Source organism: Equus asinus, chromosome 1 (assembly GCF_041296235.1).
Source record: "Equus asinus isolate D_3611 breed Donkey chromosome 1, EquAss-T2T_v2, whole genome shotgun sequence".
Lineage (NCBI taxonomy): Eukaryota > Metazoa > Chordata > Mammalia > Perissodactyla > Equidae > Equus > Equus asinus.
In genome coordinates, this window is record NC_091790.1 from 153,820,144 (window position 1) to 153,889,289 (window position 69,146).

The following is a 69,146-nucleotide window of genomic DNA, read 5'->3' on the forward strand; positions in this document are numbered from 1 at the left end:
ACCTCCCTACGTGTGAGCACAGACAGACAGACTGCCCCATTTACACTGAGGCTTAATTATGAATTCAACCACAATGTAAAGGATTGCTCCTTCTCTTTGTGGATACCTAGCTAGTACAAAGTGATGTGTCGTTGCAGCACTACCACCCAAAGATACGAACCTGAGTGTGAACAGAGTCTAACACTCCACACTCGTGTGTGTGACGTAGACCAGCGTCTGCTGGCAAAGAGAGTTTGGGAGGGATTGGAGGCAGTATGGGAGGGGCAAAACAAATGGAAATCCAACACTTCTGTTTATGCTCAAATCCTAAAAATACCCTGAAGAAGTGACAATCATCACAAGATCAGCTATGAGAGGTAAAATGCGAGAGGAGAAAATGCCAAAAGAAGGCATTTGCAGGAGGCAACTTTATTTTCTGTTTCAGTTCTGCATTTGTCTTTCTAAGGCAGGACAGATCCTCCATGAGAAGGAAAAAGCAGATGGGATGACAGAATTCTGTGGCTGCGTTTTCCGGAGCATTTAAGAGAGAATTTATGACTCCTCATAGTTACTGTGCGATACGTATTTAGAACAACTTTCTCCCATGACAACAGGTAATCTTTATAAAATTTCTATCTCTACCAGGAGGGCAGACATATTGCTTTTCTAGCTTTTCTGCCTCTCACTTTGCATATTAATAACCTTGAATATCTACTCAGTGTTCTAAATAATTGAAGCTGCCTTGCTTGAAATCTACTTTGTTACTCTTGGCTAAAAAATGATTAATTCTTTCTTCTCTCTGGACAATTTTCACAGCTTTCTGGAAAGGGCCTTTCTGCTTCAAGATCACATCTTTGGTTCACATTAGACGTCTCTGGAATCAAACTAGAGGTGATGCTGATTTTGCCTTAAGAAACATAACAACATTTGATGTTTTTTTTCTTTCTAGTTTAATCATAGATCAGGCCCAGGAATCAATCAATATTTATGAAACACCAATCCTGTGCTCAGCACCATGCTAGCTACATATGTGGATGGCAGCATCCATCCCCTCAAGGGGCTCAGAAACTAATTGGCAGAGCCAAAACAATCACATTTGAAAGAAGAGAAAAGAAAGAAATTCAATAGTCGCCAAGCCACACTGTGCCTGCTGTAGAGATGGAAAGATAAATAAGAAAGCGTTCATGCCTTCTGTAGCAGGCGAGTTTGTATTAGGAACTGTTTTCAGGTAAGAGCTTATAGGATTTCCAGAGCTTCAAAGGAAGAGGAGACAAAGGAGAGTTGGCATAATCAAGGAAGACATCATAGCTAAGGTATGTTTTGAAGGATGAGAAGGATTTAGACAGACCAGCAATGGGAAGGAAGAAAATCATGGAACTAGAAATGACCAGCGCTGTATGATGGACAATGCCAGGGGTTGTCATTTAAGTAATAATCTATGTGAACAATGCCCTTTGACATTTGAAGGACACAACCTGTACAACCATATCCATTGCCCCTGAAAAAGATCGTGGTTCATTCATGGTAAGCGGAAAAAGCAAAACGTGTTGAGTAGTGAAAACTGAGAGTATGCTGGGATGTGTGGGACAGACTAGGTTATGGAAGGTGTTAAAAGTCAGGCAGAGGACACTGGAAGGTGCATGGTAAGCCATAGGGAGTTTGGTATCTTTCTGAGTTGGGAAGGGACATGGTGGAAGCATGTTTTGAGATGGTTAGCCAACAAGCAGGAGGCAGAGTTGCCTGGAATATTGAGAATTAAGATCAGGGAGGCCAGCTTTGAGGTATCATGATGACACCAGGTGAGGTGATGACAACCTAGGCTGTCAAATAATCTAAGCAGGAATGGAAAGGAAAGGAAGAGTTGAACATATTTAAGCAAAACCCAACAAGATTTTGATGTAGAGGATGGGAGATGAAAGAGAATTCACGCAAAGATGATACCTGCTTTCAATGAGCTGCCAGACACAGTTTTGGTACTCAGTGCCCTTGTCTAGAGTAATAAGATAGTGTCAGATCTTCAGTCTAATAAACTCACTTGCCGTTGTTAAAACAAAAAATATTTTTAAATTCTAGGGAACAAATTCTGGGAAACCAAACAAGGGATTTTGTGCTTCGCAGTTCATTGCCGACTCCGTTTGCATCAGGGCCAAACTAATACCCCAACAGGTTGTCAGGAGAAATTATCTTGCAAAACATGTTTAAACTAAAGACAGGATTAAGGCCCTCGTCATTTTACAGAATGACCTACTTCAAAGGAAGTCCATTTAAATATAATGGGTGGATTTATACGAGTTAGTAGATTTACCCAGAGCCTATTTGAAACCTTCCCTCCATATTACTTTAATCAATTCACAGGGGAGCCTTTTCTAAATAATTAGATGGAAAATAATAGAGTACTACGCGCTTTTATTATTTCCTTTGTACTGGTAAATGAGCAGAAGGTAAATAAGTTGGCTGAGATGCATGGAGCAAGTCAGCCATGGCCCTTTAGAGCTGTGGTTCTGGGCTTCAGGCCCGTGCCGAAGACCACATAGCAGTGACTGCTGATTAAATACTACATTGGAAGACCCCTGAACTTTTCATATAAATCCCTTAAACTAGCAATACTCCTTAGGATTTATGCACTAATAGAAATGATTCATGAGAGAGGCAACAAGGAAACAGCTTCTGTAACAAAATCTTTCCAGAAGAAGCAAAGATAATTGATCTCACTGACAAATCTCCCGCAGAGCTTAAACGGATAGCTGGGTGAGGCTTTGCTAACGCACTCAACGAGAGCCTCGAGAGCCTCGTGCCAGATCCATCCTCATTCCAGAACTACGCGGCTTGGGTGCAAATAGTATGCAGAGGGTTAAGGGAGTCCAGAATGCTGAAAGTTACTTAACGTAGCGTGTCCTTGGCATTGTTCTGAGAGTCTCTGAGAAGACCTAAACCTTGTGACAAACACTGTAAGTAAAGGAGAACAGGCTTGGGGTCAATGGTCCTTAGCAGAAGCTTTGCTACACACACAGGGCAGCTTGCACTGTTCCTAAGAAGTTTGCTTCTATTACAGTCTCTTGGACTCCTGTTCAAAATCAACTTCCTCACCCCCATGGACAAACCCAACTTGACAGCAGCTATTGTAGCAGCCCCATAAGGAAATATTTGGCTTAGCCACAGACAACCTATTAAAATCATACAAAGCTGATGCAAACACACCCAGCTAACATATAGATATGACACAAGAGCACAAGCTAATAAAAGCCAATAAACATTGAAAGGATTGGGCTTTTGTATTTATGGGAGGAAAAAAATGCAGTGTTTGATTTGAAGCAAAGGCATTTACAGAAGTCAGGACTGTGGAGTATCCTTTCCTGTAGGGAGAGGTTCCAAGAATTCGCCAGTGGATGGACTACTCACCCTAGAAAGAACTTGATGCAGTCTGTCAGCTGATTAAATTAGAAACCACAGCAGCATCTTAAACATGAAAGTTTCAGATGCGTGCACAGGTAGCCTGAAAGCACGTTGTCTTAGTCCTGGTTTCCCCAGAATCTACACCCTGAAATAAGAATTCTAGAACAAGTAATTTACTTGGGAGATGCTCTGACAAAGAGCGGGAGAAGAGTAGAGAACTTCAACAGGGACAGGAAGGGAACCAATAAAAGGTGCACTATTGGGGCCAGCCCCATGGCCGAGTGGTTAAGTTTGCGCACTCCGCTTCCACGGCCCACAGTTTCACTGGTTCGGATCCTTGGCGCAGACATGGTGCCACTCATCTAAGTCACACTGAGGTGGTGTCCCACATAGCACAACCAGAAGGACCTACAACTAGAATATACAACTATGTACCGGGGGTCTTTGGAGAGAAGAAAGAGAAGAAAAAAGAAGATTGGCAACAGATGTTAGCTCAGGTGCCAATCTTGAAAAAAAAGGTTTAAAAATTTTTTTTCAAAAAGTGCATTAACAAGAAAGATTGAGGGAACTTAATCCTGCTGGAGAACTCTGAAAGCCAATGTAGAGTTATGGGTGTTATCCTATTTGAGGGTGAGGGAGCTGGGGTATATATACTCCAATGCCCATCAATCATTAGTCATCGATTCCCTGGCTCTTCCAGGTGACACTTCTCTGGCACTGACAGATTAGGTTTCAGGCACCAGAGAAAAACCTCCACACACAGCGAGATGATGGTGGCAGTTTAAAGTCTGGCTGGTGTGTGTAGAGAGATGAGGCTGAGGGGACATGGGCAGGGCATGGACAGACTCTGCCACACACGTCTTCCTCAGCAAATCCCCTAGGCGTTGGGCCAGGAGACAGTTTTTAGGCAAACATGCTCTTTCTCCAAAAGTACATTTTTCTCCCATTTACTTCAGGCAGGTGCCTTTTCCTGTTTTCTGAAGTTGCATGACTGAATAGAGGCAGAGGTCCAAAGGACAAAGTATGTATTAGTTTTCTGGGGCTGCCATAACAAAGTATCAAGACTGGGTGGGTGATGCAACAGAAATTTATTGTCTCACAGTTCTGGAGGCTAGAAGTCCAAGATCAAGGTGTCAGCTAGTTTGGTTTCTCCTGAGGCCTCTCTCCTTGGCTTATAGATGGCCATCCTCCCCCTATGTCTTCAGATGGCCCTTTCTCTGTGCACACACATCCTTGCTGTCCCTTTGTGTGTTGTGTCCAAACTTGCTCTTTGTATAAAGACACCAGTCCGATTGGATTAGGGCTCACCCATATGACCTCATTTAACCTTAGTTATCCCTCTAAAGGCCCTCTCTGCAAACACAATCACATTCTGAAGCACTGGGGGTTAGGGCTTCTACATGTGAACTGGAGTGAGGGGGAGTTCAGCCCATAATAGAGAGTAATTAGCACATTCAACATTTAGATTTCTGCATATTTCTATTAAGAAGGAAAATAGTGTTAACTAGGTTCGAGCAACAATTAACTGGACAATAAAAGTATATGTGGAGCTCCATTGTCTTAAGTTTAAAGAGACCTTTTATGAGTTCCTCAGCATCTCAATGCATGATGTGAGGACCACCGGCAACGGGACCCCTGATATTTAGCAAATCCTGGCTCTGCTGTACTAAACCCTCACCCCTGTTGAGTGCCTCCTTTGCATCAGGTGCTATGCTCAGCAATCTACACCAATGAAGTGATTCCTGGAGGTTGGGTCATTATTCCCATTTAGCAGATGAGAAAACAGGTTTAAAGAGGCCAAGTTTATTAAAGCAACTGAGCCTGTCTCCTAACTAATAGGGATGTGAAGGCAAGCTTCACCTATGCTGCAATTTTTATATTTAATTCAACAAATATTTGAAAGGTAAACCTATTAAGTACTGAACTCAGGCTTGGGGGACGGTGGGAAGAGTAGGGTCATTAATAAGACTTTGGGCTTGTCCCAAGAGGCTATGTAGTAGAGAGAGAGGACAAACATACTAGGTAACAGGGAGGGAGAATGCAGCCAATCTCTGTACAAAGCCTCATGAGAACTCAGGCCAAGAGGACATCGGTCCGAGCAAAGAGAACACAGGGAAGCTTGAAGGCTCAGTTGACACTTGAGCTGAATAAATTGCAGGATGGGGCCCTGAAATGGGCAGATTCACCTACTCTTACTCCACTCTTCAACAGTGTGAACTCACAAAGTTGAATCCGAGAATTGGAGCTCCGAATCCAGGAGCACTTCCATATGGAAGGTTAGTATTTGAGAGCAAGTACATTGCAGTTGAGACACTGCTGTGGGAGCCAGTGTGGTGGAGGTAGAAGATGGCAGCACGTGGGTTCAGCATGAGCTGCAGGTGTGTGCTGTTGACATGCGGCGTGCCTTTATAAAATCAGGTGCGAACATTTAAAAATTGGGAGATTTCTCACTGAACTCCAGATCTGGGGCTGCTTTGGAAAAATCGGGAGACCTGGCCACCTGGCCTTCCCGCCTGCCCGCTCTGAACAGCAGCTCCTCTGTCGCTAGGTGATGCTCCCTCCACTTGTGACAGCCCCATGGCTCCCTGTTGTCTTGTACCAGCTGACCTCACTCCTTTAAGCTGCCTGCCAGGCCTCTGTAACAGCTGGGATCGTGTCACTTGGCTGAGTATTATGGTGACTTAGAGAACTAAAAAGTCAACGGGATCTGTGTTTATATCCTGGCCGTACTATTTTACTTGCTGTATGATTTGCCTCTCTATGTCTCAGTTTGCTCATCTGTGAAGTGGGTATAATAGTCTACTCAAATCTACAACAACCACTTAATATGTGTAACTTGCTTAGCACAGCACCTGACCTGCAGAAGCTCTAAATAGAGGTCAGCTCTTATTAGTATTGCTGCTGTTCCCAGGTTTTGTCAATGTGCGAGTTTGTCTCTGGATAATTACCTCCATTAGAGCAAAATGTTAATGGAGGCTGTGTCTTCCATTTGGGGCATATATAGGACAATTAGTTTTGCATTGTTCCAAAAGCAGTTCTGTAACCCAAACTCAGCCTGGCCATCCTGTACGTGTGTCATAGTCAAAAAAGGCGCCAGGAAATTAATCTAGAAAAGGGGTTCATGGCATCTCTTTAGTACACCAGGTACAAACATTTCTCGTTAAAAAAAGGGAAAAAATCCAATCTCTACTGTACTAAGGATTTATGCCACATGTGCATTAAATCCAAACAAACAGGGCCAGCCTGGTGGCGTAGTGGTTAAGTTCATGCACTCTGCTTCGGCGGCCCAGGATTCACAGGTTTTGATCCCAGGCATAGACCTACACACCAGTCATCAAACCATGCTGTGGCAGGGTCCCACATAGAAAAAATAGAGGAAGATTGGCACAGATGTTACTCAGGGCAAATATTCCTCAAACGCAAAGAGGAAAATTGGCAACAGATGTTAGCTCAGGGCCACTCTTCCTCACCAAAAATAAATAAATAAATCCAAACAAACAAAATTCTACTCTAAGAGATTAGATTGTAGACATCGAAACAACCCTTCGTGATAACACTTTAGACAAGATGAAGGACAGGAAAAGCTTGTTAATACTTCCAACATTTACATACATGAATTATATATTCATAATTATTCCTCAGCTAATAATAACCTGAGTTTACATTCCTTGAACAGACAGGGACTGATTGCCTGATAAAGGGAGGGGGGTGATAAGGTGCAGGCTGCCGGATTAATCCATGAGGCATTTTGAGTTTGCATGGAATAAATCCTACATGGGATGTTGGAGACAGGTCTCCCTTGACAAGCTGCATAACTGAAAAGTGACCCTACTCAGGATGGGCCCTCCTCTATGCCTTTCCCTACTATTGCATAGAGGCTGAAAGCAGAAGCCAGAGTCCCTGGTTTCAAATTCCACCCCTGCTGTTAGCTACGTGTCCTGAGCAAGTCACTTAACTTACCCAACCTCAGCTTCTCCATCTAAAAGAGGTATTCAACAACACATCTTACACAGGGTTGTTGTGAGGGGAAAATACACACAACATGTGTAGCACAGTGCCTGACATATAGCAAGCGCTCAATAATGTTAGCCAGTTATATTATTATTAAAGCTTGGTCTATCACCCCTTTAAACAAAATGCCCAGAATGTTCACCAGTAGTGGAAGGAATTCCGTGTCTCTCTCAAGTTCACTGTCACCTTTGTATCTAGAAGGGAGAAGCCACACTTGTTTTTACCCGTCCAGGGTCATGCAGATTTGTGAAGGTGAAGGGGGTCTGTGGTAGTTGGCCCGGAGCGTCCAAATACATGAAGCACTGTGAAAAAGAGGACAGAGTTGCAGAGTGGAGAAAATGGCAGCAATGGAAGATCTGGGCAGAGGGAGGGGAAGACAGAGGACACTCAGCAGTTATAAGTTAGTCCTGCCCTTCATCCCAGCAAAACACAGAAACGTAAATGCGGTTGTTATTGGGCACCCAAGGCTTCATGTGGGTGAGCCAAGATGAACATTTTTGGCATCGTTTTGAATTATTGAGGTAACATTTATGTATAGGGAAGTATGCAGTTGGATTAACATTTCCACATCTCATCTAACAGCAAACTTTCAAATCAGGTATGGTTAACCAAGTTGAGGGCAGTTTCCCATGACTTAGAAATTAGCAAAATGTACTGGCTTGGTGAACAAGTTTCAATATTTCAATATTCTGGATGTATAACCAGACCTGGGAATAATAGATCCATGAAGACTTTGATTTTTTTCCCCTAAGGTTGCTTGGAGAGCTCCCTTCCTGTCATAGCCAGGATGGACAGACCCTGGTGGGAAACCCTGATGGGTCTCAACAGACGAGCCTGCTTAGTTAATGATTCTCCTCACCTCTCTCTTGACCCAGAGACTCCTAGGCAATTCTGTGGGTGAATTTTATGACTGACACTAATTTATACAGGCTGTAAAGGGTCCTTTTCTGCCTTGCAGCCTCTCCTCGGGAGAGTAATGCATAGGAGCTGTAGCAAGAAAGTATAAACTTGAGTAAAGTGCAGGGAAGAGGTGCCTGGGGAAATCTTGGAACAAATGGATCATGTGGGTAAGCGCATTGTTACAGGACTGAATTAAGATGTCAGCACATCAGGACACAGGCTGTCCTTCCAGTGCCAGAGGAAGCCGTCCCTCTGCTGAGAAGCAGCCGGAGACTCAGTAATGAGAGCCTGAGATGCTTGCTGGACAACAAGATGGGGGAGGGGAACTGGTGTCTTGAGAGACGATAATTAGCAACTAGAAGCAAGTGGACGAGGGCAGAGGTGAAAGGACGTGCAGGCGTGTTTTTGATTTTGAATCAAATTTTTTTTTTTTACTTTTCCCTGCTGATGTCTGAAAATCGTCACACTGATGATCATCATGCTTGAATCTACAGTGCTTGATTGACTTATTCAACTCGAAATGGTCATTTTGAGGGCTTTGTAATTTTGTCTTACGTTTCCTTCATATGAGGCGCAGGCATGGGTTTCTCTATTGCAGACAGCCTCCTGTCCAGCTGGGGGTTCTTGGGGGGAATACACCAGGACTTAAGCCAGGATGTCTGAGAAAGGCAGAGAGGGAGCCCTTTACACAGTTCTACTGAGAGACGCAGAATGTGGATTCATGCCACTTACTACAGACTCAGAAAAGCTCTTGAGCATTTGCATTTACTTATGAAACATGCTCTTGATCAAATGACAAATGACATGAACCCTGCCCACAGGTTATTTACCCCAGCAGTGAATGCTCAGAGTGTCTGAGATTCTATTATCATGGAAGCCCCTGTGGACCTCAGGCTCTTTTTCTCTGAATTTAAATAAGCCTGGTGACTTTGCATTTGTCTTCATACATCATCTATTTGAATGACAGACTCATCTTAGCAGCTCTGCTCTGGGCCCTCTGTAAGAGCGGAGGCCACACTAATTGATGAGATCCAGCTCCCTATGCCAAGGGTCAGCAAACTACAGCCCGGGGACCACATCTAGCCTGCCATTTGTTTGTTAAATAAAGTTTTACTAGAACATAGCCATGACCGTTTGTCATGGATTGTCTATGACTGCTTTCAGGCTACAGCAACGAAGTTGAGTAGCTGCAATAGAGACCACCTGACCTGCACAGCCTTGGAATATTTTCTGTGTGATCCTCTATGGACAAAGTTTGCTGACTCCTGCTGTGGGGCATGGCTGCTTCTGCAGACTTCACTAGAACACCTGGTAGAGAGCCGGGTGGAGAGGGAGCATGACCTATAAGTGTTCCCGCTCCCCACTGTGCTCAGGGACCTTACTTCTTACATCTCTCTTCACTCCGACCATAGGAACAACACAATTTTGTTGTTCTTTTATCTTTGACCCTCAGGTCCATAGAGGTGAGTGAATCATGCTCTTAGTCCATAGTGCAGCATCCTTGGTCCATGCCAGGTCCTTGGTTGCTTATTTTACTTTATTTCATTCACCCCCTTCATCTCCAGTCCCCTTCACATCCCACATTCCTCCTCCCCATAAGCATGTCACTCTGTTTCATATGCATGTACCCTTATAAAATGTGTAATGTCATTGGTTCTGTTTTTGTTCTTTTAATATACATAAACGATACTGTGCTGTAAATCTCATTTTATTATATTCTTTTTCACCGAAAACCATTTTCATTCAACACCATGTTTTTAAGATTCATCTATGATTCTTGTGTGCATCTAGTTCATTGCTTCTAATCATATCTCAAAGCTTTTAGGGGAAAAGGACAGTAGTTTCTTTTCTCAAAAGGTGGGGAACCTCTAGTGTATGAGTTCTTCATAGCACTTGCGACACAGCAGCTCCCCAGAGAAGAAACAATTCTTTTTTTTTTATTGCTTTTTCTCCCCAAATCCCCCCAATACATAGTTGTATATTTTAGTTGTGGGTCCTTCTAGTTGTGGCATGTGGGATGCCACTTCAATATGGCCTGATGAGTGGTGCCTTATCCATGCCCAGGATCCCAACCAGTAAAACCCTGGGCCACCGAAGCAGATCGTGTGAACTTAACCACTTGGCCATGGGGCCAGCCCCAAAACAATTCTTTAAAAAGAGCTTGCCACACATAAAACACAATAGGGTTTATATCAATAAATAGGGTCCCTGAATTCTTCACAAACTTGGTATCAAACTTAGTTAGAAGGCAATATTTTTAAATATATTTTATTTTTTTTTGCTGAGGAAGATTTACCCTGAGCTAACATCTGTGCCAATCTTCCTCTATTTTGTATGTGGGTCACTGCCACAGCATGGCCACTGACAAGTGGTGTAGGTCACCACCTGGGAACCAAACTTGGCCTGCCACAGTGGAGTAGGCCGAACTTAACCACTAGGCCTCAGAGCTGGCCCCAGAAGGAAATATTTCTGACAGGCATTCAGCATATTCTCTACTAACCACCTCTGATATATCCCTATCAGCTATTTGTGGCCAACCATTCCCAACCACATATTGTCTACATTGGGTTCTGTGTGAAGGCAGCCAAGGTTTGGGATTTCTTAGAAGGTAGAAACTCAGGTAAGCCTATGCCTAAAGAGGCAAGAAAGAGCCGGAATGGTGTTAGTCCCCTGACAGCTGCTGGATCAGCTCCACTACACCCCAGCTGTTAGACAAACCCAACAGGACCTTGTTTTTCTCTTCCGTTCCCTCATCTTGCTCTCTGTCAGGAGGGTATGTTTGCTTCATATCTTCCCAGGCTCTCAGGGGTTGGAGGGTGGGGTGAGCAGAGAATCTCAGCCATTTGCCAGGTAAATGGTGTTCAATCAATGATTTTGTGTTAGACTCAGGCAAGAGTACTCAACTTTGACCAATCATTATTCTCAGAAAATACTGTAAATCGTTTCCCCCTCCAAAGCTCTTAATCTCACCTATCATGAAAATTCATACTTTTCATGTTGCTTTGTATATTGCTAGAAAAAGAACTATGTCTTCCGACATCTGACACTTTTGCAGTATGAGAATAGGCAATCAATGGTAGACTAAAACTAAGGATTTGTGTATACATTTATGGTAATGTTTGAATTATAATGATGTTAATGTTATCTGGCTCCTAATAGAGATCCAGAAAGCTTTTATGGAGTACTTAATGTACCATTCAAATTACTGCTATTTTCTCTCCCTCCCCCCAGTTTCAGGGCCCTCTGAATTCATGTGTCGAGCAGTAAATTGAGAAGAGGCAGTAGGGAATTAAAAAGGGGACCGATCTGCTGCAGGCTGTGGCAGAGTGATCTTTTTCACTGGCCCAGAGGGTGGAGGCTCTGTGGAGGATGGTGGCAAGGGGCTGTACCACAGGGCTTCTGTGTGGACACAGCTGTCTCCTCAGTGCCCCTGCGGGGTCCAGACCAGCGCCAATGGCAACTCTGCTAATTGAAGAAGGGCTCCTGATGGTTCATAATTCACTGCTTTTGTACTCAATCAATACCTCCTTCAACTCAGTTTCCTAAACTTGTGAACAGAATGGCTCATGGTTGATTTTTTTTTATCTGAACAACATTCTCCCACCAAAAAGCACACACACACAAATTCAAGGTTGTCAGAATAAGATAACTCAGGCCAACTCTGTTCCTTTCTATCTCTTTATGAATCTGACTTCTATCCACATGCATCTCAGCATTGCAGACAGACAAACAATTTTTCCAATTCGCAATTAACAGAGCTTAAGAAAATCCCTCTGAAATTTGATCTGGGAAGAGCTATACTTCTAGTTTATAGCTAAAGAGATTGTACGCTAATTAAATTGACTTGCCCATCAGGATTAAAGCAAAAAGCTCCATGAAAGGAAAAGTCTAGAATGCATCAATGAGGAAAGCATGAAACACAACAAAATTCATTTTTTTATAAAGATTTTATTTTTTTCTCTTTTCTCCCCAAAGCCCCCCCGTACATAGTTGCATATTCTTTGTTGTGGATCCCTCGAGTTGTGGCATGTGGGATGCTGCCTCAGCGTGGTTTGATGAGCAGTGCCACGTCCACGCCCAGGATTCAAACCAATGAAACACTGGGCCGCCTGCAGCGGAGTGCGCGAACTTAAGCACTCAGCCCATGGGGCCAGCCCCACAACAAAATTCATTTAAAAATATGTTTTAGGATAAATAGTTACAATAATAAAGGTTTTCACTCAGGAGATGACTATTTTATTAATCCTAATTAAGTATCTTTTTAAAAAAACCGTTGAGCAAGAGGCTGCTTCGATCCCACGCAGACTCCAGCACTCTTTATGCAAGACCGCAGTCAGCTACGGGCTTGTAGCTCTGCTAAGAAATCTTCCTCCCCTCTCCTGCCTCCATCCCCAACACACATTCCAGAGTTTAATCAACTCCTGTGATAGTGCCTTATGATGTATGATCCACTATTTGTCATCGTCCTACTCACGCTCAAAAGTCCACAAGATGTCCACTGTCATTTTTCTTAGAAAACCAAGAAAATTCCAACTTCTCCTGTCAGCTGGGCCTAATGAACTGCAAATTTTTTAGAACTTAGATGATGGGCACATGGGGAGAACCAAATAGCATGTTCCTATATGGACAAACTACACACAGAATACGTTGAATTTTTTAAAATTAAAAAATACACAGACTCTGGGCCAGCCCCGTGGCCTAGTGGTTACGTGGTGCACTCCACTTTGGTAGCCTGGGTTTGGTTCCTGGGCATAGACCTACACCACTTGTCTGTGGCCATGCATTGGCAGTGACACACATATAAAATAGAGGAAGATTGACACAGGTGTTAGTTCAGGGCAAATCTTCCTCAGCAAAACAAACAAACAAACAAACAACCCCCCACACACAGAATCTATAACTATCTCAAAATATCAATTTTAATTAAAAAAAATAAAGTCCTGGGCCAGCCCGGTGATGCAGCGGTTAAGTTTGCACATTCTGCTTCAGCGGCCTGGGGTTTGCCAGTTTGGATCCAGGTACAGACATGGCACCACTTGGCAAGCCATGCTGTGGCAGGCGTCACACATATAAAGTAGAGGAAGATAGGCACGGATGTTAGCTCAGGGCCAGTCTTCCTCAGCAAAAACAGGAGGATTGGCAGCAGTTGTTAGCTGAGGGCTAATCTTCCTCAATAAATAAATAAATAAACAAATAAAGTCCTAAATTGTGAGTCAGAATTTTTATGAAGGTAAAGCTGTAAATATACAAACAACATTTTTCACATTTGCTTTTTAAAATGTACTTACTGAATTCAACTATATCTACACCTTAACACATTTTCTAAAGGAAATAATAAGCCACATTACTTCTCCATTACCTAACACTTTCAGATTTTGAGTTGCAAGGTCTCTTAAAATTTTCAAGGTTGTATTAGGTTTCAGAAGGATTGGCCTAAATTGAGAGGCAACATGAGAGACAATAAAACATTTTTGTCTTTGTGCCTGTTGACACTGCTTAGGGTAAAAGCCATGAGGCTGTTTTGTCATACTCCTCTCTGTCTCCCCATTCTGCCTTGTTTCTACCCAGAACCCTTTGTTTTTCTGTCCTTAATGAGCTTGTGCAGAAAAACAAAATATATGTGTGAAATTCACAAGCAGTGAATAGTTAGCATAGTGCTTGGAGTTGGGTGGGAGACGAAAGGTTTCTTTAGCATTAACTGCTATGAAGGAAATACTTCTTTGACTCTGACTTAACCTTAACTCTTAAAGGATATTAGCTGGTAACTTCTATTAGGCTCCCAGCTGTACCATCTGAGGTAGGGCCCAAATGTCAGGGGAATTTAGAACCCACATTGAGTTTATAAGAATATTTCCTTTTAATATTCCTTACTTAGATTATTTGCCAGCAGGTGTGGTAATTGAAAGGCTGTGACTAGCAACCTGTTCTACATCAGGATGCTGTAATGGATTCTACTTTCCTTAGAAATCAACATACGTGTATTTAATGCCATTAATATCTGAATGGTAAATTACCTTCAAAGTTGCTAGAACGTAAGCTTCTGGAGGGCAGGGATTCTTATCTGTTTGTTCACTAACATATCTCAAGAGACCAGAATAGTGCTTGCTCATGTTAAGTGCTGAATAGATATGTGCTGGTCGAATGAATGAAGTTGGAAGATAAAGTTCAGCTGGGTGTATTAGGAGTCTGTGTCGGGAAGTAGAAATAATGAGGCAGTTAGAATCAACCCGGAAAAGAGATGCCATTGGCTCCTAATAGATATTAATCTCTTGAGAGGGCTGGCTTTTCAAAGGGGTTAGATTTTCCTTTCAAATATGACTGACTCACAGAAATGCTGCCTGGCAAAGGAGAGATTACAGAAGCAAAAGCAGCGACATTTAAATCTGATGTCTGAACTTCTCTAATTTTAAAATTCAGCTAATGATGGTCTTTTCCCAATTTACAGAAAATAATCAAGTTGGTGAATACTGTATTTCTAATTTTGAGTTTCTCTTTAAAAAACTTTTTCTTAAAAACTATGAACAACTACAGTTTGGGTATGTGAGAAACTACCATGCAATGGCTGATTTTTTCTCACAGAGCTCAGCTAGATCAGTGTGACACCCAGGCTTCACCACCTGAACATGTCTAAGAACAGGAGAGCCACTTTTGCATTGTCCTGACCATCAGCAGCCCAGAGATGAGGGTCCTAGGATATAGCCCCTGTTCAACCCACAGCAAACCATGATCTTTGAAAAGTCAGGGTCTCTTTGTATCTCAATTTTTTTTTCCTGGTGAGGAAGATTGGCCCCACGCTAACATTGTTGCCAGTCCTCCTCTTTTTGGATTGTCCCTGAGTTAACATTTGTGCCAATCTCCTTCTATTTTGTATGTGGGATGCTGCCACAGCATGACTTGATGAGCAATGTGTAGGTCCGTGCCCAGGATCTGAACCCATGAACCCTGGGCCGCCAAAGCAGCACACGAACCCAAACACCATGCCACTAGGCCAGCACATGTATCTCAATTTCATCATCTGTAAAATGAGCTTATATCCATCTATTCCACTTATTTCCCAGAGTTCTATGAGAATCAAGAACTTGAAACAGTCATTATATGAAAACCTTTTAAAAACTATAAGATAAACAAAAAATACAATCAAGAAATGTGTAGTGTGGTTGAACCTATATATTGGCACAACACTTCACTCTCATTCCTGCCCTTACAACTCAGGGAAGTAGAATATTCTGATTCATGTCTTCTGAAAGATTCATGTATATAATCGCCTGCCTTCTACAGCTCTAATGAAACCTGGAGAGCTCTGGTGTTAGAGAAGGCAGGTTTGGCTCAATATTGGTCTGTCGATTAGTAGCTACTCCCCAAATTAAACTCTCTCAGCTCCAATTTCTCCAACTGTAACACGGGAATGACGAGCTGTTACAAAGTAAATGTAAAGTAAACAAGAGTTGCTATAAAGTGGATGAGAACTATGTGCAAGTGATTCGTAACAGGAACAATAACAATGTACGTTTGCATATTAGTGTGCTGCAGATGTGAGATTCAAACTCGGGTTTAATTTCAGACAGAGTCCTCTTGTCTTTATTCCAGAGTTAGATTTGTTCTGAGATAAACTTGATGTTTATCCCATGTGTATGGAGAAAATGTCTGTGACATTTTGGCATATCAAGTGGCATGTGCCTTATTAAAATATCATCCCTAAGGCCTCACCCCTGAAACAAGTTGTAATTAAAGAGACAATTTAGAGAATTCTTTGTGCCCTTGGGTCGTTAAGCTGCCTTCTCAGTGCCAGTTTTGTTTACAGCAACCTGTGTTAGGGCTAATATTGGCCGCCGGGTTTCCATAAACAACATCGGAAGCTGTAGCTCCTAATTAAGTTTACAGGTCTTCATGCTGGAAAGGATCAGACTGCCCCGTTGAATAGATCTGGCGACAGGCTGTCCACAGCACTTCTGTTACCTGCCCTTTCATCTCTGCCTCTCTTTGTGGGCTGCCCTAACTCCCTGCAGAAAAAGACTCCGTATTGCCAGCTTCCTGGTGCTCGCCTTTCTCCGTAGAACATGTCTACATACACGAAGCTTCTAATTTAAAAAAGAAGAAGAAGGCGGCTGTTTTCTGGAAGAAGTGAAATACTTTACTGGCCCTGGGGAGGTGGAGAGAGTGGGAAGCATATCTTATTCCTGTATGCTGCTGCTAAACTATTCCTCCTAATTTTCATATCTTCACTTGTGGGTGAAGGTACAAAGGCAACCTACTGCTTTTTTTTTTTTTAATTGTCGTAAAATATACATCACATACGATTTGCCATCTTAGCCATTTTTAGGTGTACAGTTCAGTGGCATTAAGTACATTCACGTTGTTTTGCAACCATCACCACCATCCATCTCCAGAACTTTTCCATCTTCCCAAATTGAAACTCTGCACCCATTAATCAATAACTCCCCATTTCCTGTTCCTACTATCCCCTGTATCCTATGATTTACCTTCAGTCTCTATGAAGCTGACCACCCTAGATACCTCCTATAAGTGGATCATACAGTATTTGCACTTTTGTGTCTGGCTTATTTCACTTAGCATAATGTCTTCAAGACTCATTCATGTTGCAGAACATGTCAGAATTTTACTTCTTTTTAAGGCTGAATAACATTCCGCTTTGAGTATATACTACAGTTTGTTTATCCATTCCTCCATTGATGGGCATCTGGATTGTTTCTATCTTTTGGCTATTATGAATAATCCTGCTATGAACATTGGTATACAAATATCTGCTTAAGTCTCTGCTTTGAATTCTTTTGGGTAAATTATATACCAATTCTCTGGTAATATACCCAGTAGTGGAATTGCTGGATCATATGGTAATTCTACGTTTCATTTTTTGAGGAACTGTTATACTGTTTTCCACAGCAGCTGCACCATTTTACATTTCTACCAGCAATGCACAAAGGTTTCAATTTCTCTACATCCTCATCAACAGTTGTTATTTTCCGTTTTTTTGATAATAGCCATCCTAATGGGTATGACATATCTCATTTTGGTTTAATTTGCAATTCCCTAATGATCAGTGATGTTGCACACGTTATTGCTTTTGAACCAGATATAACTCATTGGCTGGATAGTCAAGGCCCCGTAGCACTTCCTCACATCCTGTATGAGCCTGTACCCTCTCCACTTAGCTTCCCACTCTCCAGTGTTCTGCTGGTGTCCCTCTGCCTGCCACCGCTTGGCTCAACCCAACAGAAGCCAGAAGGCAGGGGGACTTTTAACTTCGTAGAAATCGGCCTCCCAGGATGCAGAGCAGGGCAGGGTAATGGAGAGACTATATGTGGAAGTCCCCCCAATGGAAACTATGTACGATTCCAATATTTTAATGACGACTTTATGTTCACCACAATATGTAGGACAATGATAGGCTCATGGTAGAAAATAATGCTGATAAACTTGAATTTTTTTTTGCCTGATGTGTTAAAGCAGAAGTCAGAATTAAGCTTGTGAACTACCTATTTTACCCATGGCTTCAAATAATTAATATGGGTAATCGGTTATAGACCCATCCCTGCCATGATAGACAATTGTTTTGCCTTTCCAGCTATCACAAGGGCCATACCATCAACCCCTCCTCTCACCATCAATGCCCAGGGTCAATAAATGGATAATTGTTGAAGGTAGATGATAGGTACATAGTCTCTCTACTCTTGAATGCATTTGAAATTTTTCCTAATAAAAAGTTTATTAAAATAAATATACCAGGCCCTACCATCTGTATTTTGTGTTGGGTAATTAATTTGGAATTTTTGGGTAATTGACATTGGATTTGTTTTTTTGTTTGTTTTTAGTTATACAATTAATTCTGCAATGACTAATGCTTAAGGCATTTTCTATGTCAATGACATAAACATAAATTATATTATAGGTCACTTATATAGTCATTTTAAGTTGTGCCTCTTACTTGGTGAGTATACAAAATAACATTTAGATAGCATTTAAATACCTCCTATAATTACACTGAAAAATCTTTCTCCGAGTTACTGAAATCGGTTTCGAATTTTGCTTCCAGATACAAAAAGTACTAGAAAAGTAGCCAAAAAAGAGACATGGACTCAACATGCTGCCAAAAATAATAATAGAACTTTAAATGTTAAACGGTTTTTTAAAAGCTCTTCTCTGGATTGAAATGCATTTACTCAAGTTGTTTTTCCCTCCATCCTCCTGTTTCTCGTTATAGAAGTGCTTTCCGGCTGACTTCCTGATCAGCTGTGGGGGGCCCAGTCCTACTGAGTCAGCCGAGTGCAGCTGTTTGGTTTGAACGTGTGGAACTAGTGGAAACCAAGGTGGAGAGTGGAATAGGGACCGAGCACTTTGGGACACTTTAAACTGGAAAAAAATTGAGCAGAAGTATTGAGTTGCTATCGTGAGGGAAGTTGATCGACCTTTATCTTTTGTAGGCAACATGAAATGTACCAAATGACTGAGGTCAAAATTGGTCTATTTGCTTTGTTTCTTTGGTCAAAACTGAGAAGATCAAGGATTGTTCTCTGGTTGGCATCATGTTCTTCTGTGCACAAGTTATTTTCTGTTACTAGTGGTTTTGCAGGCCATGCAAGGGGTAAAGGACAAGAGTTAACATTTCCGTCGTCACTTAGAAAAATGTATCAGGATATTTCATTCCAAGACATCACCCTAAGTCTGGCTGTCCCTATTCATGTGCCCAAAGGAAAACTGGCAAGGGCGTCAAGACACTGTATTGAGTATAGTAGTTTCCCTGGTCCAACCAGTTCAGCCTGGATCCTGGCAATCCTCAGCCAGTGTGGACCACTTCGTGCAGAAGGCCACTCAGGGCTTTCCTTTAGGGAAGTCAAGTCTAGGTTTCATTCAGTTTCCCCAATTTTAGGAAGATATATTTAATGCCACAACTTCCAAGCAGTCAACACTAGTGCCTGCTTTTTGAAACTTTAATAATAAAAAATTAAATTAAATGAGGCAATGTATGTAAAGTCCGTAGCAGTATCCAAAACACGGCTAACGTCAAGAAATGTTAGCTCTTATTGATGATTATCCTCGCCATAAACATAGCAAACGTTGTTCTAAATTACTTATTCATTAATTTAGGCTGCAATTATTGAGCACCTACTGTGTGTCAAGCTCTGTTGTTGGTCCACAGGGATGTAGCCGTGTATCAGTGAGGCCAGTCCCTGCTCTCATCAAATGCACATGCTATGGGAAGGAAGACAGACAATAAATTATCAAACTAAATAATTTCATTTAACAGTCGCCACGAATAAAATAAAATAAGACAATGGGATGGAGAGTGACTGAGGGGAATGGGATGAGCAGGGAAGTTGACTTAGATTGATTGACCAAGAAAAGCTTCTCCAAGGATGAGACTTGGATGATAAAATGGAGCCTGCCATGTGAAGATTCAGAGGGGGAGCACCACAGGCAGAGGGAGCAGCAAGAGCAAAGGCCCTGAAGTAGACCCCACCTCAACACTGGCTGCATTATCATATGCAGAGGATGCAAAGCTAAGTGCCTTTTTGCTGTCATGTTAACAGTTTCTACTTTCAAGGCATCTAAGTACTCAACCTGCAATCAGAATAAACTGCCACCAGGAGAGTTGTGGTCCTTTGATAAGAACTAATCCATTTGTACAAACAGTGTGGACATTTTAGTTTAACCAAGCATGAGACTGACTTCTTGAATCAGCATTGCTTAATGTCACTATTGCACATTTCACTAGGAAAACCCACCTTCGATTTGGGTAGCAGGCCCATGACTCATTGCTTCTCAAGTTCATAGACCTAAGAATCACATTATGAGATGGGATGGCTCCTGCTCTGCCAGCGACCTGCTGGAAGCTCTTGAATAGGTGATTTAGACTTGCTGGGACTTAGTCTGTTCATCTACAAAGCAAAAAGAGTGGGTTAGACCAGTGCATCTAAAACTTTAACGTGCTTTCCAATCCCCTGAGGATTTTGTTACATGTAGACTCTGATTCAGTCGTGGGAGGTGGGGGTGGGTTGGAGGGGGAGCCTGAGGTTCTGCATTTCTAACCAGCTCCCAGGTGATGCTGATGTTGCCAGTTCTTGGACCACGCTTTTGAGTAGCAGGAGTTTAGATTATCTCTAAAGTGCCTTCCAGCTCTAAATCTAGGACTCTGTGTTCCAGGATTACTATGACTGGAACATCAAGTCCTTGATATAATCTCGATCACCTAAAGATCTGTGATAACCAAGACTTAGGTGAACTTCTTGCAATACCCAACCTGTGCTTCCTTCTGCTTGTCCAACCCTTGCAAGTCAAGGTCACTGACTCACATCAGCTACCTCCTACTGCAACACCTATGCATCTTAGGGCAGAGAGCGGTGAAACTCCTTATCACTGATCAACTCAAATATGATGAAGTGAGGACGCTTCAATTTGCTAAGTGTGCCAACATTCAGGCTGGGATGGAATGGTTAGTTTCCCAGAGTAGGCAAGAATAAAGGAGCATAATATTTTAATTTACATTATTTAATTAATGAATGCAATCATTGGGTGAGATGTTTTAAAAATTACACAAAATTTCATGTACTTCTGGAAGTTTAATGAAGGATGTTATTGCTGATTTTACCTTAATTACCCCTGCTGATTTTCACTTTGAGGGGGTTATTAGGCAGGTAAAAACCTAGATTCTTACAACTGAAAAATCCCTCAACTCTTCTCAGCAAGATCAGTTGCCACTTTAGCTTTTTCTCTCCGAAAGAGAGACTGAGGTGGGTGGTTTCCCATGTCTTGTCAGAAGATCTATCTCTAACGGGCAATGTGAGGGGGAAGCATGAAGACAACTCAGGAAATTACTAGTTCTTGTTAAAGACACTGCTCCATTATTTACAGTAGGGAAGAAAGAGGGCTTGATGAGACATCCTGTAATGGTGATAATGATGGCTCACAGTGAACGTCGCCACAGAGTTTTCAAAGTGTTTTCAGGAGGTAACTATGGTTATCACCATTTTATGACCAAGGAGACTGAAGGCTAAAGAGAGCTACAAACTGATGACTGGTTGAAACAGTGCCTGAACTCAGATCTTCTATCTAGTATAATTTTCAGCATGTGGCTAATGCTCTAGTTACAGAATATTAACCCAGTCTTTGCCAACTTTCTCAAGTTCACAGACACAGCACGTGGAGGAAGAATAAGAATCCGTCCAGTCCTGTTGGGTCTCAGAATGACATCCTCCATTGCCAAGCCCAGGACTTATGATTACCTTTACTGGCTTATTAGGACCACAAAAATCTATATTTCCCATCAGATGTGCTCCCCTATACAGAGTCCCCTGGGGATAGATTGAGCCTAGCCAGGATGTCAGTAAATGACCTAATGGAATTAACTGGCATTTCATTCATCCTTCAACATTTCTTTTCTCAGACATCAGTCCGAGGGATCATAGTGTCATGGGGCATCCATCAAAGGAGAAGCAAAAAAATGAAATATGACTTACATTCCCTAATCCTTCTCAGGCCATGCAGGGAACTCCCTGGTGTGCAGCTGATCATTTCAAAAAAGATACCATAAATACTGGTTAGTTGGTTCCTGCCTTTTCAATTGGCTTTTATATATTTATATTTGCTACAAAGGAATATTCCCTACCTGAAGTGAGTGAGCATACATTTCCAGACACATGACATCATTGACTATTACTCACTGACAAGCAAGGTCTCTTAGAAAGAGCTAGTAGGAAACAATTAGCAGAGGACATTGAACATGCGTCTTGGCAAAGAACTGAAATGGGTCACAAGAAAGAGAAGTATTTACATAACCATAATTTTTATCTCTTGTGGGCTCCTTATATGATTCACAGGCACCACAACAAATATTTGGAAATGCTTAAAATACATAGATAGGCAACAATATTAATAGAGAGCAAAGCCTGGGCTAGCACTGCTTTTATTGACTTTCCAAACAGAGCAGGCACTTGTAACTTACAATTATGTCTGTAGGTGAGGGTCTCTGTTAGTGCTATCATACAAAACATCTAAAAAATTAATTTCAACCCAAATGAACCAGACCAAATCACAGGACAACATCCAGCATGATATACGGTTGAATATCCCAGTTCCAGATACAGTGGAAAGCCAACTATCGATAGAAACACCAGGATTTATTTCCTTGTTTCTCTTTTCTTCTTGTTTTTAACCAGTCCTTTGTCCTCACTAAGATAATACTGGATTTTACAGGGGGCATGCTAAATTCAATGGAGGCCCTGGCAAGAACTAAACTGGCGACACTCACCTACCCGTTCTCTCCTCCCCTTCCCTATGGGCCTTAGCTGAGGAAAATGGCGACTACACAGAGCTTCCCGATGGCGGTGGGATTCTCCGAGGAATCCCAGTCTCATGCTGCCAGTGGGTCATCCCTGCCACACCTATCCTTGCGTATGATGAGAAGCAGCACCTGAGGGCAGCTTCGGATGGAGTGTGGGGAGCTGACTTCCTTCCTCTTTTGCTGACTCCGAACCTGAAGGTGATGACCACCTCACATTTCTGCTGAGACACCAACTAGAGTTTACGACGACTTCCTATTCAATTTTTTGCTGAGGTTAGAGAAATTGTGTGTGGGGGGCTGGGCAGGGGTGCGGGAACGGGATGAGCTATATGGCAGAGATGTGGGAAATGTCCTGGCAAGGTAGCGAACTTGAGAAAAAAGCAGAAGACATTTGGACCTGGCATCCTGTTTCCTTACCCCCACAGCTTTCTTCTCCTCATTTTCTCAGAGGATAACAACTACTTGTTCAGACCTAATATAGGGAGCTGGGTCCCCACAGCTGTTCACTCTCCAAATGGCCAGTGGGCATTGACATCCACAGCAGTCAAAATCTTGAGACAAGGGAATCCTGGTACCAGGGGGATGTTCTCCCATTGCAAGGACCTGGATTCCCTGCCCCCCCCCACCCGGGCTCAACCTCATCTAATCTGGTTCTAACTATAAAGACACTTTCCCAGAGAAGTAGCAGCACGAGGGAATGGTGCTCCTTCTCAAGACTTTGGCCTCCCTTTCTTGATTATAACAGTGGACAAAGGACTCTCTAACACCAGATAGGCCTTTGAATGCCCCGTCTGGGCTACAGAAAACAGATCTAGCTTGGTGAGAAGGGCTTCCTCCTCACACATGAGCTCTCCCAGACAGCCACAGAGAGATTATGTGCAGTACCACCCACTGTCTGCACACTTCTAGAAGCCCCAGGCAAGAGGGAAAACGTGTCTGGAAACAGTCAGCTTTCCAGAATTGAAGCAACTGTGGAAGAATTTCTGCTGTAACTCTTCACCCTGCCTGGTTGCAGGCTGCTGACTCGTGGAAATGGAACCACCATCAAGTGCGAATCAGAAGGAAGTGACTCTTGGCCCAGGAAGACCTGATGACCTATTCAAGTTCATTCAAGCATCTCTTGGCCTGTATGCCCTATTTTTACTTCCTCCTCTTGCTTATCTTGGGTAATCTAGAAAGGAGCTGAGAAACATAAGTAATGTTTCTGATAATGGAGATCTGGGACCCAATTGGCAAGGAGAGGCCTGATTCAATCCAGGCTGAGTCAGAGATGATAGGCAAGGACAGCAGGCATCTGCAAGGACTTGGGCAACTCATTAGGGGGGAATTTTAGGAAGAGAAGAGGGAGAAGGTGCGGTGAAAACTGGTGCCAAGGAACAAAATGACTCCACCACTGCACCAAACCAACCTTTCACACCACATGGCTGTGTTTGGAGACACACACACACAGAGCCAAATTCTGGTTGATAGGAACAGTGGGCAATAGGGGTTTTTTCTATGTTTGGGAAAGGAGGGACTAAATACCATTGCCAGCTAAGTTTCATTTCAATAAACATTAATTGGGCACCTATGAGATCCCACACAGTGTGATCAGAGATAAGAGAGAAATGAGAGAGAAACAGTCTCTATTCCCAGCCTAGGAACTGAGCTTTATAAGCTAGAACCCCAGATCCATGTAGTAGCTCCTAGCAAGTAATCCATGTTCTTGCACAAAATGAGAAGAAAGCAATGGTCTGAGTTACAGAGCAGAGAGCCTGGCTCAGGAGCAATCCAGCATCCTGCTCAAATGGGAGCCCAGTCCAACCCCAATCGAGTGGAATCTGGGTACCAGGGTGCCCAAGGCTGTGCTTATGGTTACTTTATCAGTCACTTACAAGTAGGTACTTAGGATACATCAGTGACTGAAATCGTGAACCAAACAGGAAAAACCTCTGCCTTGTGGGGTTTACATTCTTGGCGGAAGAAACTGTTCATAAGTAATAGTCATTCATAAGACTCAGTAAATTATGTGGCATTTTAGAAGATGCATGTATGGAAAGAATGAAAAAGTAGAGTAGGGTGAAGGGGTCAGAGGTGCAGCAATTTAAGAATAGGGTGCTCGGGGTAGGTCTCTTTGAGAAGGTGACGTCTGAGCAAGGACTTGGAGGGAGGACGTCCACTTGAGGAACAGACCTGTGAGTAAACCCAGGGCCTCCTCAATGGGGGTCGATCAGGCTGGCGAGGGCCTCCCACTCTGCAAAGGGAGGGCCGAGAAAGCAGGCTCTTTGCACTCCTCTCCTCGTCTGTTCTCCTTTTACAGGGCCTGGTACTTAGGAAATGCTCAATTAAAATCCAGCGATGAGGCACATTCTGGAACAGCATCTTAGGCCTGCTCTGGTTAGGGCCCCTTTCCTGGGCCACACAAGTCCCTGGTAAGACTCTGAATATAGAAAAATTGATGCTGCACCATTATAACAAGAGAGGACACTGGACAAAGCCTGAAAAATAATCGCCTCTCTTCATATTCTTGGATTACAGTCCCTGCATAAATGCTCCGGTGGGATGGCATACCCCAAACCCAATCAATGAAGAGACACATCGTAAACAGTTTTCTGTCCTAAGATTGTGATGTAATCTGGCCAAAAGCACAGGTCCTAATAATATTCCAGGGTAACTGTCTTTGGCTCCTCCCTGTATCAGACACATCTTCTATGCCTCCACAGATGTTCTCTGCCTCACCTGTGTCCCAGACCTTCGGCCACTTGCTCTGCTGCAGCAGCCATGGCGGAGACTGATTCTGCCAGGGCAGCAGTCAGGTCAGCCACCTGAGGCCCAGGGTCTCTACCATCTCTGATTCCACGTAGCCCTGGGCCACAGGGCACAAGATCTGCATCACATCCTGGCCAGGTGTTGCAAAGAGAAGTTCAGGGGGCTGGCGGAAGGGCGCAGGTAATTATACCGTTCCTCCCTCTCACGGCCCGGCCCATTCTGAGAGCAGAGAACACATAGCACATGAAGAAAAACGGTAAGAATTCTGCTTGTTCCCCTGGTCACGTGCCTCCCAAGTGTATTTCAAATGTCTTTGTTCTATGTATAAGATGCGGCCATAAAATTTCAAGATTAAGTTCCACCCGCGAGTCTCAATGCTTCAAGTTTTTCAACAACAACAAATACAAGGGACTCAGACTCCTTCCAGGGAAAAAGACCATGTGATTTCTTTCACTCCTGGAGTCTGTTTTAAAATTCCTACCTCTCACTAACCCTCTGCACCCCTCTCCCTGTTGGAAATGAACAATAATTGATGCACTCTAGGTGAGAGGCACTCTCTGACAAAAAGATACACCATTAAGACACGAACTGCCACCATGTGTGCGTGCGTGCGCATGTGTCATTTCCAGACTCACAAAAGCCTGCTAACACTTTTAAGCTCTGTTTTGAATTTTTTTCAAACTCAGATAATTTTCCAGATTTTATTCAGCTGAGTTCCTGGAACGCGCTTCGTTTCTTCCTTCGTGGACCAGCAAAGGCAATTTTCAGAACGACTCTGGCAGGACTGTTTCTCTGATGCGTTTCTTGCCCGAGAACTGTTTGCCTCCCTAGGAGCTGAATCTCACTCTTCCATGCCGTGATAAAGGTTGGTGAGAGTGAAGACTTGGTCTTTTGCACAAGAAAATAATAGGAAATCTACTTTTCACAACACGTTCCCTTCACTTGGTGCAGGCTCCCAGCTTCATGTGTTTAAATTGGACGTTTTTCGTGAAGTTTCGATGCCTTGAGGCTCACCACTGCACTCCTGCGGGTCTGGCCTGGACTCAATGAATATTCCTTTGTAGGGCAGAAGAGGAGGAAATAACTCTGCTCTGAGAGGATATACTTTTGCAGGCCTCCAGGGGCTAATTACGAAGTCCTGCTATGGAACAGGAGCGTCGCCTCCCAGGCCTCCTTCTAGGCAAGCTGGTTTATGGAGAGGATCTAAGAATAAGGCTGTGTGGAGAGGTTTCAGACAGGGATTCTGTGCTCACCTTCAGCACACATGGCTCCATGGACACTCCCCTCCCAGCCATAGCTTAGGGTTATCTCCTTTGTACAAAGAATAAATTTGAAACTCCTTAGACTGGCATCCAAGACCCTTTGTAGACTAGCTGCAAATCACTTCTTGGCCTTTAATTCCCTTCCCTGAGCCACCCTCCTCCGTGAGCAGTACAGCCATCCCAGAGCAGACTCCAAATCTCTCATCTCTTATTTCCCATGTGCCTGACTCTGGCGCTTTCCTCACTGAGATCCTGCTACCAGAAAGCATTGCTCTCACCTTCTGAAATTATTCCCACCTTTCCAGGCTCAAATTAAGTGGCATCTCCTCCAGGAAGCCTTCTCAGATACTCCTTCCTAGTTAGAATTCACTTTTGGCCTTCACTCCCTCCACACTCTGTGCCTCTTATTGGACGTATTCATGCAGATGTCTGGGGCAATTAGGAAAAACTGGGGCAAATCACACACAGCCAGTTTGAATTTCACCCCCCTTTTTTAGGAGTGAGGTGAGATGCTTGGGAGAGTGAAACACGATGGAAGCAAAGCAAAGAAAGGCTGGTGGGTTTGAAGGGGACAAAGTGTTCCAAGATATTCCAGCATACTTAGGGATGCAGTCTCCGTGTGAGAGCCAGAGAAGAGGACCAAGGTTTTAAAACCCAAGGCGTGGAACAAGAGCTGAACTTTGATCTGCATCTATGTTGGTGGTGATGTTTCACGAATAGCTGTAGCAAGAAGCTGCCTTACACAGGAAGTGCTGTCCAGAATTCTCTGTGTCTCTGGGGTGGTAATAGATTGGGGTGGCAAGAGCACTTATCACAGACAGAATGATGGCTCTTGTCTTTGCACCTGTCTCATTCACTTGGCTTTGAGCATCTTGAGGGCAGGGATCAAGTCTTACTCATTTTGATACCTCCCACATACTGGTACTCAATAAATAATGGTTAGAAAATTGAATTGAATTAAGTTGAATGAGCCCTGGTAAAGGTTTCTATCCTAATGGTCTCTTAAAAGCATCCATAAAAAAACTAGACTCAATTTTACATAGCTTTAAGAACTCTTACTTAGCTTGAATCAGCTTCAAGGAGGGAAATGTTTCTTTCAAACAGGTATGTTTGTCTGGAAATATAAAACCACCCAGTAGAAGGGGCCTTCCTCTGAAACATTATCTAAGCCCTCAGCAATTCAGTCTAGCTTTGGCCCAACAGTATGAGGGGTTTTCTCTGCATTCTTTGCTTTGAAATGTAGGTTCATTTTCAAATGTTAAAAAAATTCTGATACAGCAAATTCGTGTCCATAATTGGGGAAAATAAAAGTATGCACACGTACGCAAAATAAAAATATTCATGCCACCCAAAGATAAATGCTTTATCGACATTTTGGTGTATGACTTTCCACTCCTTCCCCTGGTGTCTCTGGACCTCCCCTAGGATCCCACAACTGAGAGGTCCAGAGCCTGACTCTGGGACTGCAGTCAGCATCCAGTCTGTCTGATTATTGCCTGGGTCTTACTTTCCATATCACCCTACTTTCTCTTTCAGGGTGCACCCCCCTCTCATTTTAGGGTCTCCCACTTTTTGCTTTCTCTCCTTTTCCTATCTGTTAAAACCTGCTCTTGGGAAAAGTTCAGACGCACACACTGTAAAGTGTAAATGAAGGGTCGGCCCCGTGGCTGAGTGGTTAAGTTCACGCACTCCGCTTCGGTGGCCCAAAGTTTCGCCGGTTCTGATCCTGGGCGCGAACATGGCACCACTCATCAGGCCACGCTGAGGCAGCATCCCATGCACCACAACTAGAAGGACCCACAACTAAGAATATACAACTATGTACCAGGGGGCTTTGAAAAGGAAAAATAAAATCTTTAAAAATATATATATATATATAAATGATGGATCAGAATTTGTGAGCTACCCATTCCAGCAGTCTTTGCCTTCAATTGGAGGTGACAGCCTTAAATGAAAGAACCGCATCCCAATTCCAAGCTATGAAGCCCTAATGAAACTCTTCCTTATATTATCTCTGGAGGTGTATTCAGGTTTGGCATCCATCAGGATCTGCCTTATTCTTTTATTATTTATTAATTTATAATGAATACTTATACATTTATTATTTTCTTTAATATTAAGGACTCTCCTATGTTCTTTTTCTTAAGAAATTCTGGTAGATTCAAAATTATGAATACAAAATTAGATGTAAAAGAATATTTATTTAGAAGAAAGCCATGCTAGTGAGAAGCTCTGATGTTCAATCTTCAGGAGCTTGATGGTGAACTCACTTCTGATTTGTTCATTGATCCTCACCCTCCGATGAAATTGGCAAGGTGCGTGCCATTAGCTCCGCTTCTCTGATAAGGAAACTGCCACCCAGAGAAGTCACATGGTCAACAAGTGGAACCAGGTAGTGAGAGACACTGGAGGTACCCACCTTAATAAACTGGAGGCAAGAAAAGTTAAATGATGTGTTGTAAAAAGACGTATTTGTAGACAAGATCTCTCGGGTCCAAGCCTGCTGTTCCTTCCAGTACCGGCGCCGTCTCACGGAACTGAGGCCGTAACTCACACCGACTGAACCTTCCTCCAGTGCTTTTTCCCCAGCCCCAAGGTGGATTGACCCCTAAAAAAACCAAAAGAGGTACTATTGTTGCAGATTTGGGTTTTTCCTATATATAAACATGGTGAAAAACAACACTAACAGTATCACCTTAATTTATAAGGAGTCCGGAGAGAAATATGGATGTGTCGTGTTTCACATGATAGGAGTGCCCAGAAAATTTCCATGCCAAATTTGTACGAAGTAAATTACATGGTAAACAGAGAACTTGCTATTTAAAGGAACTCTATAATAAAACCTTCTGTTAAAAATGAAAAGAATTCTTGTCAATCACAGAATAACATCCTAATTCCTCTTTTGACAGTTTGAGTGTTCATACCCAGGGCTTTCTTAAGGTAGAGCACAACTGCACACACTAGGAAAAATGCTGGAATTTGGACAGGCCTGGGAGGTGGACAGAAATAAAACCTGAGTCGTGGTTTGGTTTCACTTAATAAGAACAAGCTTCAACACTGTGAAAATACCTGTCAATCTTGCTAGTTTTGTTTTCAGCTCATCCATGTAAATGATGTTGTCAACAGGGCTTCCTGTCCGATCCGTAAAAGACAGCTATTCTGCCTAGTCTCTCAGAGACTCTGCTGGATTGACTGCAGTAACGGCCTGATTGTCCGCACCTCCCTGCGTCTGCGGCCTTTGCAGTTCGACTTTGTGCTCCTCTAACTAAGAGGCGGAGTCTGTTTGCCCACCTCTTGAACATGGGCTGGTCTTGTGACCTGCTTAGGCCAATAGAATGCAGTGGAAGTGACAGTGTGCCAGTTCTGAGCCTAGGTCTCAGGAGACCTCTCATGCTTTCATTCACAACCTTGGCCCCCCGGGACTGCAGTGTAAACAACCCCAGGCTTGCTTGCTGGAGAATGAGAGCCATGAGATCCAGTCCCCTCTTCCCCACCCATGGCTGCCCGAGCTGACAGCCATCCAACTGCCAGATCTGTGAGGCCATGCTAGGCCAGCCAGCCCCTGATCGACCTACCGGCTGACTACACACCATGAGCAAGCCCGGTCTAGGTCATTGGAGCCTGGCCTGGACCAAAAGAACCACCAAGGTGATCCACAGACTGGCTAAATAAAGAATTGTTTTTGTAAGGCATTAAGTTTTAGCGTGGTTTGTTTTTGCAACTAACTGATACAGAAAACAACTGTAATACATTCCCATGAAGAGTTAGCTACTTTAAGAGCATTTTCTGCTTAAATAGCAACTGAAATTTTAGCAGTGGTGGTTGATATTCCACCTGCTTTAATGTCTTGGCAAGACCTGTGAACTATGTAGTCTGAGTTTAAATAATTCTACACCATGAATATATTCACATCGAATCACTGATACATATGTTTGGCAAGAACATTGTTCTGGCAGTCATTAAAAAGCAGAAAAAGTAGAGTTTTCAGAACAAAGTGAACTCTTTTTTTGATGAATAGATCTGACTTCTCATTCACTCTAAAGATACAGTGATTTCTCTTCCAACATCTCATCAAATAATTAAGACTTTATATAGGCTGTAATTATTCACTAGAATAATAATGGGGGAAAAAAACCCTTTTATCCACAGAATAAATCCCCTACAGGCTGTTTGGCAGGCTGGCTGCCTATTTTTGTAAATAAAGTTTTATTGGAACACAGTCATGCTCACTCATTTACATATTGTCTATGGCTGATTTTGTTCAACAACTGAAGAATTGAGTAGTTGCAACAGAGACTCCATAGCTCACAAAATCTAAAATATTCACTATATGACCTTAAGAAAAAGTTTTATAACCCCTACAGGATTTTTAAAGTAAATCTATTAAAATATTTTTGGAGTAAATCTATTAAAATGGCCATTATTAAGATACTCCAACATTACAAGCTCCAGCTCAACAAAACCTAACCAATCATATTGCAGGGGGAAGTATAAGAAAGAGAGGAAGGGGTATATGGGCATATTTTCACACAAAAAAATGTAGGAATGCAACCCTTGTTGGGTCTGTTGGATGGATTTCCCCCAACTAAACTGCAGTCAGGTTATACAATTAGGCGAGCCAGTAGCCAAAAAGGATTTACACAAAGGTAAGCTCTGGTAAGCTTTGCTCACCTGTTTTTTGTAGCCCATTCATTAATCATGGCCCTTAGGAATCACTCGATTCCTTTCCCAGACCCATAGTTATGTTTCAGGAATATTAGAACTCACAGCCAGGGAGGATAGATAGCTGGGCTTGACAGACACCTTCCTAAGCTTTGGTTTTCTTGTTTATAAAATGACCACCGGTGGTGTCTGAGGTTTCTCCAAGGTTGGACACGTGATTCTGAGCTGGCTGATGGTTGTGGTGCTGCTAAGGTGGCAGTGGTTGTGGCAGCTCAGAGTACAGCTCCACAAAAGCCATCCAGTTGCTGCACAGGCTGTCTTGGGTCCTGCAGACCTGCTGACCCCAGCTCAGCTCTTCGAGGGGGCCCTGAGCCTCAAGCTCTAGCAACCTCGCACTGCTTGAAGGAACAAGGTACCTGCTGGTGCCTCAGTCAGTGAGGCCACAGGTGTGTAGATTGCAAAATGGTGGTGCCACCAGCTTGTCCCAAAAAAGCAACAGGAAGTATATCTATCTGGCAGGAAGGGATTGTGTACCCCCAAGTGTTAGCAGCGTAACTCTGGATGGCAGAAATGCCGGTGCTTTTAATTTTCTTGTTCTTACTAATGTGCATTTTCTACAATGATGCACATGGTGTAAAAAGAAAAAGAAACAATAAAAGGTGTTTTTCAAAGGACCTCTGTGCCATCGCTAAGGCAACAGGGATGATGGGGGCAGACTTTCCAGCTACACAATATCTGTTCTGAACCATGACCACTTCTCTTCCCCCTCAAATGCAGCCTTGATGCTTGTGATGCTGCACATAAAGGGTGATCTGTCTTGGGCCCCTCTCCGTCACCCCAGGCCTAGCCCTCTCCCTGTGCTTGGGAATATTTTGATTCTGCTGGGACATGGACTCCAAACCTGCCCGGCCATTAGAAACACCTGAGGAAATTTAAGGTAAAATATTATTGCCAGGGCCCAGACTGGGTTAGCAGCTCAGGACCAGGGCTTGAGTAATTGCCTTTTTAAGTTCCTCAGGTGGTTTCAGTGGTCAGCTCAGTTTGCGGCCCAGATCCCCGTGGAACCACAGCCAGAGTGGGGTCTGACCTTGCTGGGAAGGTAACCCCAGTCTCATGAGGGGCCTTATGGAAGTCACCAAGAGAAACTTGGCAAAGGGATTGATTGATGGGCTACCTCTTGTCCATCACTTTTTTTCCCTTTAAACCTTTTTTTCCCCCTTTATTTTCTTTATTGATTAAGAGCCTGAACTCTGTAACCATTCTGCCTGCCTCCAAAACTTAATTCTGCCACTTCCTAGTCGTGTGACTTTGGACAAGTGTCTTAACCTCTCTGTGCCTCAAGCTCTCTTACCTGTAAAATAAGGATAATGGTAGTATCTACTTCAGAGAGTTGTTGGGAGGATTAAATAAGTTAACATATAAAGTGCTTACAGGAGTGCCTGGCATGAGGCAAAGCTCACCACTGCTGCCTATTTTTATTATCGTTTGACATTATCTATCTATCTATCATCTATCTATCTATCTATCAATCTATCTGTATTTTTGGTTCAGCATGCCTCCCTAGGCAGTCTTGCCTTGGCCTCCTTCCCAGAGATACAGGACAGATGTGGGGCCTCTGTGTCCTGACAATGGGTCTACTGCTGGGGACCAGGGACAAAGAAGCTCCATGTCAAGACAAATAGAAATAAGGGCTACCCACCCCAGAGCAAGCTCTTCTTTCCCAACAGTATGACTGGCCATTTGGAAGATGTCCAACATTTTAAGATGTAATTATCAAAACAACAGACCCCAAGCAATTGGACAAGCTGAGAAGTTCCATCACTTGCCAAGTTGCATGTTACAACGGTGGAGTTTTCAGTTTAGTGAATTCCTTACTCCTGTTCACGCTGTGGGTTAATAAACGACCACAGCCATGGCTGATCACAGAGAGAGGGGAAAACAGCTTTCCACCAAGCTGTCAACTCTTACCTGGAGCAATTTGGGATGGCACAGCTCCAGAAACTGCAAAAAGCTGCCATTAACAGTGTCAATGTCGTCTGTTACACGCCCAGGAGCTGTGCTACTCGGTGGCTGCTTTTTTGAAGCTACATCTATTAGGAGCCCACAGTGGATCAGTTATTTTTAGGCACCAAGAATGATCCTTTCTATTCCCAGGATGGCATTGGATACTTCACCTGATGATTTAGTGAGCACACTTCATAAAAATAGCACCATTATCTATATTTACAACCCAGAAATTTCTAGTGTCACCTCATGTTTGGTAGCTTTGTTTGGGATTTACTAGATGCCCTCAAGGATAAATAAATGATGACTGGTACGGAGAATACCCCTCTAGGCGCTTACAGTTAGCCATCGACGGGGCAGAAAGAGCACAAGAACTCAAGTGAGACCATCTGAGCATGAGGCCCAGCTCCAAATTTTGATCTCTGTAGGCAAATTTCTTAATCTCTCTGAGGTTGCTTCTCGAACCAGGAATAATAGCCACCTCATAGAGTGTGGCAAAGAAATTAATGCTTACAAGCATTCCATTTGCTCCCCTATGTTCCCCCACCACCTTGCAGCTAGGCAGCGTCACGTAACTAGGCCTAGCCAATGAAGGATGAGTGAAATGACATGTCACATCCGGCTGAAGCAGTGAAAAACTCATGCATAACTTTCCCATCTCTCTCTTCCCTGGTACAAGGGATTGAGAAGGCATTTTCTTCAGATGGTGAGTTTTACAAGATGGTGAAACTGCTTTCAGCCTGAGTCCCTGAGTGACTTTGTGGAATACAGCCCAGTTGGGACCCAGCACTGATAGTTTTAAAAGCTCCTCAGGGGCCAGCCCTGTGGCATAGCAGTTGGGATTGCGTGCTCCACTTCAGCAGCCCAGGGTTCATGGCTTCAGATCCCAGGTGTGGACCTACACATCGCTCATCAAGCCATGTTGTGGCAGTGTCTTACATTCAAAATAGAGGAATACTGGCATGGATGTTAGCTCAGTGACAATCTTCCTCAAGCAAAGAGAGGAAGATTGGCAACAGATGTTAGCTCAGGGTCAATCTTCCTCACCAACAAAAAAAAAAAGCTCCTCAGGTGTGTGTGATATGTGCCGCCAGCGTTCAAAATCTTCCACACTTGGCAGCTAATTGCTGCTTGTCTGCTTGATACTATCAAGTTTTCCCAAACTTAGTAAGTAACAATAACAAGAAGTGGCATTTTCTGTGAGCTGATATCTTTTCTCAACTCCAGGAGGGTAGCATTCAAACCACAAAGGAAAAAAATAAGCTTGTGTTATGCTGACTTGACAGTCTGGCCGACAGTTGTATTTTTCACTCAAGCAGGTGTACAAGGCTGCTGATCTGCTGCAGCATTTAATAGATCTGTAGGGGAGGGAGTCTGAAAAGAACAAAGTTCAGAGTTTTGTTACCCAAGACACACAGAACTGCAGTTGCCTTCTGGTCTTGTTAGCCAGTTTGGGTTGCAAGAAACAGAAGCCCGCTTGTGCCGGCCCAAGGAAAGAGGATTGGAAGATGCAAGAAGCAAGTTCATGGCTATTGGAGGGCCAGAAGCGGAGTCCCTCATGACCACAGGAAGATACCCTTGGGCAGTCAGGATCTAAGACTTCCTCCCACTCCAAGATGCCACAAGGCCTCCCTTATCTCAGCTCCTTTGATTGAATCTTCATTGTCTCTCTCAACTGGCCCCACCTGCTTCCTCTGCCTACTTGCTTCCTCCAGCACCCCCATAGGTCCTGACTGCATTGAGACTCCCTGGCTTGAATTCCACCACAAATTGGAGGCTGTGGATTACTTCGTTCAGATTTGCTCACTCCAGTCTGATCATCCCTACTTGTTTATTGGCACTGGAACACCCAAATCACAGATCTTTGGCCACCCCATAAACTGAGTGGCCTCAGGTCAGGAATTCACTCCTGGTCTCATCAGCTGTGGATGAAGAAGCAAGGCCATAACATAGAACCAAGTTTTAAATTGCCAGTTCCAGCTGGGATACCAAGATTTTATGTATACTGGATGTCAACCTTGAGTTGAGAGATGGACAACCATACAGTTATGTCAAACAGGTGGTTGAGAACCAGCTCAGTGACTCTCAGACTCTCATTGAGGAGGACAGAGTTAAGAGAGGATTTTTAAAGATCATTTCTTGGAAGAGCCAACCGCCATGCACACTCCCTACCCCCCGCTTTAGGGAACATATGTTTCCTGCAGGGGTCCAGAAGACAGGTGCCTGATCACACCTGAACAAGCTGACGTGGCCTGTGGCAGCAGAGTGAGTGACTGCATCTAGGAAGTAACTTTCTATCAGCAGGTCAAAGGTATTTGAGTTCTTGGGATCAGATTTAGTAGGAACTGTAGTAGTGACAAATTGAAATGGCAAACAATAAGATATATTGGAGTATATGAGGAAGCCATTTGGTATAAACCTAATTCGGCCTGACTTTTTTTTTCCAAAAGGGCCTGACTGTGGCCATTGAGCATGCATTGTATACCTGCTTAGACATTTCCTATGACAAGAACAAAGGCCCTTGAGATAAAGGTGCAACTTCCCTCCCCCTCCCAACGTTGCCATTTCCTTAAAGATTAAGCATCTTTCCTTAGGCTAGGAACTGATTGCAGTGCTCACCGGTGACCACCCAGCTTGAGGCAATAGACCTGCCACCCTGTTGTGTTCACCGAGACAGCAGACCTATCTGCTGTTTCCATCAATCGCTGTGCCGACAGAGCAGCCTCGTGACTATTGTAAAAGGGACATTTCAATCATATGTGAAACATCCTCTTTGAGGGTATATAACCACCCTGTATACCCCCACTTCTTTGGAGTGCTCTGTTCCTTTGTGGAAAGACTCTCCTGCATTATAATCCTCACATTTTAGCTCAGAATAAACTCACCCAAATTTTCATTTATAGATTGGTTATGGATTATTTTCGTCAACAGTAGGAATGTCAGCCTGAGGATCCTTCCCAGGAAGGGAGGGGAGTCCAGAGTAAGAGGTTAAGGGTATAATATCAGGAGCAGAAGATGAAGGGGCATCAGGAAAGGCCAGGCAGAGGAGGGATGCTGCCTGAGTCAGGGAAGCTGTGCTTGGAAGGGCCCAGTGGGGGTCTCAGGAGAACCCAGGAAAGTATCTGCAAGAGAAAGGCCTAGAGACTATGCCACCATCTTATGACAATACCAGTTCAGTATGGTCTGGTCTATTTACAGGTTGCCTGTAGCACTGTGTAAATAGAGGTGGGCAATTTGCCTATCCCCCAACCTTCCTGCTGCTTCAACCCTGAAGGTCCAGAAAATGTGGTCCAGAGGTCCGGCTAGCCTGAGGAGGAGTAGGAATATAAGACACAGAAGAAAAAAGCCACCAACTTTTGCTCCTTCCTGGACCATTGGGGAAATAGAAGAAATTCACGTCTAAATTGTGACTTAAAATGACTGGAAGATTTTTGTTATCTGAGAGTGATCAGAAAAGTTGTGGTACTGCCCTGAGTTTTCATCCAGGAAGAGGGGAAAAATAACCCCACTGAACAAGTTTAAAGGGCAGTGGAAAGCAAAAATAAAGTTGTCTTTACATCTATCCCACGAGTCCTTCTGGTTCAACTTATGAATTACATACAGATGGAGTTGGGAGTGGGGGGCAAGAGGTTGTAGACAAGACACGTTGAGTAAGAGGGAGAAGTTGCCAGGAAGTTAGGGGATGTCTAGGTATTCCTCCATTTAAAATCAGCTCCCAGATCCTTGTAGAAAGGATCCTGTCTCTCCCAGAAGCAGGGCCTCCTTGGACAGATGCTTCTGAATGTTTGGGATTCTGTTCTATATCCATTCACTCAGCAGCATGTTGGGTTCACCAACAGGTCCTGCAGCACCCAGTCACTGAACTGACTGGCCTAAAGTTGTTCAGTAGAAATGATTGTGTGATGACCTTCCTGGGATTTCCTGTGGCCAAGATGACCAGAAACACTCATCTAAGGCCCACTCATAAATGAGTCTTGGAATTCCACACTTCTTTCCTGTTTCTGGCCAATAGTTTCCAAGTGCAGTCAGTTGAGCTGAAAAGCCCTGTGCAACATCCCAACAATTCAACTGCTGGGCAGAGCTCCTGCCGCACAGGGCGTGCTTCCATATATCTCATGGGATTATAAGAGAATGGAGCCAGTGAGTGGCCCCATTCACATTTCATTTCCAAGTTTACTAATTAAACAAGAACAACAAAATTATCTTCCGCTAGAGTCCAGGTAATAGGGTCGGTACTGCAGAGAAGACAGAGATAAGACAGTCTCTCCCCATAATGTAGTTAACTTAGAAAAAGGAGAGCAAGACAAGTACAGAAATAATCATAATGTGTCTCAAGAGAGGGATAAACAATGTCTCTCAGAGTTTAAGAATGGAGGGAAGAATCTGTTCTGTGAGGGAGGAAAGGCAGGGGAGACAGAGGGGTTGGGAGTACAGCTTTCTGGTGAGTTGTGTTACTTGAGCTGGTCTTGAATGGGTAGCATTTCAGTAAGGAGAGAGGAAAAGCAAAACTATTGCAAGCCCAGGGGTCTTGCCACCTCTGCTTGGTCTACTGTGGGAGATTTTCCTCCATGATAAGATAGGTGAATTACAAAAATTTCACAAAAATGATAAATATCATTTAAAAATTTCATCTCCTGTACAAACTTATAGGTTGCCTGCTGTGCTCTGTAAATGGAAATGGGCAAGGACAAGGAGTGTGTCTTAGTCAGCTCAGGCTGCTATAACAAAATACCATAGATTGGGTGGCTTAAACAACAGACATTCATTTCTCACAGTTCTTGGCTAGGAAGTCCAAGATCAATGTGCTGGCCAATTTGGTTCCTAGTGAGAGCGCACTTCATAGCTTGCAGGCAGCCACCTTTTTGCTGCATCCTTACAAGGTGCGGGAAGGGGGGCTGGGGGGGTGGAGGGAGAACATGGGAGAGAGCTCTGGTCTGTCTTCTGCTTCTTATAAGGACACTCATCTTATCAGGGGGCCCCACCTTCAAGACCTCAACTAAACTTAATTACCTCCCAAAGGACCCACCTCCAAACATCACAGTGGAAGTCAGGGCTTCAACATACGGATTTGCAGGGGGACACACAACATATAATCCCTAACAGATTGTTCTGGACAATTAGTAAACAGAAAAATATGGCTTGGAGTATAGGCATCTGACGGGAATCCCTGCTTTTCCCTCTGTGAGCTGCTGTTAGATGTGGATTCTTAGGCCCATGGATGGGTATGGAGGGTCATGAATGTTTGAAATTGAAGGCAGATTTTCATACTTCGGTGAATTTTTCTGGATAGTGCGCCAGAGATGCCACCAAATTCTTAAAGAGATCCATGACCAAGAAAGGTTTAAATCACAAAGCGAAAAGGAAGAAGAAAGGACGTTAATGTATCAAATTAGTTTGGCTTGAATAAGAGTATTACAATAAAAGAGGGAAGTGTTTGGTTTGGTCCTTTTTGACTTAGGAACACTGCAGAATCTTCTCTTCCAGAGCATGACCAGTATACCAAAGGAGTCCGGGCTATCTCTGGAAGATGGAACTATTTACCAAGAAGGGGGAGGCCCAGGGTAGGAAAAATAAACAAGAGGCATTTTCTGGTCTTCGGCTTTGTCCTTGCTAAACCTGTGTCTTTACTTTGTAGTGGTGGTAGGACAGGGCCGTCCCTACCCATGGACATGCACGAGCCCACTGAAAGTCCCACCATCTCCAGATGGTCTTCCCTTGGACTTGCCATGCAGATTGGATCCACCAGAAGAGATTCCGCTTTGTTCTAAGGCAGGGATGTCAAAAAGGTTTCAACTCCCACACGACTCTGATCTATTTCTAATGGTTGCCTGTAGTGTTATGTAAAGAAGTTTTTGAGACCAAGACCAGGCTGACAAGGAAGTTTTTTGCCTTATCTAGTGGAGGAATTCTCTCCAAAAGGTTTCTACTAAAACAAAAGCTTTCTGGGGAAAGTAGCTCATGATTCCCTTAGCCCACAGGAATAAGGATTGATTGGTTAGAATGTCAAGCTCTCACACAACTACTGGGAGAAGAGCCTGGTGCTTCGGTGCTTTGCTTTGAGAGAAGGCCTGAGTAAGGCCCTGAGGGCAGACGGAGGTAGAGGGGGGAGGCAGGATGCACCTGGAATGCTCCGAGAGGAGGAGACCATGACATACAACCAAGAAAAATGTTAGGATCTGAGGATCTGAGCAGTAGGGACTTTCTGACTGTCGTGTGAGAAACATAAACAGACGCAGGACCGGTAGCCTCTCTATGGCAGCTCTTCACTGGGGGAAAACTCACCAATGAATCACTCCTGCGGCAAACAGCCCCGAGAGCTCAGCGAGAGTGCTCACACGCCCTTCATACAGGCAGCAGGTCTCGGAGGGCACGCTCTGTAATTTCCACACATCAGAATCCCACGTGAAGCTTTTAAAAGATCCTGATGCCCGCCTCCTCCCATGCAACTCAACTCGGGGATTCTTCACCTCAGCTGCACAGTGGAAGCACCTGGCAAGCTTCAAAACACATTGATGCCTGGATTCTCCCCTCCCCACTGCTTCCATCTAGAGATTCTAATTTAACTGGTCTGGGGTGCAGCCTGGGCTATTTAAAAGTTCCCTGGGTAATTCTAATGTGCAGCCCAGGCTGAGAACTGCTGCCTAAGAAAAACTTGGGAACCAGAGATTCTGATCCAGGAGGTCTGGGGTGAGGGCCAGGAATCTATATTAAAACAACCTTCCCCAAACAGGTGGTACCTAGGTCCTCTTGAAGACACAATGTGCTTGGGTGTCTCTATATGGCACAAAAATAACAGTATGAATTTAATTGTGTCAATTCAGGAGAAGCAGATCAATCTGATTATGAAGCATTGTGTAGACATAACACCTGGTTGATTGATTGAATTTCCCCTTTTCAAGCAATTATCTGGATAGCGTATTGAAAGGGCTGTCACACTATTAGTCCAGGCATTTTGATTGCTCTGACGAGTCCCTCCCATCAGTGCCCATAATGTCTTCATCTCTATCCCCTGTCCCCATCAAATGCCCGGCACACAGAGGACAATCAAATAGCAAGCGGAGTGAAACCAGTAGCGACCTGGGGATCTTTTTAAAAATACCAGACCCCACCCTGACTAAAGGAATAGAAATATTTGGTATGGGGCTCAGGCATTAGACTCACCAGCTGTTTGGATGAATGGACCAGCTTTTTGGCCAAAATGACCAAACTGGTGTGTGTTTCTGTAAACCCTGCCTCAATCTTTCTCTGACATCACTCTCTTCCTCTTCAAGTCAGAGAGGGGACGCCTCCATTAGCCTAGCAGACGGGACAATTCATAAGCCTTTCTCCCTTCATCTTCCCTGTCTACAGTAGTCTCCTAAATGGACTTGTCACATCCGGGGAGCTTTAGTACTTGGGAATTTGCAGCTCTGAAAAGTCCTTCCGCTTCCGACCAGTGGGCTCCTGAGGGGAAGATGCAGTCTCAAGTTAGCACTCCAGGGCTGGCTGAATAATGCGCTGGAAAAATGGAGCCTGATGGAACTTCTAGAACGGCAGCAGCCGATAACTCCCAGCACATCTGCAGCGAATTTGGCCGCTGGGCGTGAGCCAGCAGGAGAATGCCGTCAGTCCTGGTCCAGGGGCCAGATGGGCCACAGTGGCCCTTCCCGATGGTCCCTGCTGGAGGCTCGTGGTCACACACTCGGGCCCTCCCTCCGCGGTCCTGTGGACCTTTATGTTGGGGCTTGGGGTTCCCAGATGCGCTCGCTCAGATGTTCCTCTGGCGTCTACTCACACTGACCTCACTGAGAAAGTAGTATCTTATCCCACAACCTTTAGTCCACTTGAAGCTTTTTAAACACAATGCTGGTCTCTAAATGCTTGAAGATTTTGTTTCATGCAAGGTTAAGTACGTTGCTTTGTTGGTTTTCCATACATCCTTCACAAAGAAATTGGTAGTTTATATTTAGGATGAGTCTTTCCCATTCTGAAAGGAAGCACTCCCTACACGGTGGGAGCAGCCTCCCCAACAGCTCCTGGCTGACTCCGTCCCCTCCGCCAGGCCCGACACCTGAACCGTAGAACCTGGTGTTAACACGGAGAAGCTCCTCTGTGCCTTTAGTAAAGAGCTGCAGCCCCAAGTTCCCCACATCAGTGCTGGCCAGTCTCAAACCTCCCCACATTCCAGCACTTCAAAGGGTAATGCTGGACCCAGCAGGGGGCCTCCAGGACCCTGCTCCAGGACAAGTGGGCATTGATTCAGATTGCTCTGTGCCCATGCTGGACGGGGCAATGTTATGACTACCCTCTCTGTCCACTTCATCCCTCCACCCTGACCTGGAGCCATCGTGCCACTACCTCAGGACAGCTCAACACTATCCTGTGCTCTGGGACAATCCCATCCTCTAGAGGCAGGGCTGTCTGAGGTTTTTGTCCAACCCTCTTGAACGCAGCATCAGCTCACGCTTGCTTGCAGCCTGGCTCTGGGTCTTACGGTCCAGCTCTAGTAACTAACTTCTGGTCTTCTTTCTGAGGCCGACTTCCTACACTGAGTTCCTGCCTAGCCAGCTCCCAGAGCTGGAGTATGCCCAGTGGATGTGCTGCCTGTGGGCTTGGCTGAGTTCAGGCATTTCCAGGCCAGCAATACACCTGGAGGGGAAGGGAGATTTTCCAGAATGGGATGAGGAGGAATATGAGTCTCAGTAAGGAAGAGGGTGGCGTAGGGAGGTGGAAGGAATGAGGGGCCTGGGAGCAGGTTGGGACGCCCGTGCAGTGGGGCTCTGAGCACAAGCCCAGAATGGAGGCTGGGGACAGAGAGAAGATGCTGCTTGTGGGTTGGGCCAGCTCAGTGGGAGACACATGGGCTTGGAGGAGTAAAGGGAATCCAGTCCCAGTTACTGAATCCTCACCTTCGTCTCTTGTGCCTAACTTCTGCCTGGTGAGCTGCTTGGCCCTGGACCCTGCTAAAGCTTGGGTTCATCTCTGTCCTGTCAGTCAGCCCTGCCCCAGGCCTGGGGTCCACCTCAGGAACCCTCCCTAATGTCTGCTCCATGTTCTCTGAGACAGACTTCCCAGATACAGCTGCCTGCCAAGTACCTCCACCTACTACTCAGATAAGGTGACTTTGGAGCAGAGACCTGAAGGAAGGAGGGGGTAAGCCATGTGGATGCGTGGGAAAGGGCATTCCAAGCAAAGCGAACAGCAAGTGCTATGGTCCTGGGGCAAGCATGCACTTCACATGTTTGAGGAATGAGTGGAATAGAATGATCTGGGGAATTGGGTAAGAAATGGGACAGGAGAGGTTGCAGAGGTGGTACTATATAGGGCCTGAAAGATCAGGTAGGGAATCTGGATTTTACTCTGAGTGAAATGAACAAGATACTGTTCTCAAAAACTCATAAAACTTGCAGCCCGAAACAGCTAAAGTAACAAGGAGTGAGCAAAGATGAGCTGAAGTCAGAAGAAATAGGATATGGTCCTGGATCTAGCTCCATATTTGTGACAAAGCATGATGCCGAGTTCTATTTCCCCTACACCGACTGCTGGGTCCCTATCCCCAGAAGCAGCCCCATTGCAGAGAGAGTACCGTTCCTTCCCGTTTCTGTCTACCTCGCCCGTATGCGGTTGGGCCTTTCTTGCCCTACATCACCAAGTATAAAAAGTGTTCATGTCCCCCTTCTCCTCTGCCCAGAGAGAAAGAAAGGAGAGAATCAACAACATCCCTAGCTAGTAAAGGCTCTTAGCTTATGTACTTAGGGAGGGGATTGGGGGTGGTTACCGAGAAAGGGCAGATGCTGCTGCTTTTAGATGGAAAGGAACAGAGGGACTGGCCCTAAAGGACCATCTTCCTACCTTCCCTCCATCCCTCATCTCTCACACTCCCCACCACTGTGCGCTCCATGTGTTGAAGGCTTAGTTCCTGTTCTGTGGTCAAGCTCAGTGGCTCTGACTTCATTCAGTGACAGAGAACCCTGACCTGATTCCATAAAATATACACTGGCCATATCTACACATCCTTACCCACCTACTTACACTCTGCTCCATACTCCTTGGTGACTTGAGACTACATCTGGACTATAAGCAGGTGACACAGCTATGGCCAGGATTACAGGAGGTCATTATTTTCTAATTATAACTAATGCAGCCCGAAGAATGATCTTCTGTGTAGCAAACCTCTGTGCAACATATCCATAATCACTAGAGTTAAAAAGCAACTTGGAAAATGATAGATACAGATATAATCTATTTATGTCTATTTATATCTATCTATCTATCTATCTATCTATCCACCTATCAAGGTCCCCAACAGAAAAATGGATAAAGGACACAAAAGCAAAGTAACCAAGAAATATAAATGATTGAAACCCTCAACCTTTCTAGGACTCAAAGAAGTGTATATTAAAACATTGAGAGTAGCTGGTGAACATGGGCAGTAGCCACTGTTATTTAGAAAAGGGGAAACAGACTCTCTCAAGCATTACTGACGGTAATGTAAATCGGTATGAACTTTTTGGAGGGGAATCAAGCAAGAGGTAGGAAAATGTAAGCAGATATACCCTTACCACAGCAATTTTACTTCCAAGAATTTATTCTTAAGAAATAAGTGGACAACTTAGTAAGGACCTATGTATAGGGATTTCCAGGGAAAACAACCTAAGCCTCCACAGTAGAAAATTGGTTAAATAAATTATGCTATATGCATTCCATGAAATAGTCTTTAGCTCCCAAAAATGACATAAAGCAGTATTTATTGACATGGAAAGGAGTCCATAATATACTAAGTATGAAAGCTATATCGCAAAAGCGTGCCGTGTATGATACAATTTTTTTGGAGACTCTGTGTTATGTATAAAAGTCTTGAAAATAGATATGCCAAAAATAAATCACTTTTGGTTACCTCTGGATTATAGGATTTTGTTTGATTTTTCATTGTTCATACTTTTCTATATTCTCTGAATTTTAAATAACGAACATTTGTGACTTTTTAAATCACATGAAGTTAGTAATGCTGAAATGCTCTAAAAAGTGAAATGGAATGCTCAGTCAGCAGACCCCTGTAGAAAGGAGATCTCCTTTCTCCTCTGCTCCCACCCCAAAGCCATCTTCAGATAGCGTCATGCTTCAACCATCTCAGGCAGATGAGCATCTATCCTATTTTTAAAAGCTCCCAGAGAAAAAGGCTTCAAACTTTCCCTTGACAATCCATTCCCCGGCTTATCAAATCCATCTGAAAAAGAAATTTCCCCTTATATCTAATCTGAAACACCTGTTTATGATTTAAGCCAGTGCTTTTCTCCTTCAACTTGCTGTGAAAATAGGAAATGGTGACTGACATTTGTCCTAATCAAGAGCAATTATTTTCCAGAATTTCTAAAATTATGTATATCCTGCAAGTTAAACATGTGTGTGCTCTCACACACACACACTTTCAGGACACTCTAAACTGGCATTACCACGTAAGCAAACATTACATTCTGGGCCTTAGGCTCAATGAAGAAGCCATTTGGAAAGCCCCATGCCATCCTTGGCTGCTCTGAAGCACCGAATTTCAGCCCCAGGTAGTTTGTCTCGTCTTTAGCAATGACACCATCGAGAGCATAACCTTGAGCAGAAATGAGAACTGGAGATGTTGTAAGAAGCTATCTCAGACTGTTCTGGTTGATAAGGAAGTATATTGCCCCCAAACCCTGAGAAAAGAGAACAGTTTTTAGATGCTGACAGCCCACGTGAATGACACATTGTGACAAAGCTTTTTCTCTCTCTGTTCTTTAATTTCTATTCTTTCCCTCTCTCCCTCCTCTTTCTGTTGTTCCTTCCCTTCATCCTCTCCTGCCCAATCCATTGTCCTCAACACCATCGCAGCTAACATTTATTGTACATTTACCATGTGTCAGATGCTGTTCAAAGAATGCTACATGTTCTCATTTAATTCTCACAACCACCCTAGGAAGTGGATTCCATTATCCACATTTCACATTTCATCCAAGAGCTCTCTCCTCTACATGCTGGGCACCAGGTGGCCTCTAGATGCAGCTGGGCACCAGATGGCCTCTTTGGAGCCACAAGGGGTTTCCCTCACCCTAGAGGGGCCCCAGGAGGGAAGAGGGGATGTGCCCAGGAGCTGAGCAGGGTAGAGTGGTGGAGAGACCTCAGGCTTTGGAGCCTGGAGCAAATGCTGTCATATCTCCACCCACAACCTTTGGACATTCATGTGCTCCAGATGACTTCCAACTGCCAGGGTCTGCATCTCTGCATCTGAGGGGTTTTGTTCCCCAAATCACAGCAGGCCACTCTACCCCTGGGAGCAGCCCTCAAACAACGACTCTCAGATGTTGGTGTATAAATACCCCAGCTCCCTCCACTCTTGAGTGAGATAATTCTGGGTAGTGAATTTTGCACTTCTTCTCCTTGGGACTAAACCACAGTTGCCACCGTAGTAGCTGATATAATAATGCATCCTTTACTGGCTACTTTCCTCTCCTGGATTACTTCCCGCTGCCCAGTACACTACTTACACTTGAATCCTTGTCTCAGGGTCTCCTTCCAGGAAAACACAACTAAGGCAGAGTCTACAGCACAGCTGGTTTGAATTCCAGCTCCTGTGCTCTCTTTCCATATGACCATCGATGAGCTTTAACTCTGAAAGGGGGCTAGGTGTTGTAGGGGTTAGATATTTTTATACATGAAATTCTGGCACACAGATCTTCAAGAAATGGCCATTCTTACTGCTATTCCTTACTGAAGAGGGACTGCTGTTATGTGGTCGCTGTTCCTATGCCCAAAGAACAATGAAACATCCTTTCCCTCCTCACTAACACTTCTGGAGACTTTAGCCCCAAAGGCTTGCAGCTGACTGCTCTCCAGTCTAGGACCAGGAGAGCTAACAGCAAATTGGACCCATTGCAAGCACCTGATATCAGGCACAGTTCCTTAGAGTTCCATTTTTATTTCAAAGAAGTGATCGCAAGCAATTTTCCAAGAAAGAGTTTTCTCAAATTCTTCTGCCCCCTTGCTAATTTAGAGATGCCAATTCCTTCCTTGAGTAGAGCACTTTAATGTTATCAGAAAATTCCATTCAACTTTTATAATTGCGTTTGATTCTCGTGTCTGATCCTTATGTCGGGATAGGATGGGTTGTGCTCCATAACGAACCCCCACAATCTCAGTGGATTCACACTGCACATATATATTTCTTGCCTGCTCTCTTCTGAGTCAGCTGGCAGGTCTACCCATGTCGTCTTCTTGGCAGTATCCACACTGACCACATTGCCATCATCAGGAACATGGCTGCTCACTGTGGCAGAGGGAAAAGAGCACGGAGTGTTCTGCTCTAGCCGTTAAAAGTTGTGCTCAAAAGTAACACTCTCATTCCCTCTCACAATGCTCTGGCAGGATCTGGTCATGTGGTCAGGAAGTCTACCTTATCATGCACCTGGAAGGCAGGCAGCAGGAAATCGTTGGTGTGTAGAATGACTACCACCATATTATTCTACCTGTTGTATTACACAAAACAGGAGGATGGCGAGTTTAAGCACTTTCTTAACATCATCCGGGGAGTCAGGGAAAAGTGGGGCCTGGGCTGTGATGTCATTCTTTCTCCCTGAGATGCCTGAGGAAGACTACCCTGGGAGGCAATGAGGATCCCATCTTTCTCCTGTCTCTCTCTCAAACTCAACAAACCTGAACCATCTTTGTACTTGTCGGACCTATTGGCATTCTCAAGGTCAAGGACTGAATGGCCAAGGAAGCTGACTTACTGGAGTATCTCAGGGATCAGGTGATAAGGGGAATTTTTTTTTAATAAGTAGGCAGTGTAAAGTGCCCTTCCCTCTGGCCTATCTTCTCCCCAGAGCCAGGTAGAACTCTCCAGCCAGCTGGATTTTCAAGCACTCAGGCCACATCATCAATATGGGGTGTTCTCCTCTGGAATCTTGAAGCTTCTACCCAGTAGTGTCCTGGAGCCCATTAATATCAGCCTGCAAGAAGAGACAGTGTGTATCTTTTCCCAGCAACACATTCAATGACATCACAATGGCGGCTTAAAATTGGCCATGGTAGGAATACTCACACCACAGAAACTGGGAAAGCTATAAATCAGGGCTTCAAGGCTTTTTTCTCCAAGAGAGCTGGTTGTTAAACATGTACCAGCGTTCCACTGTTTCTATGCTCAATTCTTCACATACAATCAGCTTTTCTTCATGCTCTGGCATGCCTTGTGGGCATATATGGATCCTTGAGGACTGGAGAGATTCTCTGAGGAGAGGGACTCTGCCTTATTCCTTTTTAAAATTCTTCCCTTCCCTGGCACATACTTATATGGCCTTTCCTATTTGCCAGGCATTGTTCTAATCACTTACAGGTATAAGCTCTCTAATCTCTGTGAGGAAGGCACTATTATTTTACAGATGGAGAAACTGAGGCTCAGAGAGAGTAGGTAACTTGTCATAGGTCACACAGCAAGTAAGAAGCACAACCAGGATGTAAACTCAGCTGTTCCAGCTCTAGCATCTGTGCTTGTAACAACCACATTCTACTCTCTCTCAGAGAACAAAACAGAAGAATAGGAAGAATTTGATTAATTAAAAAGTGATGTCAAACGCCATTTTCCTGAATATCCTATACAAATTATGTCTGGAAACGTAAAGTGGAGTTTTTTCACTCATTTGGTATTCAGTTACTGAGCACAGGCTGTATGCCAGGCTCTGTGCTAAGTGATGACAGGAATACGAGGATGATAGTAATATGAAGTACTGTTTGTTGTACTCTTATTAAACAGGCACTGTGGTGGGTGGTGAAGGGGCTACAAAGATGGTGATGATGACAGCAATTAGAGTTACCGTTGTTTGGACGCTAAATATACGCCACACATTGTGCTGCCTGTCATTACATTTCAATTTTGCCACGCCTTGTGAGAAACATAATTTTCATTTTGTGCCCATTTTACAGGTGGGGAAACTGAAGCCCAGAGAGACGTCAGAAGCCACACAGCTTGTCAAAGAGCTCACAATCTAGGCTGCTCTGAGTATACTCTGCCTACAAAGCTGTAGAGTTAGATTCTTTGGGGTTTCTCTCCATCACCTTCAGACCACCCTTGGGCAGTTCCATCTATGTTCTAACTCAAATCTGAAAGTTTACTTTTCAGCCTTGAGCAGAGTTTTGGTGTTGCCAATCCAACACTCTTTTTGAATACGGATACAGTGAGAGGAAGTCCAGTACACCAAAAGATGAAAGATTTTCCCAGCATGAATCATTAGCATTCTGAAGAAGCCTACAAGAAGCGTAGATATGCTTGATACTCATCAAGTTCAACACACGGTGCCAACGAGACCAGAAACTCAGTACATGCTCAGTAGGGACCTTAAAACCAAAGTAAGGACCTCTTCTTCCAATATACACCGGACTTTGTAATTAGAACCTCCTATGGGAACACTTTCAGTATGAATAAAACTTTGAACTTGGAATTATCAAAGTTAACTTTGAAATTAAATGTCACTATCAAATAGCGGGATAAACTTTTAAACAAATATGCTAGAACTTGTACAACTATTTGAATGTTTTTATCTTTAAAGATGTTACCATAGAAGGTTGCTTTCTTGTTCAACTAATAGCGTTATCACTTAAAAATACTGAGAACATGATTTTTAGAGCTGTTTTCTAGTTTTCTTTTTTATTTAAAGATTGACACCTGAGCTAGCATCTGTTGCCAATCTTCTCTTTTTCCTCTTCTTCTTCTCCCCAAAACCCCAGTACATAGTTGCATATTCTAGTTGCAGGTCCTTCTTGCTCTGCTATGTGGGATGCCGCCTCAACATGGCCTGATGAGTGATGCTAGGTCCACACCAGGGATCCAAACTGGTGAAACCCTGGGCCACCGAAGTGGAGTGCACAAACTTATCCACTCGGCCATGGGGCTGACCCCTGTTTTCCAGTTTAATCTAGGAAACACAGAAAAAGCAACTCAGTGCGTGTGTGTATACATGTGTGTGCATCTATGTGTGCGCATGCATGCACATGTGTGTGTGTGGGGGTTACTACGTAGTCCATGTTTCTGGTTGAATTCAATCACTTGTCTTACTGAGTATGTTTGGTTCCAAATGACTTTATGCTCTCTAAAAATAAACATCACCTGCCACAGACATCGTAACCACTAAGGAGAGACAAAATAATACACCACAGGCTCCTCAGGGCAATTCGAAAGAATAGTCCTCAAAATAACTTGAGAGAGAACTTCGTTAGAATACTCACCATGAATCCTTTGGATAAACATACTCATTTGTATGACTTTTTAAAGGATTTTTATCCCACTACTTTCAAAAAGATTTGAAGCAGACATTGATCCTTTAAATTGTCACATTAGTTTATCCTAGCATTTCACATGGCCAAATTTCTGTGAGATGCTTACTTTTGTTTGAATGAGAAGGAAAAAGATGAAGTTTTATGTTGAAGGGTGTGAAAAAGAGATATTGAAAGAAAAAAGATCATTAAAAATACTTCATTTAAATACGAATTTAATATATTAATATATAAAAAGACATGGCAGACAAATGGGATAAGGGGAAATTATTTTAAATCCTTACCTTTTATGCTAGAGCAAAGCACAATAGACACAAGTGAAGGAGTGAAGTATAAACAGACTATAATCACAATGACAAGTGTTGGAGAAGCCGGAACATTGCTAATGAGAGTGTAAAATAGTGCAGACACTTTGGAAATCAGTTGGCTGTTTCTTAAAAAGCTGAACATAAATTTACCATATGACCTAGCCATTCCACTCCTAGGTTTCTACTCAGCAGAAAGAAAAATACATGTCCACATGTAGACTTGTATATGAATATTCATAGCAGATTTATTCATAATAGTCAAAAGGTAGAAACGACCCAAATGTCCATCACTAGATGAATGGATGAACAAAATGTGTATATCCATCACTGGACTATTAATCTTCCAGAAAAAGGAATGGAATAATGATATATAACATAGTTAAACCTTGAAAACATACTAAGTAAAAGCAGCCAGGCAGAAAAGACTACACAGCACACAATTCCATTTATATAAAGTGTATAGAATAGGGAAATCCACAGGGAAAGAAAGTAGATTAGCATTGGCCCAGGACATGGGTAGAATGAGGAGTGACTGCAAATGGGCCTGAAGTTTCTTTTGGGTGATAGAAATGTTCCAAATTTAGATTGTAGTGAGGTTTGCACAACTCTGTAAGTTCACCAAAAGTCATTGAACTGTACACTTAAAACAAGTGAATTTAAGGTATGTAAATTATACCTCAATCACACTGCTAAAAATAAACACTATAATTAATGACTTTACCTTCTATCTATTTCTGCTTCCCAAGCTTAAATTTGATATAAAAAATAAAGTGATAATAGAAATGATTACATAAAAACATAGAGGTTTTATACATCAAAACACAAAATAAAAATAAAATGCAAAGAATAAATTGATAACATTTACCATACATAAGACAAAAAGTTAATTTAATTAGCATATAAAGATTTCATACACATCTATGAGAAAAAAGTAGTGAAAACCCAAGATATAAATGGGTTAAGGACATGAATAGACTAGCTCACTTCCCCTTTGAAAAATGACTAATAAACATATAAAAAAATTCAACCATAGGGATAATCAGAAAAATGTAAATTTAAAAAGCTATAATTTTCACCAATTAAAATAGCATTTAAAAAAATGTAATATTCAATAATACTGGCCTAAGTATGGGGAGACAAATCCTCTTGTGTCCTGTTAGATTAAATATAAATAAAGACATCTTTTTTTTTTTGGTGAAGATTTGCCTTGAGCCAGCATCCATTGCCAATCTTCCTCTTTTTTTGCTTGAGGAAGATTACCCCTGAGCTAAGATCTGTGCCAATCTTCTTCTATTTTTTGTATGTGGGATGCCTCCACAGCATGGCTGACGGGTGGATCAGGTCCATGCCTAGAATCCAAACCTGTTAACCTGGGCCACCGAAGCAGAGCTGAGAAACTTTAACCACTCAGCAATGGGGCCGGCCCCAAGGGCATCATTTTAGGAAAACAATTTGGCCGTTTGTCTCAGAAGCCTATAAAATGTCTACAATCTTTGACTAAATAATTCTACTGTAATTATGGGATGTTAGCTTAAGAAAACAATTTAAAATATGGAAGAAAACAATGTACGGAGATGTCCAGTTGAGTAGCACTTATAATAATAAATAACAAGAAATAACCTGTCTGATGATAGATGAATGGTTAAGTAAACTACTCTATATTCATACAATGGAATACTATGTTACCACTAAAAATATTTATGTAGGGGCCAGCCCCGTGGTGGAGTCGTTAAGTTCGCATGCTCTGCTTTGACGGCTGGGGATTTCGCCAGTTTGGGTCCTGGGCAAGGACATGGCACCGCTCATCAGGCCACACTGAGGCGGCGTCCCACATAGCACAACTCGAAGGACCCACAACTAGAAATATACAACTGTGTACTGGGGCGCTTTGGGGAGAAATAGAAAAAAATAAAATGTTAAAAAAAATTTATGTAGAATTGATAGTAACGTGGGGAAATATTTGAGTCACCATGTTCAGTAGCAAAACCCTTCATCAGTATACAAATTGTTAAGCTGAAAAAAAAAATCACATCAGGATACAATATCATCTCAATTAGTAAAAACACCATGTGGAAAAAAGACTGGAAGGAAATATACTAAAGTATTAACTGTCACCATGTTACTACCTCTAGGTAGGTGGGATTTCTAAATGTGCGTTGTAATAAACTATAATAGTTAGAAAACATAATTTAATGCTGTTTTTTGAAAGGAAATCTTCAAAGCAAAAGACGAAAGGCAGGTATCCCAGAATAGCTCATTACCTGTGTTTTGAAGGTCATAACCTTGTCTATCAAAAATTGATACTGGATTAAGTGATCCAATGATTTGGTGTGATACTTAAAATTTAATTCATGGGACAGAATGCTCTACTCACCATTATTATCAAACTTTTTAAATAACTAACTGCTAGGTTGGCAGCAGTAAGTTATTTTGCAAGTAAAAAGTTAGCAAGTCATCTACCAGCTGGGGCCGTCCACCATTATCCATGGCCTATTTGTTGCATTTGATCATGGCCCGACAGAGCAATCACTGTCTACCAGATATCGAAAGCAATCATGCAATTAAGTCAATTCAGGCCGAAAGTCAGTCAGTTCAATGAGACAAATAAGGTTTTTTTAAAAAAAAAGTAAGTTGGCATCACATGAATCAAAATTGATTGACTGAACTCTGTTTTCAACTGATTTGCATAGTGTTCCGAGCACTCCAACCTGCAGCCATTTTGCTTAAAATACAGCCTATTTCCAGCTGCACTATCGTGCCAGAGCCAATAATAATTTTTTAAAAATCTGCTACAATTATCAAGGTACCAGTGTTTTCATCCTAATTGACAACCACACAAGGTGTGTCCTAAACAAAGGGCAGGAGCTAAAGGGTGATGGCGTGCGGCCTTAGGCCAGAGCAGAAATCCTGAGTAAAACACGTCTTTCAAATCTGACTTTTAAAGAAAAAGCAGAAGGAGCAGCTTCCAGCAACAGCTGCCCTGCTAAAATCAGCCGCAGTTCCCGGCCCTTCTTCCCATTGCGGATTTACAAATGGCCGTCACAGCCCTCAATGGCACAACAGTTTCCTTGGAATTGGAGGCTGTTGTGCTGTTATTATTGTTTCCTCTCCTTTCTGTGTTCTCTGCCTGTGAATGCTCATTAGGCTAGAAATACCTGTCCTATTAGGCCCTCTAAAGAAAATAGGGCTCACCGCCAGCCCCGCACAGAAGTAAAGTACTGTCCTGGAGGTGAGGAATCCCAGGCTCTGGTCTCAGGGATTTCATTTACAGTAAGAACTTGGGCTGAGCATTGGGGTGCTGAGCATTGACTGAAAAATAGAAAGTCTGAAGAGTTCCATATTCAATAATATGGTGAACTAGATGATCTGAAATCCTTCCCTAAAATTCAAAATAAAATAAAGAAATAATTGGAAGGAATGTATAGCTAAGCTCACAAGAAAGTAAGGAGAATTCTCAGAGAACAAAAAATGAAGTGAGAGCAAGAATTCAGAATTTTCAAAAAGTGGTGAAGCCAAGGGGCCGGCCTGGTGGTGCAGCAGTTAAGCGCACACTTTCTGCTCTGGTGGCCCAGGTTCACCGGTTCGAATCCTGGGTACAGACATGATACCACTTGGCAAGCCATGCTGTGGTAGGCGTCCCACATATAAAGTAGAGGGAGATGGGCACGGATGTTAGCTCAGGGCCAGTCTGCCTCAGCAAAAAGAGGAGGATTGGCAGCAGATGTTAGCTCAGGGCTAATCTTCCTCAAAAAAAAAAAAAAAAAAGAGTGGTGAAGCCAAGGTTGCCTGGGGATGTTTGCTGCCATTCACGCAACAGGAAGACAGATGAAGCCTTGGGCCCTTGAAAGGTACCAAGTCAAAAGGCAGACACTCCCTTCCACCACCCAACCCCAAAGGGCTGCCTACATTTCCAGGAAAAGGGTGAATAACAGCAAAGAAAACAAGAACAAAACTGTTGTATGAAGGCAGGGCTGCGGCTCTGGGTAAAGAGGAAGTAGTCTCCCCCAAGAATTTGTAACCTCAAGCCAACTGGTACTGATTTGTTCATTGAGTATTTACTGAACACTTACTGTGCACCAGGCTTCTCGACATTGGAGATCCAGCAATGAACAAGACAGATAAGCCCCACCTTGAAGGAGATTATACTCAAATAGTGGAAGATAGACAAAAACCAAACAAACATGTAAATCAGGCAATGGTGATGCTAAGAAGAAAAATAAATAAGGGCAGGGATGATAATAAGCGACTGGATAGGGATAGAATTTTATATAGTTTGTCAAAGGAAGGACTCTGATAATGTAACACCCAAGCAAGACCTGAAAACAATGAGGAATTGATCCATGCAGATATTAAAGAGAAGTGCCTTCCAAGCAGAGGGAATGAAAAATGTAAAAGCCCCTAAACAGGTCTGTCTGAGGAGCAGAGAGGTAACCGGAGCAGAGTGAGAAAAGCAGAGTACACAGATAGGGTCCAAGAGACAGTAGGGGCCAGACCACAGAGCCATATGTGGCTTGGAATTTCTTCTAAAGAGCTGGGAAGACATTGAAGGGTGAGTTAACATTTAGAGGGCTCACTCGAAGTGCTGTGAGGAGAACAGAGCAGAAGGGAGCAAGAGTGGAAGCCGGAACACCAGTTTATACAATAGGCCAAGCAAGAGGTAAGGATGGCCTAGACAAGTTAGTGCTATGGTCTGAATGTTTCCATCCCCCAAAATTCACGTGTTGAAATCCTAACCCCCAAAGAGGGTGGTATTAGGAGGTGGGGCCTTTGGGAGGTGCTTGGGTCATGAGGGCAGAGCCTTCATGAATGGAATCAGTGTTCTTATAAAAGAGACCCCACGGAGCTCCCCAACCCCTTCCACCATGTGAGGACACAGCCAGAAGATGCTGGCCGTGAGCCAGGAAGATGGCTGGTTCACCAGAAAGCAACCATGCTGGCACCTTGATCTGGGACTTCCAGCCTCCAGAACTGTGAGAAATAAATTCCTGTTGTTTATAAGCCACCTAGTCTGTGCTGTTTTGTTATGTGTAATGGAGATGGCAAAAAGGGCTAGACTCTGGAGAGGCCAAAAGGACTTCCTCATTGATTGGAAGAGGGTTGCAAGAGAAAGAGGGCATCAAAGTTCACTTCAAAACTTGTGGCCTGATTAACTGGAAGAATAGAGTTGGCTTTTCTGAGATGGGGAGGGTGGGCGAGAAACAGGTAGAGGAATTGGTGGAGATCACTAGTTTAGGTGTGGACAGGTTCAGTTTGACAACGCATTAGACCTACAACTGGAGATACAGTTGTTACACCAATAAGTTTTGACAAAATAGACAAGTTCCAAATGTATAACTTTCTAACACTGATTCAAGAACAGCAAAGCTGGCTATTCTTATAACCTTAAAATAAATTCAATCAGTGGTTGTGGGTTTTGTCTTCCCAAATATATCAAATATATTTTAAGGGTAGTAGAAAAATAATTTTAAAAATTCTCTAGTCATATCTATAGGATGCTGGGAACCAATTTGTTATTTTGAAAACTAGTAAATAAAGGGAAAGAATCAAGCAAACTGAATCTGTTTGCAAACTATATCTTAGGATATCAAATACTTGATGAGGAGAAGGATTTCTTTATAGAAGTATTCCAGCTAATAAATGAAGTGGGAGTGATAGAATTTTAATATTTTAACACCATAATTAAATAATGAATCTAAGCAATAATCATTAACGGCTGTTGTTAACATCATTAAAAAAAAACCCAGTGAACAGGATATTATATGCTTCATGAGGGATGCAAGTACAATACATTATCTGAAGTATTCTTATCAAAAAATTAAAACTAAATCTGATCAGTTCTCCACATCTTACCAATTTACAGGAAATGGAGGGTTCAGTGGAACATGTTGATGAACACATTGGAATGCAGTCAGCAAAATCCGGACTGTGTGAAACTATACAGAATAAATGACCTGGTTTCTTCAACAAAGAAACTGTAAAGAACAAAATTAGAGATGGAGAGGAAACCTCCACAGCAAGAGAGACATCAAAGTTACATCAAACAATCATAACATATGAGTCTTATTTGAATACTGATTTGAAACAAATAATGATTTCTGACATACTCAGAAGAAAAATTTGTTTTTAAATCGTTTTTAAATCTGATCAAGGGTCAGCAAGACTGGTGTAGCAGAAACCCCTGTATACTGCTTGTGGCAGTGTCAACTGACACCACCACTTTGGTAAACAACTAGTCCTCATCCAGGGCCCTGAATGCCACATACACTCTACAAATTAGACTCCCCACTCCTAGGTTTATACTCTGGAGAAACTCTTGCCTGTGGGCACCAAGGGACAGTGGCTAAGTCTGAAGAATAAGAACCACCTACCTAAATGTCCAACAATCACAATAGCAAAATTAAAGTGTGGTGTATTCATAAAAAGAGATGCCACATTTCAGTGAAAAAACAGTAATCAGAGCTACCTGTATCAACATGGACATCACGTTGCATACTTTAGAAGAATATATACATAATGACACCATTTATATAAAAGTTAAAAACTTGTAAATCTAAACAATATATTGTTTAAGATTATGTGTGTCTGATGGGCTTAAAAGGCCTGACATAGGTTGGGCAGATCTACAGGCAGTAAAACCATACAGAAAAACAAGAGAATGACAAAAAAAAAAAGTCAGCCAAGGGTTTACCTCAAGGACAGAGGATGTGAGGGGCTGGATTAGGGAAGTGATACACAGCGTCTTCAACAGCATCACTTCTCAAACTGGTTGTGGACACATGGGCATTCGTTATATTATTCTTTATAATGCACACATGTAGATATATATATCTATAGTCTTTTATGTATGTACAAAATTTCAATGTTTTTAAAATAAAGGTGAACCAAATGACTAAAACCTTTCCTATCAGCTAAAATTCAACCCTCATGACTTCTCACTTCTCTCACCTGCCTACTGAGAAAAGTAGTAGTAACTTTCTCATAGGACGTGATAAAGTTTAAATGAATTAGTGCACATAAAGTGCTTGGGTTGGAGCCAGCCATATATCAAATGCTCAAGAAACAAAACTCTTCCTATTACTATTATCTTCCTATTTTCCACCAGCACTGGCAGGACAGCACATCTTTAATCTTATGATCAAGGGGAGGAATTATGAAAATCCCTAACAAAAGAAGTCGTTAAAGCCTATTTTGTGCTGTTGAATTGTGGTCTCCCCTCTAAGATTTCAATATTATGCAAATACTTGCAGCAAAGTGAGTTCAAGCCAGGGAGAACCTCAGCCTCCTCCCTCTGCCCCTGGCTGGCCTGGTTCTGACTGAAACCCGGGCTGAGTCCAGGGCTTACTCTCCTAAGAGTCATGATGGGTAATGCTGAGGACGCAGCGCCACAGTTTTGCCTCAACAGCCAAGTATTCTCAAGGAACGTGGAGAAAGCTGTTTCCTACTGCTTAAAGAATGTGATGACCTCATTCAAAACTGTCTGTCCAACCTGCCCCAGGCCTTTTAAGCCAGTCAGACAGACACACTCACCACCATGACTCGGTCTTCCTCATTTGCTCTTGACCTGCGTCTTCCCCAGTCTTGTCTATACCGGACATGGGGCTCCACGACTCCAGCTTCCACTTCTCCACAGGCATTTTGGACTTGATCCTGTTCTTGGTCCCCCTATCATTTACATTACAGTCATTCCTATCAAACTATAGAACTGTACATTACATTCCTATCAAATATAGCTTGTCTTGCTGTATGGTGCTCCATCTTCTGGGATGCACTGAATAAGAAAATGTTCTCTGCTTCTGGGCCCGATCCATGGTGGATCTATTAAGACGCTTTTGGTTACAAGTTAACAGAAACTCCAACCCAAATTGACATAAATAAAAAAAAAGATGGTATTGGCTCAGCAATTAAAACCTATACTAATAGGCTGAGTTTCAGTGGCCCAATGATGGCACCAAAGGTAGTTTCTTATCTTCTCTTCTGTGGTACCTGCTTTATCCTAAAGCTGACTCCTTGCATGTTTGCAAAGTGTCTGGAAGCATCTTCAGGGGCTGCATGTTTCCTCATTGATGACTAGCAAGAAGGGAAAACAAATCTTTCTCCCAGTAGCTCTCTCAGAAGTAAGATATCTTCTTTTCCAAAAGTCTCTAGAAAATTTTTCTTTTGGTTCATTGGCCTGAATTGGTCATGTGTCCTCAACTAAGCACTGTGGCCAGGGGGATAGAATCTGCTGGTTGGGGCTTAGCTAACCAGAGCCCGAGGCTGTGTTTTTGGAGTGGAGTCTCCTCCCGCAGAGCACAGGGGCTGGTGGAAGCATGAGACCTGTGCCCTATTAGACTTTCACCCCAAGATCCATCCTCTGCTCTGTCCTTTACCCTCAGGGCAAACTCTTCACAATGTGTCACCAAGGCCTCCTTGCTCTCTGGCTTCCAGCTGGATTTGATCCTGGGAACATCAACAGAAGATCAGAAGGAGAACAGGGAGGGGGTAACCATTTCCCCAGCTTGCTCCCTGCCTTGCTGTGGTTCTAACAGAGCCTGTGTTCCTCTACAGGGACAACTCCTATTGGGAGGTCCCCAACCCTTCCAGCTCCAGCTCTGCCAGGCTCTAGTCCCACGGTACCCTCCCTCACCCCGTCAGGCCCGGGGGTGGTAATGGCTCTCTGCTGTTGCCAGTCCCTTAGCACTGCATCACCCTTTGTTGGTCCCCACCCCACCCACATCTCTGTAACTAGCTCTTGTTAAACTCTGTCATTGTGCCATCTGTTTCCTTCCTGGGCCTTGACTAGTACAATATCTGAATGAAGATTCGGAAAATGTTACAAGGAGGAAGGGAGAATGGATACCACGTAGCCCAAAACAGCAAATGCCTACTGCTACCCATTACTTCTGCCCTCCCCTCCACACCAGTGGGAAACGAGAAACCTTCCCTTCATTGGTTCTTTGACAGTTTACTATTCTAGCTTGTTATCTGCTACAGCTGTTATTCTGCTACAGATTACATATGATATGAACAATACTTAAAAAGACACAACGGGAGTCTTTCTAGAGAAATGCTTTCATCATTCCCTGAGAGCAAAGGCCTTCCAGTTGCTTCACAAGCTCAACCTCGGACAGAAAAATGCTAAGATCTTCAGACCTGCTGTTCCTGCCAACAAAGGCTCCTGATTGCTCATAGCGCGTCTCAATCATCAACGGGAAAACAGATGACAGAAAAGCAGGGGAGAAAGAGTGAGTAACAGAGAATCTCAGAGCAGAACAAGAAATGCATGCCTCACAAGTCTCCTGGTTATTTGACAAGGATTCCCTCATTATCACCAACCCCTCCTCCATGCACTGACTCAGTGTACCCCCGGGAGAGGCAAGCTTGTGCTCACAGCTGCACAAGGACAGCTTAGGCTGCACAAGTTTTGGGGAGGGGGGATTTGTCCAGGAAAGGGGGCACAAGTTACAGGTTTGGGGGGCCTGCTACACAGGAGAATTCCTATTGGGTGGGAAATGTTGCAAAGCTTCCACATATAACAGGGAAGAGCATACTAGAGGATGTGAAGAGCTGGGCTCAAGACTGTGGAGAAATCCCATTCCAAAACGTTACCTACCCCAACTCCTTCAGGAAACAATGAGTCTTTGGAACTGGTCTAACTGGTTGTCAACTAAGATGAATTTAAGAGGAAAAATTGCTGGGCTTTGTCATGTTGACTGTGTATATGTGTATACACGTGTATGAGTGTGTGTGAGACCCCATCACAGATCAAGTTCTTTCCGACCTTCTCTCATTTGTAGCTCCATGACTGTGCTTTACTGGGGAAGCCCACCTCCATCCATTGGCCCCCATCCTGACGGCTGGGGAAGGACATGCACACCCACCCAAGGGCCTGCACCTGGCATCCCACCTCGCAACAGCTGTTCCAATCACGTAAGAAGCATGGGGGCCACCGGTCATTCTCCACGAGAACAAAGGGCCAAGGATGCAGAGATAATTGTATCAAAAGGATTAAACTTCCTGGATGACCTCACTCCAAAGATCTGCAGAGCCCAGATAAGCATCACAGGGCTCTGGCAGAGGGCCCCTCCAGGGAAAGAAAAGGGACAGGAAGCTGACTTTCCATAGTCTGTACTGCCTTCCCTGACTGAGGGACAGGGCACCTGCGGCCATCAAAAGTCATGATGCTCCATGCTGGCTCCTGCCAACTCCACAAGAACGACAAATGAGGGTCACGTCATTTGTGTAACATCACGTCAGTGTAAGGCCTCCACTGACCCCACATGGGTCCCCTGGGGAGCTTTTCCTCCTGTGTGCTCAACCACACATTTCCCATATTTTCATTCAAATGAATTTGTATGTCATTCTTGAACTTTTTCTTTCTTTCATATTCTCAGAATATACAGCATCCAAAATAGCAGGAATAAGAAAAACAAAATTGGTACATCTTAGAATATACTTTGTGAGCCCAAAAGCTATAGTTAGCAATAGAGAAAACTAGATGATGTTTCTAACATTAATTTATTCATTCTCCAAACATTTTTGCGTGTGTGAGGAAGATTGGCCCTGATCTAGCATCTGTTGCCAATCTTCCTCTTTTTGCTTGAGGAAGATTGTTGCTGAGCTAACATCATCTGTGCCAATCTTCCTCTACTTTATGTGGGACACCACCACCTTAGGTCCGAGCCCAGGATCCGAACCTGTGAACCCAGGGCTGCTGAAGAAGAGTGCACAAACTCAACCACTGCGCCACCAGGCCAGCCCCTCCAAACATTTTTTGAGCCCTTTCTGTGTCAGACATAAATTCAAGCCTGGGAATCAGAAAGATAAAACATGATCCTTATTCTGGAAGAGCTGACAGATTTGTTAGAGGTCACAGATATTTAAACAAATGGCTATATAAGTGCTACAAAGTAGTTTTATCCCTAAGAATTCTATCAATATTATGTTAAATAATACATAAGCCAGAATAAGAATCATTTATCAAAACTTTGTTTTATATTGCTCTGTTTTGGCCCCAGAATTTGTTAATTTATTCAATATTGTTACCCCAAATCAATTGCTTTGTTCCAATAGAACTATCTGCAATGATAGAAAGGTTCTAAATCTGTGCTGCCCAATAGGGTAGCCAGTAGCCATGTGTGCTATTGAGTACTTGAAAGGTGACTAGTGTGACTAAGGAACTGAATTTTAAAATTTTATGTAATTTTAACTAATTTAAATTTAAATAGCCACATGTGGTTATTGGTTACCATCCTACATAACACAGTTTCAGAGATCTAGTTCCATGATTTACCAAAACCGGTGAACGTCACTTAATTGAGGTTCAAATCAAGTAGCACACCAATGGGAATGGCCAATAAGGCATTAACGAGTCAAGTGCCCACTCACCTGCAGTCACTACACCTTAAATGTCTGGAAGAAAATGAGCCTGTTACTCAGATGGGGCAGGACAGGAGGCAGGAAGTGCAATCACAGGCCAGGCTCGGCAGCTAAAGTGGAAGCAGCAGGCATGAACGAACCAAAGAGCTAGTTCTGGGGGACAGCACAAAGCTGGGGAGTGTCAAAAAGCAAAATTAAAGCAGGTTCAAACACGTCAAATTTCTAAAAACTTGAGATATTAGAGAAATCAATGGAATGCAATCCAAAAACCATTTGTTGACAACCCTCCTTCCATCAACAAGTGTTTTTCCGAACTCTTCCTGTATGCTCAGCACTAAGGGGGGGGAGGGTTATTAAGAAATCTACAGAAACATCTCTGCTTTAAAGAAGTTGAGGCTTTTCCTTGAAAGACCAGTGCACACACAGTGAACAGTGAGAGAACTATACAAGCCGGTATTCAGTGAGGCACCGAATTGTATGTAATTTAGCCGCAGCTGAAGCTGCCCTGGAAACAGTAAGCACCATGCGTGGAGACGAAGGGAGCAGGGGCGAGTGAAGGCTGCAGCCACCAGGAGGTCTTCATGGAGAAGATGAGCTTCCATATGTGATCTCTGCAACTCTCAGGACTCAATTCCAGTGAGCAAGGCATCCCAAGCCCTTCGCATGCTGGCCTGCACCTCCCTGCAGCAGCATCCTTCATCAGACCCACCCCACACCCCATGGCCAACACGACTTGGAGTTACCCAATTTGCATGCCATCTCTTGTGCTGAGACATTGTACAGGCACAATCATGAGCGGACCTGCCAGGGATGCCCAGCACAGGAGTCACAGACCTCTCCGTGCAACCCAGCCTCACCGAGTCCTAGGTGGGGGACCTCAGGCAAATTCCTTAATCTCTAAGCCTTGGTTTTCTCATATGTAAAATCAGAGTAATATTATCCACCCAGAGAGTTTTTGTGATAATTAAATAAATAAAAGGCTTACACAGAGCTGTTTTTTAAATTGCTTTGCGTACTTTACCTGACGATTTCCTATCTGTCTTTAAAGGTTCTGCTTGGGTACTCCCTGTCCTGAGAAAGCTCCCCTGCCCTCCCCTGGCTGTTGGGGGCCCTTCCCAAAGGAATGCCTGCTTACCTCACTAACAGCCAGTCACATATACATCCCGTTCCCTTGGAACAGTCCCAGTTTATGCTCGGCATCCTATGCAGTTTTTAGCATTTGTCCCATGTGTTTTATTTTTCTATAGAACACTGTTAGCGATGATTGTATTAAAATACATTGGGGTGAGTTTGGTAGTGTAGGGGAGGAGGACATGTCCTCTCCCCAAATGGGGGTTCGTCTGGCTGGAGAACGAATTAAATTCACATGAGACAGAATAGCAAGAGAAAATTAAACAAAGCTTTATGAGGAGCCATGGCCCGGGGCCTTTCTTCCCGAAGGAAGAAAGGACACCGAAGAAGTGGGGTGCACAGAGTGGTTATATAGCCCCCAAACGGGGTGTTTCACATGTGATTGAAAAGTCCCTTTTACAATAGTCACAAGGCTGCTCTGTCAGCACAGCGCTTGATGGAAACGGCAGATAGGTCTGCTGTCTCAGTGAGCGCCGCAGGGTGGCAGGTGTGTTGTCTCGGGCTGGGGGGTGTCACAGATGAGCGCCGCAATCGGTTCCCAGCCTAAAGAAAGATGCTTAATCTTTAAGGAGATGCCAATGTTGGGAGGGGGAGGGAAGTCAGTTACAGGAGGTTACCAGACTAGCACAATAAAATGCAGATTTTAAGTCCTTGCCTTTGGTATTGATTAAGAGTTTTTGGAGAATAGGTCATCTCCTTTCTTCTTCCTGGTACAGAGAGGGAGGCACGTTTTACAGATAGAGATTTACCTTACAAATGTAAACGTGTCCTAACAAAGGGCAAGTTCCATTCCTCAGAGCCTCCTTCCCTGTCCCAGTTTATCAAAAGCAATCAGCCTCAAATAATCCTGATGCCAAAGAGACATATCTTGGGGTGGCCAATTCCAGGTCCCCACAGTAGATGTCCACTTCCTGCTTCTAGCTTCTACCATGGTGTGTTCTGCAAATGTGTGAGACGCATGGGCAGGAAACAGGGTTCTCACTTTAGTGTGTGCTTAAATCTGAAAGATGACCAGCAACAACCTGTCTCTTTTCCTGAGCTTTTCTAGATGGAAACCGGAACAGGTGATAACTAACATCTCCCTTTCAAGGACAGTGTGCAGGGCACTTACTGCTGATAAAATGAACTATATATATAACTCTTGGTCTTGGAAGGTGGGAGGAGACGTATTTGGCACCACTGTCCCCGCTGGCCATTTGGTGTACCAGCTAAGTGTGTCTTGGCCACTGAAGGGGCCTGAAAAATGCACTAAAGCCACCAGGCCTCCAGTCACTGTAGTCCGGAAAATAAGAGACATTATGCGTTAGGCCCCTGTGTAAAATACATGGGAGTTAGAGATTGAGCAGTTCTGCAAAAAAGTATATAACAGGCATACCATACCACATTTTATTGTGCTATGCTTCTCAGATATTGCATGTTTTACAAATTGAAGGTTTGTGGCAACCCTGCATCAAGCAAGTCTATCGGCACCATTTTTCCAAGAGCATTTTCTCATTTCATGTCTCTGTGTCACATTTTGGTAATTCTCACAATATTCCAAACTTTTTCATTATTATTATATTTGTTATGATGGTCTGTGATCAGTGATCTTTGATGGTACTATTATAATTGTTTTGGGGTGCCATGACTGCGCCCATATAAGTCGGCAAACTTAATTGATAAATGTTGTGTGTGTTCTGTCTGCTCCAGTGACCAGCCGTTCCCCGGTCTCTCTCCCTCTTCTGGGGCCTCCCTATCCTCTGAGACAAGACAATATTGAAACTAGGCCGATTATAACCCTACAATGGCCTCTAAGTGTTCAAGTAAAGGGAGAGTCACAGGTCTCTCACTTTAAATCAAAAGCTAGAAACAATTAAGCTGAGTGAGGAAGGCACTTTGAAAAACAATAGGCCAAAAGCTGGGCCTCTTGCACCAGTTAGCCAAGTTGTGAATGCAAAGGAAAAGTTCTCGAAGGAAATTAAAAGTGCTACTCCAGTGAACACACAAATGATAAGAAAGTGAAACAGCCTTATTGCTGATATAAAGTTTTCGTGGTCTGAATAGAAGATCAAACCAGCCACAACCTTCCCTTAAGCCAAAGCCTAAACCAGAGCAAGGCCCTATCTCTCTTCAGTTCTGTGAAGGCTGAGAGAGGTGAGGAGACTGCAGAAGAAAAGTTTGAAGCTAGCAGAAGTCGGTTCATGAGATTTAAGGAAAGAAGCCGTCTCCATAACATAAAAGTGCAGGTGAGGCAGCAAGGGCTGATGGAGAAGCTGCAGCAAGTTCTCCGGAAGATCTGGCTCAGATAATTAACAAAGGCGGTTACACTAAACCACAGATTTTCAATGTAGATGAAACAGCCTTCTATTGGGAGAAGATGCCATCTAGGACTTTCATGGCTAGAGAGGAGAAGTCAATGCCTGGCCTCAAAGCTTCAAAGGACAGGCTGACCCTCTCGTTAGAGGCTAAGGCAGCTTGTGACTTAAGTTGAAGTCAATGCTCATTTCCCATTCTGAAAATCCTAGGGACTTTAAGAATTCTGCTAAGTCGACTCTGCCTGTGCTCTATAAATGGAACAACAAAGCCTGGATAAGAGCACATCTGTTTACAAGACGGTTTACTGAATATTTTAAGCCCACTATAGAGACGTACTGCTCAGAAAAAAAGATTCCTTTCCAAATATTACTACATGATGTAACTTTGACAAATGAAGGGTCGCTCCTTATGGATGAGCAAAGAAAGCGGGTTTTTGAGATGGAAAGTACTCCTGGTGAAGATGCTATGAAGACTGATGAAATGACAACAAAGGATTTAGAATATTACATAAACTTAGTTGATAAACCAGCCGCAGAGTTTGAGAGGATTTACTCCAACTTTTAAAGAAGTTTTACTGTGGGTAAAATGCTATCAAACAGCATCGCATGATACAGAGAAATCTTTTGTGAAAGGAAGATGCAGCAAACTTCATTGTCTCATTTTAAGAAACTGCCACAGCCACCCCAACCTGCAGCAACCACCACCTTTATCAGTCAGCAGCCATCAACATCAAGGCAAGACCCTCCACCAGCAAGAAGATTGTGACTCACTGAAGGCACAGATGATGGTTAGCATTTTTTAGCAAGAAAGTATTTTTTAATTAGGTATGTACATTGTTTTTTTAGACATAATGCTGTTGCACACTTAATAGACTACAGTAGAGTGTAAACATAACTTTTATAAGCACTGGCAAATCAGTTTGTGTGAATCACTTTTATTGCAATTTTCACTTTATTGTGATGGTCTGGAACCGAACCCACACTCTCTCTGAGGTATGCCTGTAATGAGTAACCTGAATACTCTTGCTATAGAGGATTTTCATTTATAATATGGCACAAAATTATAACTATTTATTTTTCTATTTGGTAATACTTTTTTAATTTGGCAATAAATATTTTCAGTAGCAACTGACCCCAAGATGTGCATGTTAAATGAAAAACTAAGTACTGAATTTCCATGTATCAAGACAGTTGATGAATATATAACTTGTACAAAATCTTTGATGACATTTGCCATCCACCATAAGGTCCTAGTCACATCACTGACCACACAAAAACCAGACACAAATCTACTGAAGAAGTTCCAGCCTCTACTTCAAAAGTTAGAACTATTTTAAGAAGGCTGTGCCCCCAAACAACCTCATGTGTGCAGCTGCAGAAAGTGTGTTTACATATCACTCTGTGAAACATGACTTTTCATTTAGATCAAATGACTGTTCTTCTCAACTGATTTTGCCCCTTTTTATTCCGTCTGTATGTACAAAAAGTGAAATGATCATTGTACGAGTGTTGGTGACATTAGCAAAAGAAAAGTTGCCAAAACTTTGCATGGAGCCCTTTTTATATTAGAGTCTCCAGATCTTCAAATAGAAAACTAGTTGATTCCAATGATGATGTGATTTTTTTCCCCATACAATTCATGAAATCAAAGTAAAACTGTTGGAAATTTATTCTCATGTAAAACATCCTACATTGTTGGGAATATGTTATAAATTCAGTTAAAAAGTTCAACATTGAAGATAAGATGTGTTTTTGCAGTAATAATAGGAATACAAATTTTGGGGGGAGCTTGGGTTCATGGAAAAATAGTGTTCTCATGAAATCAAGAAAGCTACAGAGCAGACTGTACTTGGAAATTGTTGTGGAGCACATAATTCATGATTGTCTGGGAACAACTGTGATATTCCACCAAAGGACATAGAAACGGTTACTGTCAAAATTTACAAATGTTTCTATATAGAAACAAAGTAGCTAAAGTACAAAATTCTTGTGACAGAGCTTATGCTAAGTATCCAATCACCCACTCAAAACTAACAAACCAGCCCCTGCACCAACAATAATGACAAAAACCTCAGTTTGGCGATGCACAGTTTTTCCTTCTCTGTTGCCCACAAGCAACCTGATTTTAAAAATGTCTGAGCCTTAGAATAACTATTTTGTAAATCAATATATATGTTCTGGAATACAAATGAATTCCTTTGGAACAATTCCTTAAATGTTGGTTGCATTTTGATGAAAATCAGTTGGATTATTTTAATAAATTATTCAATGAAAAGAGCACAAAAAGTTCAGGTTGTGAAGCTCTTTATGAATTGTAATGATCTAAAACAAGCTTACACAGGGACACACTGAAATTGCCTCTACTAACGCAAGGGAGGAAATGAAGAAATTAAACTGTGGGAGCTCAGAGGTAAATGATATCTTGACTTCTAGGAAGGATCTTTTGAGCAAGCTCTTATTTTTAATAGGAACAATTTTTATTCTGTACTGAAATGGAATATAATTGAAAAGCCCTGCAATTTTATAACATCCAGCTTTAGTGAAACGTTCGAAAGAACCATAAATAGTGAGAAATTATTTGACAGTTTGTGCTTTGTAAAAATATTTGCTGAATAAAGATGCTCTGGATGGGGGCAAAAGACATACCCTGTGAAGGTATCTGGGCTAAAATATTAACACAATCCAATTTGAAAACATTAGAAATAATATCCTCCATTTAGCTGCATTTGTTCTGTGGTTACTAAATAATTCAGGATCTCTAGAGACTATCTTCTCAATTAAAAATATTTTGGTCCACAAAGAAAGGTCAATTTCAAGTTTATTAATCATAAAATGCAACTGTAAATGATAGGCCAGTCAATTTTGTTTTAAAAATTAAAAATAAAGACATTGAAATAAATATTCTTCAAAAATGCCAGGGACTTACTGCCCTAGAGGCAGATATGACTGAAAGACTGATTAAAGTACATGAATATGTATTTGTGCACAGTCATATGTGCAGTAGTCCCCCTTTATCTGAGGTTTCTCTTTCTGTGGTTTAAGTTCCCCCAAGGCAACTGTGGTCCAAAAATATTAAATGGAAAATTACAGAAATAAACAATTCATACGTTTTAAATTGCATGCTCTTCTGAGTAGCATGATGAAATTTCTCACTGTCCCACTCCATCCCTCCTGGGACATGAATCACTCCTTTGTCCAGTGTATCCACACTGTATATACTGCCCTCCCGTTAGTCGCTTAGTAGCTGTCCTCATTATCAGATTGACTGTCGTGGTATCTCAGAGTGCTTGTGTTTAAGTAACCCTTATTTTACTTAAAAATGGCTCCAAAGTACAAGAGTAGTGATACTGGCAATTTGGATATCCCAAAGAAACGCTGTAAAGTGCTTCCTTTAAGTGAAAAGGTGAAAGTTCTTGACTTAGAAAAAAAATTGGGGGCCAGCCTGGTGACATAGTGGTTAAGTTTATGTCCCAGTTCAGTGGCCCAGGGTTTGTGGGTTCGGATCCCAGGTGTGGACCTACATGCTGCTTATCAAGCCACACTGTGGTGGTGTCCCACATATAAAACGGAGAAGATTGGCACAGGTGTGAGATCAGGGACAATCTTCCTCACCAAATAAAAAAAAAATTGTATGCTGAGGTTGCTACAATCTATGGTAACTTTTACTACAGTATACTGTTATAATTGTTCTATTTTATTATTATTCTTGCTAATCTCTTACTGTGCCTAATTTATAAATTAAACTTTATCATAGATATGTGTGTATAGGAAAAAACAATATATATATATACACACACACACACATACATAGGGCTTGTGATTTCAGGCATCCACTAGGGGTCTTGGCATGTATCCCCATGGATAATGAGGGACTGCTATATAATATTATTGTATTTTGCTTATATTTTCTTAACAAATATAAAATTATTTATTTAAAAATTTTGCCTTATGTACAAGAACCATGTTATTTTCTATTTTTAAAAAGAATTTAATTTTTTATATTCATTTTTGAAGATGACTATTAATAGTTCTACCTCTATGCTGAAACTAATTTGTGAGTCAATAAATAGTTTCAAAAACTAGGTAGTTTTCATTATTCTAGTACCCCCTATCTCAAAAATGTCCCAGGTTGGATAAGTTCTAATTTTACCCGAGCCGTTGCCTACATCAGCCTTTGTCATGACCGTTCGTGCACTATTCTTTCCCACTCCACTGGAATTTCCTTAAGAGAAAGGATTTGATGTTACTGACTCAGTATCCCTTTAATTACCTTAACATGTGCCAGGCACTGTTTAACTATTTTAATCCTTGTTAACCTCTGAGATGGGTGTTCTAATTACCCCTATTTATAAGATAAGAAATCTGAGGTGGGGAGAGGTTAAGTAATCGGACTGTGGTCCCACATTTTAGGCAGTGATTGAGCTGGGGTTTGATTCCAGGCTCCCTGGCTGCAGAGCCCATGCGCCTAACTACTACCCCATGTGGCCCTCTCTCAGTAAATGCCTGTGGAATGAATAAAAACCAAGTG

General features: G+C 43.0%; 1 long non-coding RNA gene across 1 annotated transcript; it reads right to left on the minus strand.

Moving 5' to 3' along the window:
* Window positions 1–12,264: 12,264 nt before the first annotated feature.
* Window positions 12,265–33,356, minus strand: LOC123287978 (uncharacterized). The gene is made up of 5 exons (XR_011503454.1): window positions 33,220–33,356; window positions 29,009–29,197; window positions 21,756–21,802; window positions 20,025–20,177; window positions 12,265–19,491 (listed from the first exon to the last, which is right to left on the minus strand). It is a non-coding gene; the product is annotated as an uncharacterized lncRNA (long non-coding RNA).
* Between the last annotated feature and the right edge of the window lie 35,790 nt (window positions 33,357–69,146).